The sequence below is a fragment of the Chanodichthys erythropterus genome, chromosome 17 (assembly GCF_024489055.1).
Source record: "Chanodichthys erythropterus isolate Z2021 chromosome 17, ASM2448905v1, whole genome shotgun sequence".
NCBI lineage: Eukaryota > Metazoa > Chordata > Actinopteri > Cypriniformes > Xenocyprididae > Chanodichthys > Chanodichthys erythropterus.
In genome coordinates, this window is record NC_090237.1 from 22,561,907 (window position 1) to 22,633,995 (window position 72,089).

The following is a 72,089-nucleotide window of genomic DNA, read 5'->3' on the forward strand; positions in this document are numbered from 1 at the left end:
ATCAACCAGACAGTAAGTAAGTGTCATGTTATTGACAGCTCATAACTGTCATCGTATCTTATGCAGAAGAGCAAAGGATTTCTAAATGTACAGAATCTGTTGTAAGTATTTGTAATATTACACATTTACCCATAGTATACTTGGTTGAGCTGTAATATTTTTCATATATTTGCCCTTTTCTACTTTGTTTAGGATGATATCATGTCTTCAACTGGCAATGTCTACAATTTGTCATTTGATTTATCTCTTCAGGGCTTCGATCTGTCTCCTGAGAAGGCCATTGTTGCGTTTGTCTTTGCCGCTCTGAATTATATAATTATATTGTTCTGCAACTCCTTCCTCCTGTTCACAATCATAACCAATAAGGGTCTTCATGAACCGATGTACATTCTCCTGTTAAATTTGCCTATTAATGACCTCATAGGCTCCACTTGCTTGTTCCCTCATATCATGCGGGAGCTCCTGTTTGACACCAGGACCATGTCGTTCTCCATTTGTATCACTCAGGCTTTCTTTATACATCTATATGCTGCTACTGTGGTCCTCATCTTGACTGCCATGGCATACGACAGATATGTTGCTATCTGCCAGCCAATGAGATACATTACCATTATGAGCAACATTCACCTCATGAAGATCATCTTGTTGGTTTGGCTCTCTAATTTGACACTGATAGCCGTGCTTTTCATTCTCCTCCTGCGTTTGCCTCGCTGTAGGTCTTACCTTACCAGTCCATTTTGTGACAATCCCTCCCTGCTTCAGTTGGTCTGTGGAGACACGACCATTAATAATATGTATGGACTGTTGTTGACAGCTGTCTGTCAGGTGATAACAGTTGGTCTGATTTTGTACACATACCTACAGATCCTCATAGCTTGCTTTCGCAACAAAAGCTCTGACACGAGAAGTAAAGCTCTGCAGACGTGTGGTACACATCTAGTTGTCTTTATCTTGTTTGAGTGTTTGGGTCTTTTCACGATCATCTCATACAGGATAAAAGATATTTCTCCTCACTTAAGAAAATTCATTACGATTGCTGGTATAATATTGCCACAAACGGTGAATCCTGTTATATATGGAATGAGAACTAAAGAAATCAGAGTCAAAGGGATCCAGTTTTTCAAGAAAAAAGTTTTTGCATTGTGAACAAATAACTTTAGAATCACAGTTTAACAGGTTGTGACATGTCCTGATATATCCTTTTCTGCTGGACTTAATTTGACTGATATTTAAAAAAAAAGGCCTAAATGCAATTCCAGTTTATGACCATAAGAAACCTAAACCACTTTTTGAAATGGTACCAGTGGCACATACATACAGTATATACACATACACACACAATATAAGTATATTTCATACTGTAGTATAAGTTTTAAAATGACATTTATTAAGCTGAGTAATGAGCCAAGATCCTTGGCATCTCAGAACACAAGATTGGTTACAAGTATGCCAAAATAATATGAATAAATACTGTGTTTTTATTTTATAGATAATTACACACTTTTTTCTTAATACCTCTGTAAACTTTACAAGATCTTACAATTTGTTTAGTAATATTGTCTACTAAATTGACGTCTCTGAAATCACATCTTTATGTAAGATACAGATTATTATTGAAACAATTTACCTAACTTCCCAAAACCATTATATTGTTAGACATAGAATTATTTTTGCATCTAACCCATCTTATGCATGTATAGAACTGCAAGAATAATAGCAAAATCTATTTAAAAAGTATTATTTTTTTAAGATTGTAAGATTTTGATATCTTTTTTCATTCCATCCATCCATTCTGTAAACCATTTGTCCTTTATAGACAGGGACATTCATACTGTGATGCAACAGTGCTGCTATTCTGTGGCAGTGCTGTGTCTTTTGTTCCTTCCCTGCTGAAAAATCCAGCTTAAACCAGCATGAATTTGTGTTGGTTCAGGATGGTTTATGTTGGTTTAGAGCCGACATAATTTACAGATCAATATTTCACATGAGTCATGACAAAGAGTGATCTGAATTGCAGTTTGTCCTGAATCACTTTGAGTATATTGCCCTCTGCTGCTTATTGAGAAATAGTTCAGATACTGTATGCTTTGAAATACTGTATTAAAAATTTTCAAATACATCATTTTAAAACAATAAATAACCTTAATAATTAGAAGTATACAATTTTATTTCTTAATTTCTTGATTATGGCTTTGCTAGGTGCATTATTTGCATATATAATTAATTGCACAGTAGTTTATTTGCAATAAATGAGGAAGCAAAGTCCTCAGTGTTTTAAAATGTTTAAATCCGATGTAAATTCATACTCCCATTTTCTGTTAAATAAATAAACAGATAGCACATGTACATCGCAGAGACGTCTATTTGATTTGTGTGTTTTCATCTGGAAGACTAGAGTATTTGCTCATCTGCAACGCGTCTATAAGACTTTTTTCTGTCAGATGTTAAATACGCATTTATAAAATGCCTTTAAGATGTTTATGATTTAGACTTATATGTAAAACTGACTTTTAAAGAGGTTTATCAGAGTTTGTACACAGCAGATGCTTTCAAGATGCTTTTCCAAGTGTTCTTTATACCCAGGTGAAAAAACTGCACTAAAATACACTTTATTTCAGTACACTTAGTAGACTTCTGTAATGTACTTAAAGTGCTCTATTTCCATGCACTAATTTTGTACTTAATATACCAAAAATTCTTCTTTAGTACTTCTTAAGATAATCTTAACATCTAAGTGGACCCATCTCTTGTACACTTTTAAATATACCCATCAGACACAGAAAATACACTTATTAATTATTTATGTAATATATAAAAAAATAAAGAATAATGTATGATGAATATATATAAAATGTATTTATAATGTATTACCCACATATATTTATCCATTAAATAATTAATTTCAAATGTATTGTAACTATGTTAATATTTCCTGTATATGATACTTAACTACATGTTAAAGGTGTCTTTAAATAGTATCACATGAAATAAGGAGGATTCAATAGCGAATGCAGTAAATATAAGTTTATTAAGAAAAAATAGAAGCAGGAGAGATAAAATGGGTTAGATGTCTTGGATGCAGATGCCAAAGTATTTTTATATTTATTCCAAAAAATAACTATAAGAACACTATAACAAATTTCAGATTTCATGAATGTTTTATTTGTGAACTTATGTTCAGCTGTTAATTAATTAATAGTCAACTTATTTTTGACAGGTGTCATCCTGGGAGCCATACTAATAAAATTAATTTTGTTAATTTGTTAATTTCATAAGATGTCATGGTCATGCAACACTGTACATAATATTTATGCAGTAGTCATCACAGGATCCAGTGAAAACATCCTAAATGAGCACATATGTTTGAAGTGAAAAATGTCAGCAGGAAAACGTCTTGGTTATGTGTGTAACCCTCGTTCCCTGAAGGAGAGAATGGAGAGGTACGTCAGTAGTGACTGACAAATTGGGATATCGCCAGAGAGCCCTATCAGCTTCGAGTGAAACTAAACAAGCCAATGGAATTGGCATGCGATATTTGCATAGGGCACACCGCCCCCCAAAAGGCAGATATAAATACGGAAGTGGATGCAGTCGTACTCTGTTTTTTGCTGAGGAGACAACCTTAGTCTGCACTACAGCGAAGGCACAGGAACTGTGGCGACGGGACGTACATCTCCATTCCCTCCTTCAGGGAACGAGGGTTACAATGAGGGTTCCCTTTCAATCGGTCCCCACCAGGTGGCTGAGGCATCTGTGGAGACCACAGGACACCTGGACACTTGTTTGAGGGGAATTCCTGCCCGCAGGAACTAAGGGTCCAATCACTGAGTGAGGGTACGATGGCTGTTCGGTATCACAAAAACACGGAACATACCGCGTTGACACGCCCATCTCGGGACCCGGTTGTGAAGCCAGTGTTGAAGCGGCCTCATATAAAGCAATCTGAGTGACATGACTGGGGCTGCGGATGCCATATGCCCCAGGAGTCTCTGAAAAAGTTTCAGTGGGGCCACTGTCCTTGAGTGAACTCATGCAGTTCAACACCGACTGGATGCACTCCTCTGTGCGGCGTGCTGTCCAGGAGACCGAGTCCAGTTCCATATCGAGATAAGAGATCCTCTCTCCCGAAGGCGAGTTTGTTCTTGTCCCAGTTGACCCGAAGACCCAACCGGCTGAGGTGAGCAAACACCATGTCCCCGTGTTCGCACAACTGCTCCCGCAAGCTGGCCAGTCATCGAGGTAGTTGAGAATGCGAACGCCCTGTTCCTTGAGTGGAACAATGTCTGCCTCTGAGCCAGCAGGACCAAAGGCACCACAGACATACCTGCCGTTGGGCAGCGAGGCAGAGTACTGGGACCTGACTCAGACGGCATAGCAGCCCAAAGTGGCAGTGTGTATGGGAGACGCCGCAAGGGAGGCAGCCTCGACATACACACTGGGACCTGCTGGCGAGGTGAGAGGGGGCTGAGAGTGGCGAGGCAGAGCACTGCACACTGCTAGCCGTGCCCTCTTGGGACCTGGAGGATTGGGAAACAGCTCTTTTTATGAAAAGGTGGGTACCTCTGGACTCCGGAGAGCCAGCGTTGGGACAATATGAGACACAATTTCCCACTGGCCCTCCTCCGGGGGAGGGACAGATGTGGGCATCATCTCCCAAAGAGCTGACATCCTCTCTTCCAGGTTGCCCATCTCAGGACCGTTTCATAGTTATCTTTCCACCTGGCTTGGCTAGGGTCTGAGCAGGCTGGGCGCCACGACTGGCTCGCTGCTGTCTGGCGGGTGGAGGCTGCTGCTTTGCATACTTAGCAGGGACGTAGGATGATGCAGGCGAGCGACAAGCAGACTGAGGTTGCAAAGCCGGCGGTGGGGTGGAGGCAGCAGCGGACCGCCGTGGCAGGATGTGTTTGATGGCCTCAGTCTACTTCTGTGTGGCCAAGAACTGCTGGGCAAAGCTCTTGATTGTGTCGCTGAATAGGCCGACCTGTTACACGGGGGAGTCCAGGAACCGATACTTATCGTTCTCCCTCATGTCCACCAAGGTCAGCCACAGGTGGTCAGCCATCACCTTAGTCACCCAGAGAGCAAGGTCAGTGGTGGCGCACAGCTCCCCCAGCAGGTGTTGGTTAAGACCACCCTGGGGCATGTCCATGAGCACTTTGGCCTGATAGACCTGTAGCAGGGCCATGGCATGCAAGGCAGAGGCGGCCTGTCCACAGGCTCTGTAAGCTTTCTCTGTGAAGCTAGACGTGAATTTACAGGCCCGGTATAGGAGACGCAGTTCACCGCGCCAGCCTGCAGCCGTCGGATGGATCCCAGCGCACCCCTTAGCCTCCCTGCAATCCAGAGTGATGAAGGTGGATGAGGGACCAGGCCTGGCACGAATGCTATACAGCGTTCTCCATGACGTGGTCACCTCCTCATGCACGCCAACATGCCACTCCCCTGACCGGAACCAGAGAAATTCTGAGGCAATACATGTATACATTGTCTCAATCGTGTATTTATTGTCTTCAAAAGTGTTTATTTGCATATTATAGAGATCTCTGGCCTCTGTTAGTTCCTGGAGAGTCACATGATTGTTCTTCTTTTAGGAGGCTTCTTTTTGTGGACTAAATGTTCACAGAGCGCCCTCCGGCTGCAAGTATGAATTAAAAACACAGTATCTAGCATTCATAGTGATGACAATAAATATTGTATAAATATTACTCTGTATAGAAAATTGACATAAACATATGAGAATCCATCAATATTTCTCCAAATGTGCATGTTTTTAAGCTAAAGGGCTATATGAAATGCCATAGAGGTAACATAATTGTTCAGACACTTTGCATCACAGAAATACATTATATTTTAAAGTATATAATAGAATACTATTATTTTAAATTGTAGGCCTAATAATATTTCACAGTATTGCTGTTTTTTTCTGTTTGATATACACCATGATGAGCTTGAGACATGATCACAGAGGGTTTTTTCACAGCCTCCCTGACTGAAAGGCCTACTTAATATGCAGGTCATTACAACTCATTATGCGATTCTTTTGTCTTCCAGGTGTAAATGACCAATAATTCATGATGATTCACGCCTCCACGCATACTGTGTTTCTTGACAAAAAGTGTCTTACAAAAACGAAATCAATATATTGTTATAAATGAACGTGTAGGCAGCATAATTTTACATCATTTTGAAGCAAAAACTCTAGTCTACAATCTCCAATACTCAGAAGTCTCAGATTTAATATATATTTTTTGGCTTTATTTATTAAGTTTTTTGTTTTTTCAATAACCACATATTCCTCACATATTATTGTAGCCTAGTTTGTGCTAAGTACAGTGTAATGACACTTTTTCCATTACTATGTTTATGAACAACTGAAAAAGGCACAAATGTCAGGGCATATCACAACTTCTCCAGGGCCCCAAAAATCCTCAGACCCCAGAGGGTTAACACCAGCACAGTAAAACGAGGCACTACAAAGGCTTGAGAAGTTCACTCTCAGTCAATAGCAGGAACACAACAGGTTGGCTCCAAAGCAAAAGACAGAGTGCAACTGCATCTGCTTCCGTATTTATACCCACCTTGGTATATAGCAGCGCTATGCAAATATCGCACGCAAATATAATAATATTGCCCTTTCCCAAATGATTTTTTTTTTAGATTACCACTAAACTACAGAATGCACCATTAAAAGCAACATTAAATTTCTCCAGTTAGTTGTGCTATCTTAGAAATGGACAAAGTTCTCCAGTTAGCCGTGCTCTTTCATTGATTCATCTGATTTAAAAAAAAAAGGATTTGTTGACAATATCATCGTCATAGCGTCATAGTGGGTTTTTCCCTCATGAGGTTTATAATCCACATAGACGGATAACTTAAAGACAGTATAAAAGACCCAAGATAAAAGCGCACACACTAGTTAAAGGTCCGGTTGCTGCATGACTGCTTGGTCAATCAACCAGACAGTAAGTAAGTGTCATGTTATTGACAGCTCATAACTGTCATCGTATCTTATGCAGAAGAGCAAAGGATTTCTAAATGTACAGAATCTGTTGTAAGTATTTTTAATATTACACATTTACCCATAATATACTTGGTCGAGCTGTAATATTTTTCATATAATTGCCCTTTTCTACTTTGTTTAGGATGATATCATGTCTTCAACTGGCAATGTCTACAATGTGTCATCTGATCTGTCTCTTCAGGGCTTCGATCTGTCTCCGGAGAAGGCCATTGTTGCGTTTATCTTTGCCGCTCTGAATTATATAATTATATTGTTCTGCAACTCCTTCCTCCTGTTCACAATCATAACCAATAAGGGTCTTCATGAACCGATGTACATTCTCCTGTTAAATTTGCCTATTAATGACCTCATAGGCTCCACTTGCTTGTTCCCTCATATCATGCGGGAGCTCCTGTTTGACACCAGGACAATGTCGTTCTCCATTTGTATCACTCAGGCTTTCTTTATACATGTATATGCTGTATCTGTGGTCTTCATCTTGACTGCCATGGCATACGACAGATATGTTGCTATCTGCCAGCCAATGAGATACACTACCATTATGAGCAACGTTCACCTCATGAAGATCATCTCGTTGGTTTGGCTCTCTAATTTGACACTGATAGCCGTGCTTTTCATACTCCTCCTGCGTTTGCCTCGCTGTAGGTCTTACCTTACCCATCCATACTGTGACAATCCCTCCCTGCTTCAGTTGGTCTGTGGAGACACGACCATTAATAACATGTATGGACTGTTGTTGACAGCTGTCTGTCAGGTGATAACAGTTGGTCTGATTTTGTACACATACCTACAGATCCTCATAGCTTGCTTTCACAACAAAAGCTCTGACACGAGAAGTAAAGCTCTGCAGACATGTGGTACACATCTAGTTGTCTTTATCTTGTTTGAGTGTTTGGGCCTTTTCACGATCATCTCGTACAGGATAAAAGATATTTCTCCTCACTTAAGAAAATTCATTGCGGTTGCTGCTATGATATTGCCACCGATGGTGAATCCTGTTATATATGGAATGAAAACTAAAGAAATCAGGTTCAAAGGGATCCAATTTTTCAAGAAAAAAGTTTTTGCATCATGAACAAATAACTTTTATAATCACAGTTTAGCAGGTTGTGACATGTCCTGATATATCATTTTCTGCTGGAGTTCATTTGACTGATATTTTAAAAAAGGCTAAATGCAATTCCAGTTTATGACCAACAAGATAGAAACCTAAAACAATTTTTGAAATGGTACCAGTGGCACATACATACAGTAAATACACATATACACACGATACAAAAATATATTTTATATCAAGATAGGTTACATGTATGCCAAAAAATAAATAAATAAAAAATATTGTGTTTTTCATTTCTAGATTTAAACACTCTTTTTCTTAATACCTCTAATCTTTTTACAAGATTTTACAAGTTGTTTAGTAATATTATCTAACCCTAACCAGCAAGAATTCATTTTGGTTCAGGGTGGTTTATGCTGGTTAGAGCCAACATAATTTACAGATCAATATTTCACATGAGTCATGACAAAGAGTTATCCAAACTGGAGTTTGTCCTGAACCACTTTGAGTATACTGCCCTCTGCTGCTTGTTGAGAAATAGTGCAGATACTGTATGCATATTAAATATTTTCAAATACATCATTCTAAAACATTAAATAACCTTAATAATTAGAAATATGTACTTTTATTTCTTAATATCTTGATTATGGCTTTGCTAGCTGCATTATTTGCATGTATAATGTTTCAGGATGGTTTATGCTGGTAAGAGCCAGTATAGTGCTTATACAGTGCTGGTCCAGCTGGCACTCTCGCTTCCCATGCTGGGGACCAGCAACCATGCTAGGCCCAGCATGCAAAACATACCTTATATATTATGTGGAAAGACTGACTCTCCAAACCATTTTGTGTCCTGTATACATTTTGGCCTTACATCCTAAGTGGAGAAATAGCTCACAGTAAGATGCAGGTGATAAGGGAATAAAGGAAGCTAAGTAGGACTGTGCAGCACAGACCAAAACAAAAAAAAAAAAAAAAAAAAAAAGAGAAAAAAAAAAAGGATTCATCAAGGATTATAGTGGTCCAGTTTGAGGCAATCTGCAAAACTAACTAACTCTAACTTTGTAACATTATAGTCTTCAACTCTTCAATTATACTCTGACCATTTCAGAAGAATTTTTTTGCTCTCTGCTCTCAAGTATGATTAAAAAGCTTTGTGAAAAAAGTAATAGTTCTATACATGAAATCAAGTATGCATCCTTTTTATTTGGGGTTTTTGAATTTGAGTTTTAGTTCATATGTTTTACTATAAGCAGAATTATGGGTCATGGCAAGGCAATAATACTGTAAAATGTAATTAGTTGACTTTACTTTATCTTTATTAACCTGTTGAGTTTACATAAAAATAAAAAAAACAAACAAAAAAAAAGATTGCCTTAAATTTAGCAAATAAGTTAGCTCATCATTTTGAATTGATAAAACTAACTACCACATAGTACAGAGTACTTATAGAAATATTGAGGATTGGTAATTCAGGTATTCAATACAAATTGAGTACTTAGTTCAGTCAACTTAAAGGAACACTCCACTTTTAAAAAAAAAAAAAAAAAATAGGCTCATTTTCCAACTCCCCTAGAGTTAAACAGTTGAGTTTTACCATTTTCAAATCCATTCAGCCGATCTCCGGGTCTGGCAGTACCACTTTTAGTATAGCTTAGCATAGTTCATTTAATCTGATGAGACCAATAGCATCTCACTCAAAAATAACCACAGAGTTTCAATATTTTTCAGATTTAAAACTTGACTCTTCTGTAGTTACATTGTGTACTAAGACTGACGGAAAATGAAAAGTTGTGATTTTCTAGGCCGATATGGTTAGGAACTATACTCTCATTCCGGCGTAATAATCGAGGAACTTTGCTGCCGTACCATGGGTGCAGCAGGTGCAATGATATTACGCAGCGCCTGTGACCCCCTGATGCACAGGGAGCATGCCTTGCAACCATGGAGACATTTGTGAGAGGCGCTGCGTAATATCAATAATAGCTTCCTGAAGAAGTGTTTTGAAATCGGCCATCACTATAAAGTCGTTATTTTGTTTTTTTTGGCACACCAAAAATATTCTTGTCGCTTTATAATATATTGAACCACTGTACTCACATGAACTGATTTAAATATGTTTTTAGTACCTTTATGGATCTTAAGAGAGGAAATGTCATTGCACCCTATGCAGGCCTCACGGATCCATCGGATTTCAACTAAAATATCTTAATTTGTGTTGTTTTTTTTTTTTTTAAATGTGCTTGCTTAAATAGAGTATAGGCTTAAATAATTTGAAGATGGTTCACATTTTATATGCATTAGTCTTCATGTTCAAATTCAGTTTATACAAACAAATTTACATCAATATCCTGTATTAGATGTAAATAAACAACCATCCTTTTAAATTGATGTGATTTTAATGTCTTTATTTTTGTTTTTGTTCATTGCAGGTGATGCTGTTGTGCGACAGTTTGACAGCTTTCATGGCAAAAGTGAGGAGTTACTCTCTTTCAAACCCATGGAACAATGACTTGATATGTTTCTTCATCAAACTCTCAATGTATCTTATCCTGAGCTTTGGAGTTTCCTTCAACGCCTCCTGATGTTATCTTATGGGCAAGCTACAGTAGAGAGAGTCTTCTCAGTGAACAGGGAAGTAGAGACTTGCAACATAAAAGAAGAAACGTTTTTTTGGGGGGTGGGGGGGGATGTTGTAGCCCATCCGCCTCAAGGTTGTGCGTGTTGTGGCTTCACAAATGCTTTGCTGCATACCTCGGTTGTAACGAGTGGTTATTTCAGTCAAAGTTGCTCTTCTATCAGCTTGAATCAGTCATCCCATTCTCCTCTGACCTCTAGCATCAACAAGGCATTTTCGCCCACAGGACTGCCGCATACTGGATGTTTTTCCCTTTTCACACCATTCTTTGTAAACCCTAGAAATGGTTGTGTGTGAAAATCCCAGTATCTGAGCAGATTGTGAAATACTCAGACCGGCCCATCTGACACCAACAACCATGCCACGCTCAAAATTGCTTAAATCACCTTTCTTTCCCATTCTGACATTCAGTTTGGAGTTCAGGAGATTGTCTTGACCAGGACCACACCCCTAAATGCATTGAAGCAACTGCCATGTGATTGATTGATTCGATAATTGCATTAATGAGAAATTGAACAGGTGTTCCTAATAATCCTTTAGGTGAGTATGTATGTATGTATATATATATATATATATATATATATATATATATAATATAATATGTATGTGTGGTTAGTCATGGGTCGTGTATGGCATTAAAAATTTTAATTAATTGTATTAAATAGATTTGAAGATACCTGCAGAAACCCTGATTGAACTGCCCCACTCCTTTTGGAAAATAGCCAATAGCATTTTGTTCATGTCACAGCTCGGCCAGAGCCATTAGACTATGTAAAACCTCAGTTTCCTTCTAATTTCAAACCATTTCTCCTCCTGTTTCCTGGACTGCGAATGATATCTGCCTGCCTCGATCTACTGCCTGTACCGTGACTACGTTTCTGCCTGTCCCTGCTGTTCCTGTCTGCCCCTGTTTGACCATGCCTGTACGACCACGCTCACCTTTCAATAAAGCTTTGCATATGGATCTTACCTTGAGTACCGATTCGTTACACATACATAGCAAGTATTCCACATTGTGTCAACATTTTTAGGCTGATACAAATTTCCTGCAAAATCAGTTTTAAGTATAGTGCCACAGATATTCCGTATCATAAAAACAAAGCGGAAAAAAAAAAAAAACGGAAAAAAAAAACGCTGCACAGCTGAATCACTCTCAAGCGCTCGCAGATAGGCATTTTAAGCATTCGTTTTCTGGCAAAAAATGCTTTGATGGACACACAGCCTTAGGCCTAACCCTAACCCTACCCTAACCTGTTGACTTTCGTTTCGAAACACTTGTGATGTAGCGAAGACTCATTTACTGAAATCACATGACAGTTTGCAGTTTGATACGTGCTTTGAACCGCTAATTCGAAACAAATGATTCGTAAAGCTTTGAAGCTTCATGAAGCAGTGTTTTGAAATTGCCCAACAATAGAAATGAATGTTGAATAAAATCATTATTCTTTTTATTTAAATATTTTTTATTTTATTTTAATACAAAAAGTATTCTAGTCGCCAGAGTTGATGTTGATGTTGTCCTTAATGGCATTTTTTTCCTTACATTACTTTTACTTTTATACTTTAAGTAGTTTTGAAACCAGTACTTTTACACTTTTACTTGAGTTAAAAATGTTGATACTTCAACTTCTACAGAAGTCTTTTTAAACCTTAGTATCTACAGTGGGGTGAAAAAGTGCTTGCCCCCTTCCTGATTTTTTTTATTTTTTTGCATGTTTGTCACACTTTACTTAAGTAGAAATTTTGGGTATCTATTCTTTGCTGGAGTAGCTATTTTTCATCCAACTTTTTACTTTCTACTCCTTACATTTTAAAAATAGCTTTGTTACTCCTAATTAATTTCGGCTTGTTTTCATTCCGGCTTGCCCCTATATAAAAAAACCTATCCAGATATATCACACCATCCGGATAGAGTGAATTGGATTGTGGTTGGATGAGTAGTATAAACATATACCATTTCAACACCCTACTGGTTTGTACGTGATCCATCGCACCTGCACATGACACAAATCACGTCACACTCCAGCAAGGAGGTCATAGCCAGTGTTGGGGTCATTACACAAAAAAGATTATTTCTTAAAAGTTATTAATTCTCCACTACAGGCTCATTTATCAAACGGGGGCTTTCTCTTCATCCCCTGCAAATTAAGCTACAGTAGGTAGTTTGGCAGAGAGACATTTGAATAAATTAGCATTTGCGATTGACAATGTTGTGATAAGTAGGCTATACTAACTTTGTAACTCGTTACCCCCAACACTGGACATAGCAGATATATGTAGCCAAGTACAAAATCGTCTGTGGCGGAGACTCAAGAAGAGAACTTAAGCAAAATGTCCCAACCAAGCACCAGGGAGGAGGTTGGTAGAAACAGGTGTATCCCAAATAGTCATTAGAGATGGGGTAGTGCACAATAGGCCCCTGTGGCATGGCCTAAGCTTTTGTCCTTAATGGCAATTTTTTCCTTACATTACTTTTACTTTTATACTTTAAGTAGTTTTGAAACCAGTACTTTTATACTTTTACTTAAGTAAAAAGCTTGAGTTGACACTACAACTTCTACAGAAGTCTTTTAAAACCCTGGTATCTACAGCAGGGGTGCCCAATCCTGTTCCTGGAGATCTACCTACCTGCAAAGTTTTTAGCTCCAGCCTTGCTCAACACACCTTAAGCGCTCCTGAAGATCTTAATTAACCGATTCAGGTGTTTTTTTATCAGGGTTGGAGCTAAACTTTGCAGGTATAGTTAGCTCTCCAGGAACAGGATTGGGCACCCCTGATCTACAGTATACTTGAACCACTGTAGTCTCATGAACAGTTTTAAATATGTCTTTTGTAGATTTCTGGACATTGAAATAGTAAATTAACTTGCTGTCAATGGAGGCTGCACTGAGCCATCGGATAATATCAAAAATATCGGTAACACTTTAGATTACAGCCCGGAAAGTACTGCGTAATTACAACGAATTCACAGCATAACTTTCAATAATTATAGTGTAACTATACAGTAAGTATGTGTAAGTATAGGGGAACAATATGTGTAGTATTGGGAATAAAGTGGTAACAACCAGGAAAATAACAAATTATTTATACTGTAAATATTTTATATCTAAGGGGTACGTATGACAAATAACTAAGGGGTAAGTATGACATTACGTAAATTAAAGTGGAGCTTGTTACCCTCTTATTTCATGTAGTTACAGGGTAAATATGACATTACGGGCCATAAATTAAAGTGGTGCTTTTTACCCTCTTATTTCATGTAGTTACAGGGTAAGTAATTAATAAAATGCGAACAATCTGATATCACTGACTCCGAAACCTTTATTTGAAAAACAACTTTATTAAAAACAGGTCTACAACACTTATTATTCATTTTTTTTAAATCAACTTTTCATTTCAAACTCTAAAGAGTTAGGCTACTTTCCTGACAGAAAGTAACAAGTTTTGTCCGTTTTTTGGTTGTTGTTGTTTCTCGCTTGGCTTCCTCCTGCTCTTGTTTCTCAGCTGTTGAATCTTAAGAAGGAATCCCGTTGCTATTCTGTATTATATGAAAATACAGTACACCCCGAAATGTTTTCTCATCATGGTTTTAGGCTATTCATCTCTGCTATTCTCATTCTCATTATCTGCTATTCTGTGTATTTTGTTGTGAGCATTAGTTAAAAAAAAAAAAACTGACGGCATCCAACATCTGCATGAGTCTCTCGGCACGCCTACGTCACGCTTCAAGTTACGTCAAGCATGAACTCTCAACCCTCACATGCACGCGCAGGAGACAGCTGGTCGAAAGTTTTAAAAATATTCAAATATTTGGCATTTTTCTTACAAATACGTATCATTTCACTTCAGAAGACATCGATTCATCCATTAGGGTCATATGTATTACTGTAGTTATTGCTGTTTGATGCTTCGACTTTTGGGAACACGTGAGCTTGCATTATAAAACGTTCCCAGATGATTTATTTTTTTCCTAAAATCCTTTTTGTGTTCATCTTAAGAAAGAAAGTCGTATAGCTACATCTCAGATGGCATGAGGGTAAAAGATGAGTAAACGGTGAGCACATTTCCGGGTGTTCTGTAATTTTTAAATACAGAATAGCAAGTGGGATTCCCTCCTAAGTTTCATCAGTGGAAAGAAAGAAAAAGAGGAACAAGAGGAGGAGGAAGCCAAGCAAGAGAAACAAATAAGAAGTGTTGCAACTTTAAATCTGTTTTGAAATAAGTTGTTTTTCAAATAAAGTTTTCCAAGTGATATGACTGTTTGCGTTTTTATTTATTTATTTATTTTTATTAATTACTTACCCTGTAACTACATGAAACAAGAGTGTAACAAGCTCCACTTTAATTTACGGCCCGTAATGTCATACTTACCCTGTAACTACATGAAATAAGAGGGTAACAAGCTCCACTTTAATTTACGGCCCGTAATGTCATATTTACCCCTTAGTTATGTCATACGTACCCCTTAGTTATAAAATATTAAAAGTATGAATAATTAGTTATTTTTCCTGGTTGTTACCCCTTTATTCCCAATACTTCACATATTGTTCCCCTATACTTACACATACTTACTGTATAGTTACACTATAATTATTGAAGGTTAGGCTGTAAATTTGTTGTAATTACGCAGTACTTTCCGGGCTGTAATCTAAAGTGTTACCAAAATATCTTAATTTGTGTTCCAAAGATGAACAAAGGTCTTATGGGTGTGCAACAACATGAATGTGAGTTATTAGAATTTTCATTTTTGGGTGAACTAACTAACCCTTTAAAAATAATATTCTATCTTTAGGTAATAATAAAAAAAAAAAAGTGTTGTGTCACAGCAGACTCTGCTCTTATTGGATTTTAAAATACTGTGTCATCATGAGCTCATCTTATTACCTGGAGACTTGTTAGATGTTAGTCTTGCATGTCAACCTTTTGTATACTGTAGCAACTGTAATTAGTCATTAGTTTAATGAATGTGCTTTCTTTATATTAGTCATGTTTGTTTCTGGAGGCCTCTATAGGGAATCACTGTAGGTTTGTCAAAACAATATAATGAGTTTCTTAGGGACATGCATGATGAATCAAAAGTTTCTTAAAATTACGCTAAGAGGATAGAATACTTTTAAAATACTATTATTATTAGATATTAAATCTGTTATGGCTATGCAAAGGACCTTTTAAACTATTATCTTTTTATAATTTTTCTTATAATTTATAGGCCTGTAGACTTAGTGCTGCAGTTTTGATGCATAAAACTGCTTTTGTTGATGTTTTTCTGGTGTTTATTTGACACAAGGCCTCACAAGCATGACAGTAACTGGGGCATATTTGACATTTTCTTTTGATATTTTTGATTATTTTTGAACATCAAATTATCTGCAATGCTCATGCAGATATATATGCAGAAATGTCCTTTTTACTTACCTTTTATTATTTGAAAGGTAAAAGATAAGTGTCAACAGATTTTTAAAGCATACAGGGCAAAATGGTTGAGAAAAAAAATGAATGAATATATTTATATATCATGCTTTCATAATATGTTTTTATTGTCTTGGATGGTGACGATGTCTCATCCTTTCTTTGTTACTGAGAGCAAAATATATTTTTTTTCAATTTGTTTGCCTCTATGGTTCAAAGTGTAAAGACCAACAAAAGCTATTTGGGCATAGTTACACTAATTAAATACACAAGAGAAACATTTTGTTCAGTAACAAAACTTAAAACAAGGTAATTATATTTTTGTTTGCACAACAGTGGTTAATTATACCCATTAGACCCTGGTCATCAGTTTAGCAGGCCTTTAAAAATCTCTTTTCCTTTGACACAGCCCAATTTGAATCCAAAGCAAGATTTCAAGAGAGATTGCTATAGGTATTTTATTTCTTTTTTCATTTAATTTCCATTTTCCTTTAACACTTCTTATGGTTTTGTGTCTGTTTTCTGTTACAGTAAAATATTGCACTTCTTATGATTGTTTGAATATGTGGAGTAAATATGATTGTTAAATCACTCCCTTAATCCACTCTTTATTTTGTGTAGTGAAAGACAAAAAAATGTAACTGACTTTTCAAAGTGGCTTTTCCTAAAATGTTATATTTGAAACTGAATATTTTATCACTAGAAACATCTTAATAGTTAAGTAATTATATCCCTTTTTTTCAGATTTGCCAGAGTTCAAATGAATTTTTCAGTTGCTTTCAGCAATGGAACTAATTCTTTCAATGAGGGATTTTATCTAACTGCCTTTCGCACTTTAGCAAACAAAAACTATCTCGTTTTGGCCTTGGCGATTATCTACATCATCACCCTGCTGGGTAATCTTGTTCTACTGATTGTTGTCCTAATGAACTCCAGCTTACAGAATCCTAAGTATCTTGCTGTGTGTAATCTAGCTATTGTTGACATTTCAATGAATAGTGTTATAATTCCTCAAATGGTGCCTGTTTTTGTGTTCAATCAGAATCATGTTTCATTTGGAGCATGTTTTTCCCAAATGTTCTTCATGCATTTTTTTGGTGACATGGAATCTTTCTCTCTTGCTCTTTTGGCCTATGACCGGCTGATTGCGATCTGCTGGCCCCTGCGTTACTCTACCATAAACACCAACCTGAGGATGCTGCTTATTATAGCAGGGATTTGGTGTCTAGTTATTCTGCTGGAGATTTTCCCAATCAGCCTCGCTGCCAGGCTCCCTTACTGTGCCTCCAGAGAGGTACAGAGCTGCTGTTGTGAACACAGTCCAGTATACAAGTTGGCTTGTGCAGACACCTCTTACAACCGTCAACTGGGTACAGCTAAGTCACTGACCACTTTGCTAGGCCCCTTGACTTTTATTATTTTCACCTATGTGATTGTAGTGGTTGCTGTGATGCGGATTGCGTCTACAAAACAGCGCTGGAAGGCCTTCCACACCTGTTTCACTCACCTGCTGCTGGTCCTGCTCTATTACATGCCAGTAATGCTGGCATTCATACTGGGGAACCTGCGTTTAATTCAGAATGTGGATCTTTTCACAGCAGTTCTGACTGTTTCTGTTACCCTCCCACCAATGCTGAACCCAATCATCTACAGCTTAAAGACTGATGAAATACGAGACAAGATAGTCAAGCTTCTGGGAAAGTCAAAAGTGGCACAGCAGATCATTAAAGATGAGGTCAATGATTAACTAGAATTTTGTGCTTCTTATAATAGAAAATATACTTTTATCACATTAAATGCCATGTTAAGCAGATCGCTCTTACATAACAAAATTATGTTAATGCTCTGGATTTATATAAGATCTAGTGTTTACATTGTGTATTTCATTGTGTATTGCTTTGTGTTCATGATATGTTACTTATACTTGCAAAAAATACAAGAAAATAAATGTTTAGTTAGCTTTGATTGATTCAGTTTTAATCAGGCCTATGTTACACAGAATGAATGTGATGTCCTTCAAATGAGTATGGCAATGTTTCCCAAGCATAAACAATCTTTTTCATATTCACTTGATTCAAGGCCATTGGCATTTGTAAATATCACATTTCTAGATTTTTGATTCAGTAATTTACAGAAGATTAGAGTGAGTCACTGTAATTTGTGCTTCCAAATGTAATCACACAGGTAAGACCCACTATTTAGAAAACAATTAGCAAGACTGTGACTTTAAAATGAATTCAAAACAGCAGCAAGGACATTAAAAGTACTTGTCATACAGTAATCAAATATGTGTTTAATAATTTGAAAATGGGAAAAAATATATGGTTATTTTTTGCTAATTGTCTAAGCATTAATCATTATTGGAGTGGAACTAAAGAACCCTAATGGGAGAAAGACAAAAAATAACGCCCTTTACTGACTGCTATATTCTCTGTTTAGATATAAAAAAATGCTTACAATTTTTATGAGTATGCTTTTGAGGAGTCCTTTCCTTACTTGTCACAGGACCAAGGAAAAAAATAATTCTGATTGGTTAGTGGTGGCATTCAGCAAGTGGCATTTTTTGTTGGAAACTTTCAAGTGCAAATACATTGCGAACCAAAAACAGGCTGATTCCAGAATCAAATCACTGAGGGAGCTTCTGAAATTAGTGATTCTGGTGCAGACGTAATGTGTAAGCAATGGCTCCACCTAAACAAGAATAACAATATACAGTGAGACATTTAACATTTTTTACTAGCCATTAAAAGGTGCTAAAGAGGATGTTTTGTTTTATACATTTTTGCAATATTACTTGAAACTGTCTTTACTAACTGATAAAAGACTATATATTAGGTGCACTGAAAGGAATAATATTAATATACATCATCTGTGCATGAGGTAGGGCCTTAAAAACATCAGCCAATCGTTTACGTGATAATCGCGTAAACGATTGGTCCTCTGGCTTGTCAATCACTGCCGTGATGTTCCTTGTGAGAGACGTGTGCGGCTGCGCACACCAGTAACTTTCCACACTCTACAGGCGCCGCATGCAATGTTTTTGTCCAGAGACAGGAGTAACAACTGCAGATTATGAGTTACCTGTGGTGAGTCAGACATAATGAATCCATTAACACGACACAGCGAATGCCGGTGTTAAACACTCGTGTTCCAATACTCGTGCACAAGTTTTGGGAGGCGTTCCCTTGAAATAAGCTGTGAAGGAGGGGGGTTGTTCTTACGCATGCGCTCATTTCAAAAACTCACTAACAGTCTTTGGTATCTCAGTCGACGAAAAGATCCTCTTTAGCACCTTTAATTTTTTAATAAGTAATTGTGACTTTATGTTATCCTGAAAAAATAATAATAATAAAATAAAAAAAAAATCATTAAAAAAATCCTTAAAAATGACCATTCCTGAAAATTATTTGCAGTGTAGCATGGTGCATCATTCTGCTGAAAGAGGCCACTCCCATGAGGGAACACCAGTGCCATGAAGGGTGTGTGTGGTCTCCTAATCTTTGGGTGGTGGTATGTGTCAAAGTAACATACACATGAATGCCAGGACACAAGTGTTCCCTTGCAGAAGAACACTGCCCCAGAGCATAACAATGCATCTGCCTGCCTTTTCCCATTGTGCATCCTGCTGCCATCTCTTCCCCAGTTAAACAACACACAACCACTGGTCATCCACCTGATCTAAAAGAAAACCTGATTCATCAGACCTTCTTCTATTACTCCATGTTCCAGTTCTGATGCTCACATGCCCATTGTAGGTGCCTTCAGTAGTGGCCAGGGGTTATCATTGGCTCTTTGACCGGTCTTTGGCTATATGCAGCCCCATATGCAGAAAACTGTGATGAAGTGTGTGTCAATGCAATATAATGATAATTGAGAGCTGTACAAATAAATGTTCCTCAAATAAACCTAAGTTGCTTCAGAAATCCATGCATGAAATATGATACAGCAGGCTTTATAGCGTTAAGACAGTATAATCCACTGAATGGATTGTGTATCTATTCCTCACATACCTGTGGAAATTTCTGTTAAACAATATTGCAGATTTATGGGTTTGTGATTTCAAAGTATGAATAAATGGTGCAGTTAATGTTATTGGTTTACTGTTTTGCTGTTTGCTAACATTATTAGTGGAGACAAAAAAGTAACCCTGTGTAGTATAATCCAAGATTCAAAGATGTGTGACACAGAATGAACGATACAAGGATACTTTAATAAACACAGAGAAATACATAGCACACTACACTTTCAAAATTAAATAAAGTGTTCTTTCAAACCATGGACCATGGCAACAAACAAGAACTCAGGCAACAGTTACAGCGAACACAGGAAAACGAACATGACAGTTACAGCACACCGCCCTCCTGGAGGGCACATGCTTGTGCTGCAACCAATCCAACAGAGGAGGGAGGGAGGGGGTTCTGGAGGTGGACGTGAAGGAGGGAGAACACCACTGAGGAGACGATGAAGGAAGGAGCCTGAGGAAGACCCAGAGTGGAACCATCAAGATAATGGCCAATGGCAGAATCCATGGAGGGAGGAGGCAGGATGGAGCCTGGAACCTGACAGACAGAGGTGGAGACGTGAAAGGTGGAGCCGAGGAGATGAAGACCCAGGGTGACACAGAAGGCATGGAGGGCAAAGGCAGAGCTGCAGGCTAGTGGGACTGATTTGGGACCTGGGCGGTCGTCACACCAGGGTGAGGCTGGAGACCTGGAAGTCCAAGGTGGATCCGAGCAGTTGGGCAGAGCCACTGAAGGAATATCCGACAGAGGCAGAGTTCCAAAGATCTGGATAGCGTTGACGGAAGAGGAGGGAGAGGGAGGCTGGGAGGCAGCAGCAGTGACAAATGCGACTTGGGGCTGGGCAGAAAAAGCGGGGATGAAAGAGACTTGGGTCTTAACGGGACCAGTGGCGAAAAAGCAGACTTGGGGTTGGAGAGACCAGCAGAGACTGAAAGCACAAGGAACAGTTATAATCCAGATTGCCAAACAATTCCTTAGGGACCAAGCTCAAACACAACTCAGCTGTGGAAGTATGGGCGGGGCTCCATTTCATGCTCTCAAACTCCACTAACATGCCCTAAGGGACAGATGTTGGTGCCGGCTCTCACACACAGACTCTGGGATGGGCTCGGGCTCCCAGTGGTGCGTGTGGTTGAAGCCTAGCTAGGCTTTGGGTCCAATGTAGGGCTGGTGTTGTCCTTCTTTACTGTGCAAACAGTGAATAGGGATCCACATTATGCCAGCACCCACTCCATGTACTCTGCAAAGCTCCTTCAAGGACCTTCCATGGGCAGGTGTTCCTTAAAGGGTCAGTTCAAAATGAAAATTCTGTCATTAATTACTCACCCTCATGTCGTTCCAAACCCATAAGACCTTTGTGCATCCTAAGAACACAATTTAAGATATTTTTGATGAAATCAGAGATCTCTGACTCCTCAATAGACAACAATTTAATTACGGTCATTAATTAATTAAATTAATTGTCAAGGCCCAGAAAGGTACTAAAGACATTGTTAAAACAGTCCACATGACTAAAGTGGTTCAACCTTAATTTTATGAAGTGACGAGAATACTTTTTGTGCACAAAAACAAAACAAAAATAACAACTTTATTCAACAATCTCTTCTCTTCTATGTCAGTCTCTTACGCAGTTGACGTAGTGAACACAGTCAAAGTCCCTTTGAGACTAGTCATTTCACTCGGCGGCCATCTTTGAAACGCCTCTCAGGTATCCTGGGCATCATACAATCTCTTTGAATGGGGAAACATCAAATTCTCCAAAACTGTTCGCCAACCTTACGATTAAATTTCATATTTGAAATCACCAATGAAATCTAACAACAACCGGCTCATAAATTTAGTTTCTAAACGCTCGAATCATGACAAAAAAAAAACTGTATTTTTCAGGCTGGATCAAGCTAATGCGCATGCGCAGACCTAAATGCGCGTCTATTCGGAGGCGCTCGTCTGACTGTTTCTATAGAAACTGGTGATTCTGACGGCCGCTGAAGTGACGCGATGACTTTACCAGTCGGCGATTGGCTCTTATTTAGAAGGCGGGACTTATTCCGCCATATTGCGCGTTACACTTTCTCCCATTCAAAACAATCCGAGTGACACGTCTTGTGTTATTCTATAGTCTTTGACACAGTGCAGTGCTTCCGTGTTTACATTCGAACACCGGCTCAGTATTTGCTGACGCTGTATACGTGATTAGCACGTCAAAAGCGTGTGATGCTGACGAAGGAGCCAGCTAATAATGAGTCGCAATTCTGACGTAGAACACGGAAGCGCTGCACTGTGCCTACTACGTAAACTGTGTAGGAGACTGACATGGAATTTGTGTTCCAAAGATGAACGAAGGTCTTACAAACAAATGGAACAATATGAGGGTGAGTAATTAATGACAGAATTTTCATTTTTTGGTGAGCTAACTCTTTAAGGCTGGTGTGGTAAATGACGCAGAGCTAGCAGTCCAGGTACTGAATGAGGCACACCAGATAATCCTTTCTTTGGTTTTGGTGTTCTGTTATGGAACGCTGTGTAGTATAATCCAAGATTTAAAGATGATGACACAGAATGAATGATACAAGGAGACTTTAATAAACACAAGGAAATACACAACACACTAGACATTCAACACTGACATTGATGACACCGAACCATGAATAGAAAGAACAGAGGGCTTACAGGAATGATAATCAAAAGAACGTGAAACCGGTATTTAATTTAGGCAACAGTGCCAGGGAACACAGAAAAACAATACAGAAAATAACACCATTACATATGTGTTTCTTTTATGTCATATTGTTGATTAAAACTTGCATATTTCAACAAATTTATATATATAAAAAAATAATGTTACACTTTTTATGCATAACTTTAGAATTTAGTTTGACTTTACATCATACTCTGCTCATTCATGATTCCTTCAATGAACTGTAGCTCCCCAGTGCCGGCAGCACTCATGCAGCCCCAGACCATGACACTCCACACCACCATGCTTGACTGTAGGCAAGACACACTTGTCTTTGTACTCCTCACCTAGTTGCCACCACACAAACTGTTTGCGGGCTTTCTTGTGCATCATCTTTAGAAGAGGCTTCCTTCTGGGACGATAGCCATGTAGACCAATTTGATGCAGTGTGCAGCGTATGGTCTGAGCACTGACAGGCTGACCCCCCCCTCCTTCAACCTCTACAGCAATGGTGGCAGCACTCATACGTCCATTTCCCAAACACAACCTCTGGATATGATGCTGAGCATGTGCACTCAACTTCTTTGGTCGACCATGGCGAGGCCTGTTCTGAGTGGAACTTGTCCTGTTAAACCGCTGTATGGTCTTGGCCACCGTGCTGAAGCTCAGTTTCAGGGTCTTGGCAATCTTCTTATAGCCTATGCCATCTTTATGTAGAGCAACAATTCTTTTTTTTTCAGCTCCTCAGAGAGTTCTTTGCCATGAAGTGCCATGTTGAAATTCCAGTGACCAGTATGGGAGAGTGAGAGTGATAACACCAAATTTAACACACCTGCTCCCCATTCACACCTGAGACCATGTAACACTAATGAGTCACCGGGGAGAGAAAGTGGCTAATTGGGCCCAATTTGGGCATTTTCACTTTTTGTGGCCAGCGGTTTAGACATTAATGGCTTTGTGTTGAGTTATTTTGAAGGGACAGCAAATTTACACTGTTATACAAGCTGTACACTCACTTCTTTACATTGTAGCAAAGTGTCATTTCTTCAGTGCTGTCACATGAAAAGATATAATAAAATATTTACAAAAATGTGAGGTGTGTACTCACTTCTGTGAGATACTGTATATAGATTTTATTGTTTTACATTTTTCCTAAACCAGACCAAAGTTTTTAATCTTAAAAACGTAAATCCATCATAAAATATGAATTATTATTTAACTATGATAATCTGTATGTAAATGCTGGATTTCAGATAAATGAGACTTTCATTTTCATTGGACATTATTTAATTATTTCATTGGAAAATATTTGTTTAAACCTTGTTTGCCTCTGTGGGCCAAAAGAGTAAAAACTCTTTCATAACACACCAGCAGCTTTATGGACATAATTACAACAGTAATTAAGTCCTCAGTCAAGGTAATTATTTCTTTGTTTGTACACAGTGGATAATTATACCCATTAGACCATGTCCATTAGTTCAACAGCCCTTTATAAATCCCTTTTCCTCTAACACTACATAATTTCAAACCAAAGCAAGATTTACACAGCAGTTGGTGGGTATTGTTTGTTTAATTTCCAGTTGTAAATTAACACTTTTTTGTCACTGTTTTTCTGTTAAGTGCTTGTATTTGGTTTTTATAAAATATATGATGTCAATATGAGATTGATTTTACAAAACTGAAAGGGATAGTTCATTTACTCACCCTCAAGTTGTTCCAAACCTGTAAGTTGTTGCACCCTCTAGTTCAGTGGTTCCCAACAATGTTCCTGGAGGCCCCCCAGCACTGCACATTTGGCATGTTTCCTTAATTAAACACATATGATTCAGGTCATCAGCTCATTATAGCGACTCCAAGACCTGAAATAGGTGTGTATCAGACAAAGGAAACATGCAAAATGTGCACTGTTGGGGGGCCTCCAGGAACGTGGTTGGGAACCACTGCTCTAGTTGTTCCAAATAGTAAGTAAATAGTAATGGGGCCCATCAACTGTTTGGTCACCAACATTATTCAAAATATTGTCTTATGTGTTCAGCAGAAGAAAGAAATTCATGGGTGAGTAAATGTCAATTTTTATGAAAAAGAATTTTCATTTTTGGATGAACTATCCCTTGAATGAAAAAATATAATTTGCTGCTGCAGTTCCTCTCTTCACCTCTCCTCTCCTTTTTTAAAAAATCTTAATAATAATAAAAAAAAGCCTTTATTGCTTTTTCTATCATTTCCTTTCTTTAACTCAATTTTTTAAAGCTGAAAGTTTGTATTGTGTATTTCTTTCAGATTTGCCAGAGTTCAGATGAATTTTTCAGTTGCTTTCAGCAATGGAACTAATTCTTTCAATGAAGGATTTTATCTAACTGCCTTTCGCACTTTAGCAAACAAAAACTATCTCGTTTTGGCCTTGGCGATTATCTACATCATCACCCTGCTGGGTAATCTTGTTCTACTGATTGTTGTCCTAATGAACTCCAGCTTACAGAATCCCAAGTATCTTGCTGTGTGTAATCTAGCTATTGTTGACATTTCAATGAATAGTGTTATAATTCCTCAAATGGTGCCTGTTTTTGTGTTCAATCAGAATCATGTTTCATTTGGAGCATGTTTTTCCCAAATGTTCTTCATGCATTTTTTTGGTGACATGGAATCTTTCTCTCTTGCTCTTTTGGCCTATGACCGGCTGATTGCGATCTGCTGGCCCCTGCGTTACTCTACCATAAACACCAACCTGAGGATGCTGCTTATTATAGCAGGGATTTGGTGTCTAGTTATTCTGCTGGAGATTTTCCCAGTCAGCTTTGCTGCCAGGCTCCCTTACTGTGCCTCCAGAGAGGTAAAGAGCTGCTGTTGTGAACACGGTCCAGTATACAAGTTGGCTTGTGCAGACACCTCTTACAACCGACAACTGAGTACAGCTAAGACATTGACCGTTTTGCTAGGCCCCTTGACTTTTATTATTTTCACCTATGTGATTGTGGTGGTTGCTGTGATGCGGATTGCGTCTACAACACAGCGCTGGAAGGCCTTCCACACCTGTTTCACTCACCTGCTGCTGGTCCTGCTCTATTACATGCCAGTCATAATGGCATACGTACTAGGGAACCTGCGTTTAATTCAGAATGTGGATCTTTTCACAGCAGTTCTGACTGTTTCTGTTACCCTCCCACCAATGCTGAACCCAATCATCTACAGCTTAAAGACTGATGAAATACGAGACAAGATAGTCAAGTTTCTGGGAAAGTCAAAAGTAGCACAGCAGATCATTAAAAATGAGGCCATTATACAACAATAACAATTTTATTCCTTCCAGAGAAGAATATGCTTAACCTGTAAATTGTTTCAAATATTCTGAATTTGTTTTAAAAAAAACAATGTTTTCACCCAGTGAATTACGTATTATTATTATTGCATTGTATTCAGGGTGAGTTACTCATCTCTCAGTGCAAAAAGAAAATAAATGATTGAACCACTATTTGGTTGATTCAGTTTTATTTACCACTATGTATAACACAGAATAAACATGCTGCCTTTTCTATCTAGTTTTGTGTTCTAGTCATTCAAAAACAATTAAATGGATTCAAAATAATTAGTGTTTTATTATATACCACTATAAAGTCCATTAGTGAGCCTGAATGACTTAAATTCATAAAACATAGTCTTACTGGAACAATTAATGCATTAAAATGACTTCTCATACAATAATAAAATATTCTCTATATAAATAGGAACAGGCTATATGGTGTTTCTTTGCCAGTTGCTAATGCAGGGGAATCAAGAGTATCTTTGGAGTGGCTCTACACTTGTGGTCAAATTAATTAATGTGAACATAAGTGAATGTAAAACGCAGACATATAAAATACAAGTCATTGTATATTTCAGTGTGAAATTATGAAGACACATTCTCTTGTTTTCCCACAAGATGGCAGAAAAACACAAGAAACACTACACTGTATGGAAGTTGAATATTAGCAGATTAGGAATTTATGCACTTTGAATAAAACATTTCTCTGTATAAAATAATCACACTCCTTAGTAATCATCTGATGAGTAAATGTTTTCTAATTCCAGCAAATATTTAAATTAAAATGCTATATTATTTGTTTAGTTATAAAAGAAGCTCCTGGAAATTTGAGGTGGTTCCTCCAATCAACAGACATATCACTTACAAAATATATGCACTACATAATAATAAAACATATAAAAAGCAATTTGGGGCTGTATTAGAGAAACATTCTTACTCATAGTCATATTTTATTTTATTTTATTTTATTTATACTCAACCAAAGCAAGCACACATAGCCACGAATGTCAGATTTTCGTGGTTTATTACACGTTAAACGTAGCATTTATTACGTTCAAAAATGCCAGCCTTGGCATATATTCACATTGATTATGTGAATGTGAACAGCTTGTGTAAATATTGTCTTACTGACAGCAGCCTTTAAAACATGCTTCGGTCTACTATTGGCTGTATTATAAATGATAATCAAACAACAAAAGAAAAGCTTTAATAAGGATTTATCTTTTTTTTTATTTATACAGTTATGACTATGCAGAGTTATTTTATATTTGATTATTCAATTTCTGTGGTGTTTTTACTTACTACTATTAGACCTACCTGGGAAAAAAAAAATATATAGCATTGTTTTATTTGTATTTTCATTTACTGTGGTATTGAATATTGTGCACTTTTGGTGGCATTGGTACCGACTACTAGATTTTTGGTATAGTGACATCCTTATTTGTTACTAAAAAAAAAAAATTATATATATATATATATATATATATATATATATATATATTATAAAGTATTATAAAATAAATAAAAGTATTATAGTATATGTTTTAATAAAGTTAAAATGTTTTAAAAAGCTATAAATGTTACAACAGAGACACGGAGGCAGAGATAATAACAATCCAGGTAAGTTTTATTCACATTAAGCAGAGCACTGGGTGATGGTAAGTAGATAATGGGAAGATGAGAGATGAAGAGAATATAATACTTTCCTGATTTTGTCTTGCAGATGCAGATGATGGAAGGGACTGGCAGAAACACTCACACACACAAGCAGGTAAGTACACACGAGGAGCAGGAGACAAGGGAGCTGGAGGAGACGTCTGGAGCAGGTAGATATGGCGTTGGGAGTCCTTAAGGTAAGCATACATTTGAGGTAGTGCAAACGAGACCGGACAGTGAGTGTGTGTGAGTGTGGTGGTTTTATGCTGGTGGTGATTGCGGTGCAGATGAGCTTCAGGTGGCGGTGATCAGTAAGCTGGTGATTGAGTGCGTGGGTAAGGGAGTGAGGTGGAACCTGACATGTCTGTGACAGTACCCCCCCTCCCACGGCCCGCTCCTGAGGGCCGCGGACCCCGACGTCGTGGTGGTCTTCCTCTAGGGCGTGGGTCAGGTCTGTCTGGGTGATTGGCGTGGAAGGTCTGTAACAGTATAGGATCAAGGATATCATTCTTGGGAACCCATGAGCGTTCTTCGGGGCCATAGCCTTCCCAGTCGACGAGGTATTCAGCTTCTTGCAGGGCAGACGCATCCTGATGTTCCTGGTGGACAGCCAGACCTTCTGTCCCGGTTGGTATACTGGAGCTTCGGAGCGCCGAAGGTCGGCTGTCGTCTTGCGTCTGCGCAGGGCTCTCTGCAGTTGGTGATGAGCTGAGTCCCAAACCCTCTCGCTCTCCCGGAACCAGTAGTCGACTGCGGGGACGTTGGAAGGTTCCCCGTCCCAGGGGAACAGTGGGGGTTGGTAGCAGAGTACGCACTGGAAGGGTGTCAGTCCAGTTGTGGCTTGGCGGAGGGAGTTCTGTGAGTACTCGGCCCAACCCAGGTACTGGTTCCAGGAGTTCTGGTGGCCGTGACAGAAGGTACGCAGGAAGCGGCCTATCTCCTGGATCTTACGTTCCGTCTGCCCGTTCAACTGAGGATGGTATCCCGATGACAGGCTGACGGTCACACCCAGGAGCGAGAAGAAGGCTTTCCAGACGTGGGAGACGAATTGGGGTCCTCTGTCGGAGACTATATCTTCAGGTATTCCATAATGACGAAAGACATGATTAAACATTAACTCAGCAGTTGCCATAGCGGTAGGTAGACCCTCCAGGGGTATCAGACGGCAGGACTTTGAGAAGCGGTCTACCACCACCAGGATGCATGTGTTACCGTCAGACTCAGGGAGATCTGTGACAAAGTCCACTCCCAGGTGTGACCAGGGTCTCTCAGGAACGGGCAGAGGTAGGAGCTTGCCGGTGGGAAGATGGCGTGGGCTCTTGGAGATGACGCACTCCCTGCAGCCCTGCACGTACCTTCTGACATCGTTGGCCATGTTGGGCCACCAGAAGCATTGTTTGAGCAACGAGAGGGTCTCATTGACCCCCGGGTGACGTATTGCAAGCCTTGGCGGCAACCCGGCGGAGTGCGTGTGGAGGCATTGGTGGAGGGAATGGTTTCTTCGGACCACTGGATGGTGTTCACGAAGATGGACTCCGGTAGGATTGTTTCAGGCTTTTCATCAGGGGAATGGAGGCGAGACAGGGCGTCGGCTTTGGTATTTTTTGAACCAGGGCGGTAGGAGATAGAGAAATTGAACCTTGAGAAAAACATGGCCCAGCGAGCTTGGCGCGGGTTGAGTCTTTTGGCAGCCTTCAGATATTCACGGTTTTTATGATCAGTGAGAACTTGGAATGGATGAGTAACCCCCTCCAACCAATGCCTCCACTCCTCGAGGGCAAGCTTGATGGCCAGGAGTTCGCGGTCACCGATGTCGTAATTGACCTCCGCCGGGTTGAGCTTGCGGGAGAAGAAGGCGCATGGATGGAGTCTACTGGGTGTCCCCTGCTGCTGTGATAGGACCGCTCCCACTCCTGTTGTGGAGGCGTCCACTTCCACGACAAATGGGAGCTCTGGATTGGGGTGGACGAGGAGGGGAGCGGTGGTGAAGGCTCTTTTAAGGGTCTCGAAGGCGTTGGTGGCTTGTTGGGACCAGGACAGAGACTTGGGCTGATTACGGAGTAGGTTGGTTAATGGACTGACGATGGTGCTGTAGTTCTTGATAAACCGGCGGTAGAAGTTGGAGAAACCTAGGAAGCTTTGAAGTTCTTTGATTGAAGATGGAGTGGGCCAGGACTGAATGGCGGAGACCTTCCCCTCGTCCATCCGGATGCCACTGTGATCAATTACGTACCCCAGGAATTGGACAGAGGGCTGGTGAAAGGAGCACTTTTCAGCTTTGAGGAAGAGGTGGAATTGTCGTAAGCGTTGGAGGACCTCCGCAACGTGGTGGCGATGTTCGGCCAAGCTCCGGGAGTAGATGAGGATGTCATCAATATACACCAGAACGAACTTGTGGAGAAACTCCCGGAGCACCTCGTGTATGAAGTCCTGGAATACGGAGGGGGCGTTGACCAGGCCATACGGCATGACGAGATACTCGTAGTGTCCGGTGGGCGTGACAAAGGCGGTCTTCCACTCGTCCCCCTCGCATATCCGGATGAGGTTGTACGCGCTGCGGAGGTCCAGCTTAGTGAACACAGTGGCACCACGGAGATGTACCAGGGCCGCTGGGACGAGGGAAAGCGGGTAGCGGAATTTGACTGTGATTTAGTTGAGGGCACGGTAATCAATGCAGGGCCTCAAGCCTCCGTCCTTCTTCGCCACAAAAAAGAAGCTTGAAGCAGCAGGGGAAGTAGACGGGCGGATGTAACCTTGATTGAAGGCCTCTTTGATGTATTCCTCCATGGCCTTCTCCTCCGGTATTGACAGGGGGTAGATGCGTCCCCTGGGCACTGGTTCACCCGGTAACAGATCGATGGCACAGTCCCATGGCCGGTGTGGAGGAAGCTTGGAGGCGCGTTGCGGGCAGAAGACGTCACTGAAGGGGGCGTAGTCCGGGGGAACATCCACGGAGCGTTTCTCGACGGGGCTTTCAATAGAGGTTGCGTTCATGGAGAGAGATTCGGAGAGTGGAGACTTTGGAACAGGAAGCGCTGGGAAGCAGTCTGGAAAGCAGTGGTCGCCCCACTTCAGGACTTCGTGCACCAAGAGATGGTGGGATTGTGTTGTTCGAGCCACGGGCGCCCTAGAACCACGTCAGTGGTGGATTCCTCCAGAACCAGCAGATGTATCTTTTCAGAATGCAGAATACCCACGCAGAGTTGAAGTGGTCCCACACAATGACGGATGTTCTTACGGCTCAGGGGTTTGCCCGTGATGGAGTGGATTTGATAGTTAACCGGAGACTGGGAGATCTTGAGCTTGAGTTGTCGACAGAGGGCGCCTGAGATGAAATTTCCTGCTGACCCTGAGTCGAGGAGCGCCACCACTGGAACAGAGGTATTTGCAGCAGTAAGGATTACAATAGTTGTGAGTGGTTTCATTTTCTGAATGGAGGGGAAAATAGCACTCACTACGGGCCAAGGAGGACGGGTTGGGCATGTGGAGAGAACATGCCCCGGAGATCCACAATATAAACATAAGTTCAAAGTTAGTCTTCTTTGTCTTTCATTGGAAGTTAGACGTGAATGGTCAATTTGCATTGGCTCGGTGGCTGGTTCTGGGGAGCTGACGGGTTCTGACCGGCGGAGGGGGTTGGTGGCAGACGACTGGCCCTGGTGCTCGAGGAGACACGACTGCATACGAGAACCCACGCGGATGGCGAGTTGGATGAAGCGTTCAAGTCCCATTGAGTCCTCGTATGCAGCGAGATGCAGCCGCACATTAGGTTCCAATCCTTGACGGAAAGAGGTGATGAGGGCTTGTTCATTCCATCCGCTGGTGGCGGCTAGCGTTCGGAACTGCAAGGCATAATCATTTACAGAGAGATTCCTTTGCTTTAGATTATAGAGTTTTTCACCAGTAGAAGAATCCTTCAGAGGTTTCCCGAAGACCTTGCGGAAGTGAGAGACGAACGCCGAATATGATTGGACGACAGGGCCTTTCTGAGTCCACAGGGAGTCTTCCCATTGTAGGGCTTTACCTTGCAGTTGCGAAATGATGAACGCTATTTTTGCTGTGTCGGTAGTGTAGAGGTGCGGCTGCATCTCCAGGACCAGTTCGCATTGTAGAAGGAATCCGCTGCATTCCTCCGCCGATCCTGAGTAGGGCGCCGGTTTGGCCATGGGACTGGCGGTGAATGCTGGAGAAGGAGCGGTGACTGAGGGTGCGGAAGCTGCAGCGGTGGATGGTGATGGTGAGGATGGCTGTGGTGTGAGTGCTCGGCGAAGTGCGTCCACGAGCTTTCGAAACGGATCGTTGGTGCTCATGCTGTGAAGTTGGTAAGGTCCGGTCTTCTGTTACAACAGAGACACGGAGGCAGAGATAATAACAATCCAGGTAAGTTTTATTCACATTAAGCAGAGCACTGGGTGATGGTAAGCAGATAATGGGAAGATGAGAGATGAAGAGAATATAATACTGTCCTGATTTTGTCTTGCAGATGCAGATGATGGAAGGGACTGGCGGAGACACTCACACACACAAGCAGGTAAGTACACACAAGGAGCAGGAGACAAGGGAACTGGAGGAGACGTCTGGAGCAGGTAGATATGGCGTTGGGAGTCCTTAAGGTAAGCATACATACATGTGAGGTAGTGCAAACGATACCGGACAGTGAGTGTGTGTGAGTGTGGTGGTTTTATGCTGGTGGTGATTGCGGTGCAGATGAGCTTCAGGTGGCGGTGATCAGTAAGCTGGTGATTGAGTGCGTGGGTAAGGGAGTGAGGTGGAACCTGACGTGTCTGTGACAATAAAAGGCTAAACTATTCCGTGTTTGACTAAATTATTAAAAGAGTTTCCTCTCTATTGTCTATCCAGTCAAGGTTTATAAGGATTTTAAGAAGTAATTAGTAAGTTACTTATTGAGTAATTAAATTACTTTTCAGACAGAGTAATTAGAAAGTATTTTAAATACAACATTGATCATGTAATTAGTAACTAATTACTTTTTTGAAGTAACTTACCCAACACTGACTACGGTAAACCTCAGGAAAGACTAATATTAGCATAGATACCATTCTTCTTCTGATGTAACGAGTATGGTGTAATAGGAAGTGTTCCCGGTTCTGGCTGACCTAATTTATGCAGCCTAATAATCCTATAAAGGATTTGAAAACATCAATTGATAATGTGTTATGTGTATGCCAGGTTAAAGAGATGCATTTTTAGTCTAGATTTAAACTGACAGAGTGTGTCTGCATCCCGAACAATGCTAGGAAGTTTGTTCCAGAGTTAGGTGCCAAATAGGAGAAGGATCTACCGCCTGCGGTTGATTTTGATATTCTAGCTATTATCAACTGGCCTGAAATCTGAGATCGCAATAGACGTGAACAACTATAATGCTAACGCTCAGGTACTGGGGAGCTAAACCTTTTAGTGCTTTGTAAGTAATTAGCAAGATTTTAAAATCTATACAATGTTTAACAGGAAGCCAATGCAGTGTTGACAGAACCAGGCTAATATGGTCATACTTCCTAGTTCTAGTAAGGACTCTAGCTGCTGCATTTTGTACAAGCTGTAGTTGGTTTATCAAGTGAGCAGGGCAACCACCCAGTAGAGCGTTTCAGTGATCTAGCCTTGAGGTCATGAACGCATGAACTAACTGTTCTGCATTTGTCATTAAGAGCATATGTCATAATTTAGATATACTGTATTTTTAAGATGGAAGAATGTGGTTTTACAGATGCTATAAACATGGCCTTCAAATGAAAGATTGGTATCAAAGAGCACACCCAGGTTCATAGCTGACGACGAAGACTTAACAGAGCAGCCATCAAGTGTTAGACAGTAGATTATTACCTGAAGAAGTTTTTGGTCCAAAAATTAAAATCTCTGTTTTTTTTCTGAATTTAGTAGGAAATTACTGGTCATCTAATTTATTTATATCAGCTATGGTTTAGTAACCATGGTTCCACACAGAATGTTTACAAATCTTATATTAAGAATGGATGTTTCTTATAAAGACTAACTAGTTCTGACACTACGTCAGACTGAATTACATTTAATGAGAGTTTACTGCCACTTATTTTGTGTTGTGAAAAGGATACTTTGTGATTTTGTGTGTTGTAATTGAAAACATGCTGAAATGTTTTAAAAAAGTGCACTTTTTGTGATATTAGTACTAAGAGTTTTGAAATTTAACAATTGCTTGTCAAAATCGCACCAAAGCAATTAATAAAACTGTAATACCAGTAAATTCTGACCTTTGACATTTTTTTTTTTTTTTGTCCCCATGAGAAAACAAGCTTATAAATCATACAGAATGATCTTTTTTGAAAATCTAAAATATCAGAAAGTTTTCTGTGATAGGTGATAGATTTCTGTGTGGTAGGGTTAGGGGAGAGAATATACAGTTTGTACAGTATAAAAACCATTACATACATGGAATGTCGCCATAAAACAAAGAAACCTAACGTGTGTGTGTGTGTGTGTGTGTGTGTGTGTGTGTGTGTGTGTGTGTTTGTGTGACAGAGATTTGTAATTTGTCAACTTAGAGCAGGATAGAGTACAAGGGAAAACGGGTATACAGGTGACTGTATAACATCAGATTGATCAGTGATACATCAGAAGAAGAGAGAAAGATAGCATCAAATAACATTAGTAAAATGCTGTATTTATGCATGTATGCCATGGTAGAGACTGCCACATTACTGTAAGTCCCCCTTATAAAGGGCAACTTCAGTATAGATTCAGTCACATGGCAGTGAGATAATTTACTGTATTGCCAGCAAACTCTGTTCTAGCACAGAACATCATGGCTGTGTCATACTTCATCACACCTTTTGATTGTGATTTGAAACATGTATCTTGCATTGTTTGCTGTTGAATAAACTGATTGTTAAAAGTACTAAATTTAATTAAATGAAAACACAAGATCAGGTTTTGAAAGAATGACTAGCTGTGTTACAAGTGTGCTCCATCTGGATTTTTGTACTAAGAGTTTTTAAAATGTACACCTTACTTGTGAAAATAGTACCAAAGCAAATAAAAAACAGTAACTTGATCAATAACATTACAAAAGATTTTTATTTCAAATAAATGCTATCCATTCATCGAAGAATCCTGAAAAAAAAAAAAAAAAGTATAATGGTTTCCACAAAAATATTAAACGTTATTAGAATGATTTCTGAAGGATCATGTGACACTGAAGACTGGAGTAATGATGCTGAAAATTCAGCTTTACCATCAAAGTAATGAATTGCATTTTAATTTAAAAATATATATATATTAAATTGTAATAACATTTCACAATATTTCTGTTTTTACTGTATTTGTTTATCAAATAGCTTTCTTTTAAACACATTAAAAGTTCTTACTGACCCCAACATTTTAAATGGTACAATAAACTGCTTACATATCAAATCACAGTAAGAAACATCTAGGAACAAATCATCCACTGATCACAAACTGTCTGTGCTTCAAGTCTTTATTCAGGTGCAACTTTTGACACAATTCTAAAAATTTTGTTTCTGATTTCTTTGGTTCTGAAACAGTATATGAAAGGATTTACTAGAGAAGGGCAGATGATGGACATTAGCAGTAGTCCATTACGTTCCCCTATTGTTAAAACCACACCAATCCGGGTCAAGACTATTCGTACGAACATCGGAGCATAAAAACAAACTATCACTATCAAGTGAGTAAAGCATATATGAAACATTTTCTTCTTGTCGGCCTTTGAAGTCATTCTCATAACAGTGATCACTATCCTTAAATAGGACAGGCAGATGAATGCGAATGTCCCAAACAACAGTACAAAAGTCACAGTGGATATCATATTAAAATAAGGATTTGGATTCACACAGGTGGCCCTCACAAGAGAAGCATACTTACAAAAAATATACTGGATAGTGGAAGAGCAGAAGGGCAGAGGAAGAACAGTAGCCGGGATGACGGTCAAAATAGCAATAGCTGTTAAGTTTAAGACATCAAAAAATATGTTCATACACATTTATACCTCAGTGCTGGATATTGTTTAAGATTACACATGAATGTTTACCGGAAAATAAGGGACTCTTATTATGAAGTATTCAGGAAGTTCAGGTGTAGTTGTTGTTTGAGCGCTAGGCGGGAGAAAAGCTATGTTTATGTTGTACACGAATAAACGGGTGATCGATTGACTTCTGAAGTGTGTCTATGAGCGTAACATTGGTAGCAGAGGATGGTTAGCAACTACAGAGTACCGCCGACCTTTGATGAAGGAAAACCATATGAAAGTTGGAAGAATGAAGTCGCAATTTGGACCAGGGTTACGGAACTCGAAAAAAAGAAACAGGCGCTTGCTGTTGCTTTGGCGCTGTCGGGAAGAGCGAGAGAAACAGCGATGGAAATACCGGTAGATGATTTGAATAAGGACACTGGCATGAACACTTTACTTCTAAAACTCGATGATTTGTTTCTCAAAGAAGAAAAGGACCAAACATATGAGGCTTACACGAGCTTTGATCGGATTATGAAAGATAGCGGTGTTTCCATGACAGACTATATAATCGATTTTGAACAGCGGTATTCACGGATGCGTAAATATAAGATGGAGCTTCCCGATGCAGTATTAGCATTCAAACTGCTGGACACTGCGTGCTTAGAAGTGAAAGACAGACAGTTAGCTCCGACAGCATGTACAGATTTGACTTTTGCGTCAATGAAATCAGCACTGAAGAGGATTTTCGGAGGAAAGTCTGCTTCTACAGTGGGGATTAACCAGGAAACCGCATATGTAACGGAACAAAGGCGACAGAGGAGCAAGCCATGGATGCAAAATATTCAGCAAAAGACACCACTGCCTGGCACTAACCCTCTGGACAGGTATGGACGCAGATCAAATTGCGCTGTTTGTCAAAGCACGTTCCACTGGGCCAAGGATTGTCCACACAGAGGTGAGCAAGTCAAACTTACAGAAGATTGTAAAACGGATGATGTAGAGGAGTGCAACATTACTCTGTATACAAAAGAGTCACCCACTGAAGCAGAAATATTTATGACAGAGTGTTTTGGCTCAGCAATAATAGACACTGCATGTACACGGACTGTATGTGGACAGGAATGGCTAAATAGCTACATTGATGAACTAAGCCAAGACAAAAAAAAGAACCTGAGGAAGACAGCAACACACAGTCATAGACCCTTTAAGTTTGGTGATGGAAAAGTGGTCTATTCCAGCAGAAAGTTGAGAATTCCTGCAAAGATTGGACAAACTAAGTGTCATATTGAAACTGAAGTAGTCCCAGCAAAGATTCCACTACTTTTGAGCAAGGCATCCATGAAAAGAGCAGGGACAGTGCTGGATATGGAGAATGACAGCGCTGTAATGTTCAGTCAACCTGTAAAACTTGACTTTACAAGCTCTGGTCATTACTGTGTAAACATAATGAACAATGAAAAAAAAAACATTCAAAGTGATGACTGTGTCTTGGTAGCTGCTGAAGATGTCCCTCTAATGGAACCAAAGATGTAACCAAAGAATGTACAAAGTCAGTGTGACGAGGAAATACTGACAATCTCAGAAAAACTTAGCTCTGCAGAAAAAAACAAAATCCTGATGAAGCTTCACAGACAATTTGGTCATGCGTCTGCTGACAGACTGCAGAAACTTCTTGCTAGCTCAGGCAATAAAGATGCAGAATGTAGTGTCATTCTAAAAAAAATTGTGAGTGAATGTGAAACATGTCAAAGATACAGTAAGACCACACCAAAGCCTGCTGTCGGCCTACCACTGGCATCTCAGTACAATGAAACTGTTGCAGTAGATCTGCATGAACTTGAACCAGGTGTGTGGTATCTCCACATTATTGACCAGTTCACAAGGTTTAGTGCAGGCAGCATACTGACCACAAAGAAATCTTCTGAAATAGTGAAACACTTTGTTCATGTATGGATAAGTGTACATGGTCCACCTCAGAAACTGTTCAGTGACAATGGGGGAGAATTTAATAATGATGAGGTTAGAGACATGGCAGAAAATTTTAACATAGAAATAAAGACAACAGCAGCATACAGCCCGTGGAGCAATGGACTTACAGAGCGACACAACCAAACACTTACAGAGATCATCATGAAGGTGAAGACAAGTAACGGCTGTGACTGGGATACTGCACTGGACTGGGCTCTTATGTCAAAGAACACCATGCAAAATGTCCATGGCTACAGTCCTCATCAGTTGGTGTTTGGACAGAATCCCAACCTGCCCTCAGTATTAACCGACAAGCCCCCAGCTTTAGAGGGCACCACAAAAAGTGAATGGGTGGCAAAACACATCTCTGCTTTACATGCGTCAAGAAAGGCTTTCACAGAAGCAGAATGCTCAGAAAGAATACGGAGAGCACTGCGTAAACAACTACGTCACACAGATGAGAAATATAAAATAGGTGATAAAGTGTACTATAAGAGAGTTGATTGTCCAGAGTGGAAAGGACCAGGAGTTGTTATTGGCCAGGATGGTGCGGTGGTGTTTGTCAGACATGGAGGAACCTGCATTAGAGTACACTACCTCAGACTAAGAAAAGAAAAAACAGACAGCGGAGATCAACATGTCAATAAGGATGATGCTGAAATCAACACAAACAGTGTGCAAAGACAAGAGATGACAGGAGCTGCTGTCAACAACACGGAGGGAATAGAAACTGTAACCGAGATGCAGAAGAGTTCAATGCAAATTGAGAACACAGGGGCATCCACTATGGGGCAGAATGTAGCTGCACAAACCACATGTGACGACATAAGGACACAAAGTGATACAGAGCAGGGAACTGATGTCCGCCTTAAAACAGGGCAAGTTCTAAAATACAGAGACCGAGACAGTGGGGCTTTGCATACATCAAAAGTACTAGGGCGTGCAGGCAAAGCTACTGGTAAATACAAAAACTGGTATAATCTTCTGCTCACTGGGCCCACTAATGTTGCAGGCAGTAAAGATTCAGTCGACGTATCAAGTTTAGAGAGTCTTCAAATAGAACCCGCTGTTACTGATGTTAATACCACAAACGTCAGTGAGGATGTATTGGTAACAAAAGATCTATCCTTTGACCTAGCCAAACAAGAAGAGATTAAGAGTTGGAAAGATAACCGTGTGTTTGAGGAAGTTCAAGATGAGGGACAAAAGTGCATCTCCACCAGATGGGTGTGCACTTTTAAGGAAACACTAACTGGACTAGTACCGAAAGCACGATTAGTGGCCAGAGGTTTTGAGGAGTTTGATGTGTCGGAGCTACAAAAGGATTCACCCACATGTGCTTCAGAGTCTCTTCGACTGCTTGTGGCAGTTATTTGTCAAAGACAGTGGACACTTCATTCCATGGATATAAAATCTGCATTTCTGCAGGGAATAGGTTTGTCACGCAACATCTACATCAGGCCTCCCCCTGAGGCAGTCTGTGAAGGAAAATTATGGAAGCTCAAAAAGTGTGTGTATGGTCTAGCAGATGCTTCACTTTACTGGTATAACAGAGTGAAAGAAATAGTGCTGAAAGCAGGAGGAAAAATGTCCAAGGTTGATCCAGCTGTTTTTTATTGGCTAGATCAGGACTTCACTGTAACTGGGGTGCTTGCCTGTCATGTGGACGACTTCATATGGGGGGGCACGCAAAGTTTCTCCACAACTGTAATACCACATCTCAGATCTGTTTTCCAAGTTGGACGTGAGGAACATGATCACTTCTGTTATGTGGGAATGGATTTTGTAACTGTTGACAGAAAAGTACAAATACACCAGGAAAACTACATTCAACACATGCAGCCCATACATATGGATCCTTCACGAGCTGTGGAACAAGACTCATCTCTCTGCGAGGAGGAAAAGGATCAGCTCAGGTCCAAAATAGGCCAGATTCTCTGGGTAGCAAGGCAGAGCAGGCCAGATGTCATATTTGATGCTAGCAATTTGGCTTCAAACATAAAAAATGCAACTGTGCAGACAATCCACGAAGCAAACAGGATAGTGTGCAAACTTAAGTCCAAGAAGGTAATTCTAAGCTTCCATCACTTGGGCAGAGACAGTGCTCTTAAGATGATTGTGTTCAGCGATGCCTCATTTGCAAATCTTTCAGATGGAGGCACCCAAGGAGGGCATCTGATTCTTCTAATGGGAGAAAATGGAAAATTCTCTCCCCTTTCTTGGCAGTCAAAGAGAGTCAAGAGAATTGTGCGGAGCACACTTGCTGGTGAAACATTGGCAATGTCTGATGGAATTGACAATAGTATTTTCCTGTCCACACTCTTCTCAGAATTAACTACTGGTGATGTTGAACATGCGCCACCAATAATCTGTGTCATAGACAATCATTCACTTGCTGATGCAATTAAGTCCACAAAGTCAGTCTCTGAGAAAAGACTCCGGCTGGAGATAAGTAGTATTAAAGAACTTGTCCAGACACAGAGAGTTGAACGAGTACTGTGGTACAACACAAGAGAACAACTTGCGGACTGCCTTACAAAAAAGGGGGCATCAACTTATCAGTTACTTAAGGCAATGAGTGAAGGACAGTGGAAACTGAATTAAAACAAAGTCTGTCTTTGAGTTGCACACGAGAGCTTGTTGAAATGTACTAGATCATATTTTTGTTCAAGGATGTTGTTGTTCAATATGTTCTGTTGGCATGTTCAATTGAAAGAGATTTTATTTATTTTTTATTTTTTAAAGAGAGTGAGTTTGTTAAGTTTAAGACATCAAAAAATATGTTCATACACATTTATACCTCAGTGCTGTATATTGTTTAAGATTACACATGAATGTTTACCGGAAAATAAGGGACTCTTATTATGAAGTATTCAGGAAGTTCAGGTGTAGTTGTTGTTTGAGCGCTAGGCGGGAGAAAAGCTATGTTTATGTTGTACACGAATAAACGGGTGATCGATTGACTTCTGAAGTGTGTCTATGAGCGTAACATAGCCACCATCCACAGCAAAACAGAAATTACAACAGTACGGGTGGTGTTTAAAATGGAGTGGTAACGTAAAGGATTGGTTATGGCAATCAAACGATCCAGTGCCATTACAGCGATAGCAAACATCTCCATTACTACACCTAAATGAAAACCACACATCTGAAGAACACAAGGGATATAAGATATGGCTTTATAACCAACAAGAAGGTTGCTGATCATACTTGGATAGGTACTGCTGCTATACAACATGTCCACTAAAGACAAATTGCATAGGAAAATGTACATGGCCTGGTGTAAACGCTTGTCTAAGGCAACAAAACATATGTTTGCAGTGTTAGCAAGCATTGCAAGCACATAGACCACCAGTAAAACAACTCCAATTGGCAGTTTGTGCTCTACAGTGTCAAATCCTGAAATTACAAACTCAGAAATGTTTTTTATTGAAACATTTTGAGAGGACATGGTCTTTTGCAAATCTTTACAATAATAATGACTATGATGATAATAATAATAATAAAACAATGTTAGTAGTCAACCAAATCTTCAAAAAAAAAAAAAAAAAAAAAAAAATTCATTCTCTGACATATTCTCTTGAACTAATTACTTGGCATCTAATAAATAGGCTAATATTCACCATAATTTCTTTTCTTTACTCTTCAATCACACAAAGGAGTATGGCTTCTCTTCAGATTTGCTTTTTTTTTCAGTCTGTCACTTGCTTAAAAACACATATTCTGTCATTCTTTCAGCATGCAAATGTCAGATCTGGGTGGCATAAATGCCTCTCTTATACTGTATATGTGCATATAGTTTGCTGTGGTCCCATAGCAACAGGATTCATGTTTGTTTGGCAATTTTACCTCAAATAGAAACTCAATTGATTGGATTGTGTGTGTGTTTGTGGGAGAACACTTCCAAAAAGTTCAAAGTTCAATGCTGTGATGATGTGCCCTATGCTTAGAGAATACTGAAAGGTTGTGTTTCTTTATGCCTTCAACCACAAAAAGCTCATAAGTTAAGAAACAATACTCATCTGTGTGTTATTGTGCCACAGTACCTTCTTTAGTGGCAGCTTATGCCATTCACTCATTCCCCTGCTTTTTACAGCAAAAACATTCAGTTGTTCACAATAAATAATAAACAAAGAGGAAGCAAGAAATTAAGTATTTTTATATATACTCAAGATTTTTTTTTAACGTTTACATTATTGAACCACCATAAAAACACATTAGAGTTTCAGCAAATTACCCTCTATAGTTAATATTTTCATTAATATTGTTAAAAATGCACTATAAAAACAAGCATGGGGAATGTAATTGTATTAAATCATTAGCAGAATGATGCTTAGGGATTTGATCTGGAGAACTCTAAATAATCTCTATGGAGAATTTATTAAGAGAGTCTCCAGACCTCAGGTCCACTTTCATTTTACTTTTGTTCCAATGGGAGTTTTTCCATCATGGAATAGATACACACCTTTGTGTTTTTTTTTTTTTTTTTTTTTCAAAAAAAAATTGAGACATGGCTTTTACACTACATTATCAGGTAAAATTTTGGACACACATTTCTGTTTATTATTTACCTGTTATCTTAAAACTTTTTAAATTTAAAACTTTATGCTTAAATGCTGGAAATTATTGTAGCATTATATATTTTTTATTTTAAATTACATTTTTTTTTAAACCTTGACTGTATTCATGTTTATTCATTACATTTTATCAAAAGCTATTTATAAATTAGAAACAGGCGTGTTTAATCTTAGGGAGAAAACAAAAAGTAGTGATCAAATCCAGCATATTAGAATGATTTCTGAAGGATCATGTGACACTGAAAACTGGAGTACTGATGCTGAAAATTCAACTTTACCATAAAAGGAATGGATTACATTTTAAAATATATTAAAATAGAAAACACTTATTTTAAATTGTACTTATGTACTTTTTTTTATTTATTTCAAATTACTTTTTTTTCTTTCTTTTTTTTTTTCACTTTTACTGCATTCATATTTATTCATTACATTTTATTAAAAGCTATTTAGGCTATTTATAATTTAGAAGCAGGCATGTTTAATCCAAGGGAGAAAACAAAAAGTAGTCATCTACTGAAATAAAGATCTGAAAACACTTCATAGATTGCTTAATGATGCCAGGTTTAGGCTATAATTTATGACAAAAAAATGGTGTTACATTTAATGTTGAACTGCAAAGAAGTCAAAAGATGCTAGCATAGATGCTTATTAGTACAACAAAAACGTCTTTAAAACATATTAAATTTCCAGTACTTTGCAGAAAAATGGATGATTGACAATAACTTTTAAAACAAGAAACTTGATTATTCCATATGAAAAACTAAGTGTAGAAGCTTTATGCAGTAATAGGTTGTTCATTTGTTTTAGTGTGACAGAAAAATACAGCATGGACAGTAATAGCACACATACATGTGAAAGCAAAAGTAATGATAATCATACTTGGCAAATCAGCATGATAAAAACAAGACATGGCCTCCTTGCAGATATAATTTTTTCCTCTTTAATTTAATCAAGTTTTGCTGTATCTAGCTTCAGGATGAATACATATGAATACATGAAATAAAAAACACAATGAAAAACTTCTTTGAGAAGATGCACAAACATTTTGCAATCAATCTGAAACGCTGTGGGCAATGGATGCAGACTTCTTTTTAATTACTGTCTGGATAAAGTTCTTAACTTCAGCTGTGTTTAAAACATAAATGATGGGATTTAGCATTGGTGGAACAGCATATGCCAGAGACGTGCTTATGATTCTCACATTGGGAGACAAAGAAAGCATGACTGCAGCAATGTATGTGCAGATTATGGGAATGAAACACACTCCAACTAACAACAGGTGAGAAACACATGTCTTTAGGGCCTTAATACGCCCCTCCCACGTTGTAATTTTACTTAAGGCAAAACAAATGCAAAGGTAAGACAGGAATATTGTCAGCGGAGCAGCAAAGTAGACAGCTGTGTTGAGATTTGCCAAAAATGAACTTATGCTATTGTCATTACATGCCATCCTATGCAAGGGACCATGGTCACAAAAATAACTCTGTATCTTATTGGACTTGCAGAATGAAAGTCGGGTGATCATAGACACCGTGATGGCCACCAGAAAAGCGCTAAGAATCCAGCATACTGAGAAAACTGAACACATGACAGCATTATTTACAATGGCGTGATATCTTAGTGGCAAGCAAATAGCAATAAAGCGATCAAATGCCAAGACAACAAGAGTGACACACTGTATTGTATTAAAGAGGTAAACAAAAAACATGTTTGCCAAACAAGCATTGTAAGAGATGTACTGAGAGTCAAACAGAAAAGTCTTCATCATGTTAGGAATCAGTGCATTAGTTTCACCAATATCAGCCAAGGCCAAATTAAACACACCAATGTACTTTGGACTGTGCAGGCTCCGGTCAAGAGCTATAATGAGAAGGACTATAGAGTTCCCAATTACAGCATTAATATAAATGAAAAACAGGAATATATAGTAATAGTTGCTGAATGGTATACCTGATAGTCCACTGATTAAGAAGTACTCAGGATGCACAACAGAGATATTTTGGGGGAAACTGACATTTAAGATAACCATGGCAGCCTTTTCTTTGATATTTTGTCCTGCTGAAATAATATAAATATATATATTTATAAAAACTGAAATAATTAGAGTGTGAAATACATTTAATTTATCACAGTATTTTAAATACCTAATTATCCAAACTATTTCAGTCTTATATAGTGTTCACAATTCAAAGGACATAATGAAAGGTTCCTATACAAATTCTGCTAAACCACTTTACTTAGTTGTAGCTTGGACATTAAGTTAAATATGTAGGCTAGATTTGAAAAATTAATGTAGCATATTTTAAAATAGTAGACTTTACGTGACGCATTAGCAGCCGGTGCACTTTTCACTTTCTACACATACAAATATAAATTAAAATAAATAAATGACAAAATGAACCTTCTTACCAATGTGTTAAATTACTATTTATTCGTTGTTCCTAATTATTTTCATTTAAGTCTACCCATCATATCTGAATGGAACTCAAATCAGTTACGGTTGCAATAAGTTTCGTGAAAAGAAAATGTAAGTTAAAACTGAAATGCGTGCTTTTAAAATGCGAATCTATATTCGATTTACAGGTAAAGGCTGTTGCGACCCTGTACTTTATGCCGAGCTTTAAATATAGGACTTTCATGCAAACAAAGTCAGCACGTAAAGTCACTGTCCTCAATCAATGAAAATAAATCGGAAGATCCTGTTCATTATCCGTACGCATGAAATGTATCTGCTCCAGCTATGTTTGGTTGTAGAGCCCGCATCGCCGTACAGAAGTAGGCTATGTATTTTTTTACGTTTATCATGCACCCTGTCAACATAACGTCTGAGAAATTACACATAAATACAATACTCTGTGCGCAAATTAGGCCTACAAGTGCGCAGCGAAATAATATCTGCGGTTATTAGATGCATCTGGCGCATTTCCTCCGTACTCTCGGACTTATTGAATGAACAGTGTGGGGCGTGATTGGCACATTGGGCGTGATTTCTGATTGTGACGCAGATAAAGGGGCGTGGCTTTTACAATGAGCATCACAACGGGGTCTTTATGGGGAAAATAAAAAGGGAATTTAATTTAAATTATACCATGTCTCTTTCCTTTTTGCAATATACTTTATTTTTTCATTCTTTTTATTATGTATTAGTCAATTTGTTTGTATGTTTGTTTGTTTTTTGTGAAATCATAGAAATGCACACATACACTTGAAGCAAAATAAATAAATAAATAAATAAATAAAGTTAGGTGAGACAATCTTGCTTGTCCTTACTGAAATTTTCTGTTCGATTGCTACCAAGACACTGACTCAGTATGACACAGTATTCCAATTTATATCTGATGACACATCTCAGGAGGACATTTAAACTATAAAGTGATGCAATTTAGTTTAGTCCTCCTTTATGGTACAGTAAGACAAAAAAGATGATGAAATCGTGAAAATCTCTTTGAAAACAAACAAACAAACAAGCAAATTCATTATTCATTTAAGCTATTTTTGCTTCTTCATAAGTATTAATATTTGTTTCTGAAAATTATGTTTAAAAAAGCTTGTTTTATTCTAAAACCTCAAAATGGAGTATGTGTCATGTTAGTGCTATTATCACTATTGGTCCCAGATGCACATTATAATAATCTCTCTGGAGTGCAAAATATCCTGAGATATTATATGAGATAATGAAAAATTAATTTCACACTGACCATTATCATCTGAGAAGTCTAAATTGATATAGATATATTCTTTATATTATACTGATTTATTTACTTTTTAATGATTATTTTTTTTATTTAAATAATAACACATTACACTTTAATACACATAGGTTTTCATTTTGTATTTTTTTTTTAGCTTTTACAATGGTTTACTATATTTTGTTTATTAGACAAATAAAAGATAAATTATCATGATAATTCACAATAAACATTCTTAAATTGCCTTTTTTGTATTACAATATTAAAGTCACATTTCACAAGACTTTTTAATTCTAAAATTAATTATTTTAATTCTAACGCAAAGAAAATGGAATTGCAGTTTGTATGCAAGTGTAGGATAACAATTTTTAGTAAGAACAGAAGTTTTTGCTGTTTTGTGTAACATCATTTCTGTATATTGACATTGTCACATAGTATACTTGACTGTCACCAGAGGCTTTGTTAATGATGACCTATGGCACCTTAGAGACTTTTGAAGCTGTATGTTTGCTAACGACGGCACATTCTTTCGTTGGGAATTGAGAAAAACAAGTCACAAATGAAGACTATGGGGAAATGGCACACATCATCAAGTTTATAATACAGTGTCTGTTTGTATTTCTTAAGATAAACAGCATATCATGTAAAAGAGAGAGGATGATAGAGGAAGAAATATAGACAAAGCAACAAAGAGTGTACTATGTAACAAGTTAAAAGCATAACTTATTCAAATATTTTAACAGTACATGTATATTCATATACCAATTTATCTATTTTTCCAAATAATCCCACTACACTTTGCTGTGAGGCAAAAATGTTGTCAATTATTGGTAGAACCCTTTTGAATCTGTGGCAATACAATCTGAAATCATTCTCATGCTCTCATATCATGTGGAAGACGCGTCGAGAGGTCAAAGTTCAGCAAGTGTGTTCTGTTGTGCCTTGCAGCAAACTATGACCCATTAAGCATGGGAGCTTGTTGGTTTTATTTCTTCTGCATTATTTTCTTTCTTTCTTTCTTTCTTTCTTTCTTTCTTTCTTTCTTTCTTTCTTTCTTTCTTTCTTTCTTTCTTTCTTTTTTTTTCTTTCTTTCTTTGATAAAACTGCCAAACGTTAAAATATTTTATAAAAAAATGTTTGTAACGTCACAATAAACACGAACTAGCAATCAAATATAAAGCACGTTTTAACCCAGGTTAATGTTAATTTCAACATTTATGAATATCAAAAGTATAAAAGTATCTGTTAATAATATTTAATGGACCTGAGCTAACATGAAATAATAAACAGTTGATTTTTTATCAACTAACATTAATGTAAAGATCAAAAAATGCTGTAACAAACTCATTGTTAGTAAATAATGCATTAACTAAAGTAAACTAATGGAAACTTAACAGGATAGTTCACCCAAAAATGAAAATTATCCCATGATTTACTTGCCCTCAAACCATAGGTGTATATGACAATCTTCTTTCAGACAAACACAATCGAAATTAAAATATCCTTCCAAGCTTTATAATGGTAGTGAATGGGGCTCAAGATTTTGAATTGTGAAGTGCATCCATCCATTATTAAAGTAATCCATACGACTCCAGGGGGTTAATAAAGGCCTTCTGAAGCGATGGGATTTTGTAAGAAAAATATCTATATTTAAAACTTAACAATCTATAATCTTCTGGTAACCGCCATATGCAAGTCTAGTCCCAGCGGAAGAGTGAATTCTGACCCAATGTATGACGTAGGATGTAGGAGTAGAGTAATCTTAGGTGAGAGTATAGACGCCTCTCGCAGTTCAAACAAATAGGGCTGGACAACAAACTCAAGATCCTGCGAAAAATTCCTGTTTTAACTTCTAATTCATGACTGGTGTTACGTTTTGCTCTATCCTCTGCACTACTGCATTCGTCAATTTGTCATATGTCAGGTCAGAGGTCACTTTAACACCTGAACTGGACTTGTGTACGGCCGTTGCCGGAAGCCAGTTCTTATAGTTTATAAAGTTTTAAATATGGATATTTTTCTTACAAAAACCCATCTCTTCACTTCAGAAGGTCTTTATTAACCCCCTGGAGCCGTATGGATTACTTTTATGATAGATGGATGCACTTTTTTGGGCTTCAAAATCTTGAGTCGCATTCACTACCATTATAAAGTTCGGAAGAGCCAGGAATTTTTTTAATATAACTGACTGTTCATCTGAAAGAAAAAAATCATATACTCCCAGGATGGCTTGTGTGTGAGTAAATAATGGGATAATTTTTATTTTTGGGTGAACTATTCCTTTAAGTGTTACCAAAATTTCATACAAAACACTATATATTCACATTCACATTCACATTACGTAACATCAAGTGCTAAATTAACAGCAATTTTAAAATGATCATCACAGCTCAACAAATTATCGATAATAATAATAATAATAATAATAATGAATGTTTAATTTATTTTGTCACTGGTAAGGTAACCTTTCAAAAGGTACAAATATGTACCATTTAGGTAGTAATGTACACTTTAGGTCAGGGCATGGCAACTTTGGCCCTCATCATCTGATTAAAAAAATAAAAATAAAAAAATGACAAAGAAATTATATACTTGGATCGTTCACACTTTCCTTACTGTTCTTATTAATGTGCCTTACTAATGTGTTCTGCATCCCCGATGTTATAAAGAAAACTGCCGTTTGCAAAGAAACGCAAAGTATCTGCTCGGACGTAATAGCACGGCCACGATGGCTGATGTTTCTGATGTAAGGATGGATGAGTTTATGAATATATCTAATTGACTGTATAGAAAAATGGTACCGCTCAAATAAAAATGCATGGGGATATGACAAAAAAATCCACTCAGGGTCTCAAAATCCTCTCCTGATGCAAATGTAACTCTCTGCGATTTAATGCAGCCTCCTCATCAACAGGATCCTCCATAAAAGGACATGCCATTTTCACTTTGACTGTCTCTGTGTGTAGGTCTCTGTATGTGCAATGAATTAATGTATCCAAAGAATGAATGAGGTATTTAAATGCCACTTCCACTTTAAAAAATGGGAGGAGACTGAAAGAAACTCTGGGTTTACCGAAGAAAACCTGCTCCCGACCAGGTTAGGTTCACAGAGTAAGTTACCAGGGTAACTGAGTCTTTCTCGGGTTTGACATACCTCCCATTCTGAAATGGAAAACCCAGAGTTTCCCTCATTTTAGGGTTAACATACTCAGAGTTCTCACTTAACCTCCTTTCTGAAATGGGCCCCATTAAAGTTAAATGATGTAGTTGTACACTGTAAAAAAAATCCCAGTAAAATTGACAGTAAAAAATCGGCAGCTGTGGTTGCCAGAACTTTACCGTAAAAAATACAGTATCAACGTAAAACAAAAATCTGTTAAATTTACGGTAAAATAACGTATTTCATTAACCGTTATAATGTTAATTTACCAACCTAATGAAGTACTAATATCTGTTTTGAACCTTTATAATACACTGACAGTCACCAAACACAGTGGTGATAAGAGTCACATGATGAATCAAAGTTCATCACAAGCAGATTTTCCACAAGCTGAGAAGCACAACACTAACATATAGAAGGTGCACACAGTGTCATTCACACACACACTAAACACCATCATGGTAACATGCATGAAATTTTAAAAATTCAATAAACATTAATTCAACAACATTAGATGTAACATAAAACCCTAATGTACATAACTGATTAGAAAAAAATGAGAAAAACTAAGAAGAAACAGAGTTATTTCAACGAAAATATATCAAATGTGAAGTGTCACGCAGGGAATGGTGGGAATGTCAATTTACGTTTTTTCACTGTAAATTTTTACAATGAATTGTTATTTTTCACTTCCAAAAATTTTCCAAAAAATTACATTAAATGTACCGTTAGATCTATTACAGTTATTCACCGTATATAGTACGGAAACTTTCTGTAAACCAACTGACAGTTTTTCACTGCAGCATTTTTACAGTCTTTTACTGTTAAAATCACAGTAATTTTTTACAGTGTACATGACTTGTACATAATTAAACTCTGTTTACTGAACATCACTGAACTGTACATAATTACTGATGTTTACTGAACATCACTGAACTGTGTTCATCTGTGCAGCAGAATTTGATGGACCCTCCTCCTGCTGTTCTTTCACACTCTAGGGGGAAAGAAGAATGTCGGTTTATACACATATAACATACATAAACTTTTCTATAGGCTACTCCACACAAAAATTGGAAGAATGTGTAGATTGTCTGATGTGTAGACACTTTATTAATATTACCTCTGTAGGCCTCTCTGTGGCAGGGGTGGTTTCAACATCCTCATCATCCTGTGAAGATGAGAATTTGGCTGAGTACACCTTATTATGATTATGATTTGTCATAATTTCTGGTTTATTTAGTAGGCTACTTACAACTGCCTGGGGTTCTGTTGGGACAGGAGGCTCCAAAAGACAGATATTACCATCAGAATCTGTTGGGACCAACAAAAAACCCAACCCAAAGTAAAATAAATGGAAATATCAGAATTTTATATATATATATATATATATATATATATATATATATATATATTGCTAAGCCTCTTGCATTTTATGAAGGCACTTGTATTCTGGGGAGTGACTGGCTTTGATGAGCTCCCTCCAGGAATTCCCTCAGCCACACTGGCCTGCCGGTGTTCAGGCTCGGGGCCAACTCCTCTGCATTCGTGAGTGGTGGTGGTGCACATCCTCCCCCTGTTTTACGGGCCTCTGCCTTCTTTCTGTTGGCTGAGTAGAAGTCAAATGAGAATGAACATTTCATTGTTTGAAAACAACATTAGATCTATGTCAAAAATGCTTCTGCACTGCTAGACACTGGATGGTATTTAGTTATGTAATATGTCATATGTTTGTTAAGTCAGGTAGCCTACACCTATGATATGCTCAAGTCTTACCTGATTGAATTATGTTTTTATATTTCATTTTTAGCCACTGCCACGTCCTTTTTATGCCTGCAGGAATGCACCTACATGAAAATGAAAATTAGGTTCAATATTGTACTGTTCTTCCACTTTCACTTCTGATATTATAACAGCAATGTTGGATAAGTTACTCTAAAAAAGTTATATGATTAATATAATAATTACTCTGCCTACAAAGTATTTCATTATTTACTACCAGTTCAACCACAATACAAGGATAGACACTAAACCGCACTTTTAATTCTTAAAATAAATAAATAAATAAATCAGTATTTAATGCAATTGCATCGGAAGTCACTTTAATTAAATTACAGAAAAATTAAGAGTAGTTAATCCCTTATTTGTTCAAGTAAAAAAGTAAATTACAGTACTTAATAATTACACCCATCCCTGTATAACAGCAATTAAAATTTAAACTCGAGCAGCTATTTTTTCCCATGCCAACTCTCTCTCTCTTTTGCGGCTGCAGCCGTGTTGTTGTTTTTTTTTTCGGAAAATGTGCTCATGCTCACTGTAAGCTTGCATGAGCACATCAAGTTCAGCCGGAGAAAAATATGCAGAGCATTTTTTTTTTTTTCGGGTGCTGTTGCCATGGTGAATCATAATATCTGCGCTCCGTTGATAATGGCTTTTATAGTCGTGGTGCATGCACTTAACTCAGAGTAAGTCAACTCAGAGTCGACTGAACTAACTCATTTTAGCTGTTCTGTAACCGAAAACTCAGAGTTTCCCATTTCAGAGTAAGTCAACTCAGAGTTCAAGTTTTAACTCAGAGTTGGTTGAACCTCCTAATTGAAATGGGCCCCTGAACAAGCTAATTAAGGTCTTGAGGATTACTAGAGTGCATCTCAATCAGCTAACCTTGCTCCCTAGGTCGTGAATCAGTATATTGTGTACATGAATTTGTAAGGTGCTTTGAGTACCCAGAAAAGCACTATAGAAATGTAAGGAATTATTATTATTATTATTATTATTATGAATTTGGGCACTGGTAAGTACAGTAAGGACCCTGGCTCACTACACATTGGGACACTGATGATGACAAGACAACATCCTTGTTGTACAACATCACTACTGGTATTTATGAACTTATTATTATTATTTTTTTAAATGTTATTTAAAGTACATTATGATAAATACTTTGATTGTTACATATACCTGCAACATTTCAGACATAAATTAATTATAAATGTTAGCTACATTATGTTCCGTACCTTTCTAACGATGAATATTTATGCTGAAATATAATTAAATAACATATTTTTTTAAACATCTATGATCTGATTCTTCTCCAAAATCAAACAATTGCCTCAAAATCAAACAATGCTTTCAGATCATACACACAGCCAGTCAATATACAATATATACATTACAGAGCATTCATTAGACACTACATTAAAAAAAAATGTACACAGCATCCAGAGCATGTAGTTACAGAAAAAAAGTATACTGGATACAGTAAACAAATTTTACAATTACATAAAAAGTAGCCTTGACAATCTCTCCACACTGTAAGATTCTAAGAATATCATGTGCCTGTTTTTTGTGTCTCTTGTAGGGAAAACACCCTAGGAAGTAAAATTAGCTCAAATGAAATATTTATAGGGAATTATAAAGAGTTGTTTAGATTACGACCGAGCAACTGATTCGTCCAGCGTTCATTTGCTCGAGCCGTAATTAAGCTCTGGTAACGGATATAAATATCCAACAATCGTGAAAACCCTGATTAAAGCAGGTAGCTTGATCACAGTTTAAGACATTAAATCATAAAGTACATAATACAAGACACTTTCCTTTTAAAATCTACAAGAGATTTTATTTATTCTAACACAAACTAATCTAACACAAAGGCACGCACATACACACACACACATTCATACGCGTTGCAGTAAGAAGGAAATGAGAGAGAAAGAGTTTTGAAAGAGAGAGAGAGCGAGAGAGAGATCTGATTGACCGAATTCCTATCAATGCATTTCAAAGACCAGAAGGAACCATGAATCATTCATTTAAATACACCAGTTCAGTTTTCATCTGGAGGTACTTGCTTGCGTTGACTAAGGTGACTTTCCCTCGTCGTGCAGAGAGGGGTTTCCCAAGTCGATGATTGGTCCAGATCAGGTCCGTGTGGAACAATGAAGGAAGTCTCTTTGTCGCTGGAGTTGAAGCGGCAAAAGTCGTTGGTTGAACTTTGCTGCGAAACTTAGGACACAAGACTTTCAGCGGTAAAGGAAAATTAAGTAAAGAAAAGAAAAGTGAGTGAAGGTTGGATGGCTTGAATGAGCGGCTGGTCTGTTCTTCTTGTCACTCCATTGTTCTTGGTACTTGTCTTGGCTTCTTTTCCCAGAACAAAACCAACTCCTTTCTCGTTTACTAACCAACTTCTCTCTTTTCACTATCTTGCAATATGATCATTTAAACTTAGTTGTTTGTCACACCTCTGAGGAGTCTTGGCCAATCAGACATTGTCCTGTTTCAAGAGGGCCTTCCTCTGCCCCCAATAAAACATAAGTGTCACATCCCGGTCTGTCTCTGCTTTAGCAGAGTGCCATTTTAACATAATTGCTGTTAAATGGGATACAATACATTTTAAACAGATTTCATTCAAGTCAGGATATAGGAAAGGGGGAAAGAATCAAATTAAGTCCAAATAAGGCATACTTTCAGTCATTCAGTCAAGAGTTAACACATTTACATGAATTGTGAGTGTTTCTAAAGCCTAACTGTTTACAGGTAGTACTTGTGGACACATAATGCAAAATGTATGTAGTTAAAAGATGTTTGATAAGTCCGTTAAAATTGTTGGAACAATTTTGAAGCAGATTTATTTGTTCAACAGTGTAAGGTACCTTTAGCCTTACGTCATTTATTAGCTCAATTTAATTGTTACAGGGAATAAGAATCGAATCAACTGTAAATGATTCACTGTAAATGATTCAGAATTAATATTTAACACTTCATCAATTATTCGTCCAGCGAAAATTGAGGTTAGAGTATTTTACCAATTCTGGATAAAATATTATTCTGTGGCCAACAGTAACAATATTTTATTATGATTATTATTATAATTATTATATTATTGTAAGCAAGAGGTAACTTGATCTTTAAAGTTTAAGGCAGTAATTTGACACACAGCACAACAAAAACTCGTATATGTGAAAATCAAAACAAGATTTATTGACTACTTCTAATGATTACAGGACACTAAGGCTAAACACACACACACATACACACATACATACATGCACACACGTTCGCGGAGTTGATGAGTTATGAAAAGTCCCAAGTTCAGTGCTAACTCATAACCTGAGGAAAATCACAAAAGCAGAGCTTTGGCTTGATTCTTTAGGTTTAAAGGAGTTTCACCAGTTTCCAGCAAGAGAGAGAGAAGTTTGCTTGTACCTGCGTTTGCTCTGACAGCTGAGGTAATCGGGTTGTTCCGTGACTCGTGTACAGCGGAGTCCCGCGTTCTGGATTGGCTGTCTTTCAGGTGACGTCTTCTCGGGAAAGCCCTTTGGGTTGCGCGGAAGCTTTGAAGGATGCTGCTGGCTGGTGAAGCTGTTCTGATCTGAGCGTCTGGCTTGAGCGGCTCTCTTGGGAGACTTTGGTCAGATATTTCACCGAGGGTTGTGGAGTCTGAATGTGACGGCTGTTGATCAGCGGCGTGGCTCGTAGTTGAAATCGGCGGCTGTTAGATGGAAAATCAGCCCCGATAAAGGATCTTCTCAACTTCTTCTGTTCAGCATGACCCAAGCAACTTTTCAGCCGTGGTCAAAGTATTTCTGACCGACTTCTGACTTCCAGCTTCTGACTCTGACTTTACTTCATATTTCTCAACTGACTGACTAGCTTGTTCGGACAGCATCGTTTTAAAGGAGCAATTCTGGCTCCATCCTTCAGATGCGATCCTCCAATGAGACGTTGCTACGGAGATTAGACACGCCTCGTCTATTGTCTATTGATCACATCGCGTGATATCTGCAGGACATTCTCTTGTTTTATTAACAACTTTATAAAGTTTCTTAATATTTTCCTGATACTGAATTTCAATGTTTCATTCACACAGAATTACAGAGAATTATAAATTCTGCATTTAGAGCTCAAACACGACACACTTCTTCCACACATATTACTAGACTGACCTAATTAAAACAATGATTATAAGAGAAAGATGCATACAGGACTACAAACATATAAATCATTGACTCCAACATATTAGTAATCACATCATAGCAAATGTTATTCTGGATATAGTTAATACTTTAAGTAATCGACAATTGTCCCTTTTGAGATTCAAGATTGAGTCCTAAGCATAGTTTAACTTTGACCGGAGTCATGGGTGACCGGGTCACGATGGACGGCCACACAAGGGAGGTATTGATAGGACAGATTTGTCTTTAAATCCGTTGATGGGTGTTTTCCTGTTCCGTCCGATAATACAAGAGGGTTTTGTGAGAGAATCAATAGATTTAATGTGATCAGACCCACGTGATGGGTTCTGATTAGTTTATTGCTGTTGAGCAAAGAAGTCCTTTAGACAGAGTCCTTTGTTAAAAGAAGTCACGTCATCACTTCTGTAAAAGCTAGGTTTTTCCTGTCAGGAAATGGATCTTTTGGACCAAATGAAGCTTTGTTCAATCATGCCTCTGGCTGATAAAGCCATTTGGTAACGTCTGTCGAACGGGTCCCTACAACAGTCTCCTTGGCTTTCCTGTGAAGTAAGGAAACTAAAGGGTCTGGATTGTCTCTATGTCTTCTTGGGTGACCCTTTGGTATGTCGCTTCTGCTATCAGCAAGCATGTGTCGTAAAAGTAATCAGCCTGGCTTTATCTGCAGACGGACCGGAGCCGGAACCTCAATTCTGAATTAGAATTATGTTTTGAAAGAATCATCTGAATGATTCATTTGTCTGGTTCGTCCACAGTTCCTACACTCTGTATCTCTGTCTAGTCATTCAACATGCTCAGAGAACATGCTGCTTTTCTTAGAGTAGTGTACAAATACCTATTCATTGTATTAATGCTGAGTTGTCATTTTCACTTCCTGTATTTTCAATATATATCGACCCTCTGGCCGAATAAACTTTGTATCTTGGTTGAACTGCACTCTCTGTGTCTGAGTCAGAGATGTTCACGAGTCTTTTATCTGGAGTCTGAGTCAAGTCTGAAGTCTTTATCACTGGAGTCTGAGTCAAGTCTGGAGTCTTTTGTCACGAGTCTGAGTCGAGTCTCGAGTCATTTGAAAAAAAGAAAAAAAAAAATCTCATAATAAATAAATCCTATATTTTATCCTAGTTGTATTATATAGACAAAATTATATGATCTTTCTATAATCAGTTTTATTTGAAATGAAGGTCCTATGATGTAAGGGATAATGTACATCCAGTTTGTTGCTTTATAATCCATTACAATGTACAAAACAGTCGTCCTGGCAACACGAGTAGTCATTTTCAATACAGTCGCTAAACGGACAAAAGATGGCGCCATCGAGTCAAGGTTTGTTAAGCCAAGTTCAGACTGCACGATTTTAGCCCCGATTTTGGCTCGCCGACAGGTTGAGAAATCGCCGACAAATGCCCGAAATCACAGGCAAATCAGTGCTCGTTCACGCGAGTGACAATCACGCAGTGTGAATGAGCAAAGACGCGATCTGAGAGAATCGCTGACGAGTCGCCGACACCCGTGAGATATTTGGCATGCTAAATATCTGGACCTGTCGGCGATTCAAAATCCTGCAGTGTGAAAAGTGTTCTGACTGAAAACTACATCGGCGATGACTGACAGCCAATGAGAGAGCAAGATACAGAGCAGCGGGGAGTTTGGGGAGGAGTTATAGACCACAACATCAGCAAGCATGGCTTCGTTTCAGATAAACATTACAATTCTATCAAACAGAAACAAAGCACAAACATTTGCTTGACCATCTGCAACAGCAGCACATTGAAAAGTTATTTATTTACCTCCAACTCTCGTTGCAGAACACACAATCCACAGTCTCCCCAAACATTTCCTCCTCCATATTCTTCTTTTCTTTTTCTTGTTTTCGCTGCAAATCAGCGCACAGGCAATTCGTATTGCAAGCTTCTTGCGGGCTACCGTTTTTAATAATAATAAAAATAACTCCGGTCTTGCATGCGTGATATCGCGTTGTTTCCTTGTCACATCTCGCATGTTTGGTTGTGAAACATAGTTTGCGTGCCAGACAGAGTTGTCGTCAATTCTTCCTATTGTAAAGTCATGCAGTGTGAAACCTTCTGTCGCCAATCCATCGTGCAGTTTGAACACAGCAGTGACTGAATGCTGGCCAAAATAGTCATGCAGTGTGAAAAGAACAATGACCCGACTACTTTGAAAATCGTGCAGTCTGAACTCTGCTTTATACAGCTTCGTTGTTAGTGACGACAGTCATTATCAGAAAATATCAAACTTCGGAATGTTTAAGAATGTCAGTTGAAAACTGTACACATGCTGATTGTGATACGTTAAAATATGAGCTTTAAGTAATAAATGGATTAACATTTCTTTCTATCTCTCTCTCTCTTATGGACACACATTAAGAAATAGAAAAGCTGCAAATAATACGAAGATTGATAAAACGTAGTGATAGGTATAAAGTCTAGATTTTTTTGGTTCATATTTTAACAGGCTGGCAATTCAAATGAGCCATGCAGCTACACACCAGTATAATAGCTAGCTGTGTGAATTAATGTGGCTAACCTTTGTGGATGCGATGTCTCAAAATTGTTTTATATAATTGTGAAAAACTTTAATATACCTTTAAGGTTATATGCACCCTTTAGAAGTAAAGTCAGGTGCACAGTTGTACCGCCCTAGTGTAGAAAGATCTGATTATCCCTGGAGCCGTGTGTCAGCTGTTTTACGCCATTCCCATCTATATATTCATAAAAAATAGTCTTTTGACTGCCATATATCTGTGTTTGAAGCAGAATGCACTTCATCTCTGTGTGCCTTTTCTCAAAATTTTTTAAACCAGCTGATGACAGGCTGATTCTGGAATTCTCTAACAAAACTCCTTTGGTTGATTGCATTATCAAAATTGTCTGCTGTTTTCTTTTGGAAAATGTTCATTTCCATTTAAACTGTGAATTATGTATTGTGTATATACAAAACTCTAAAACTTTCCCAAGCACTTTAACTCATCATGCCAGTGGGAAACTTTAGCTTTGTAAAGGAATTCATCATAGTTGGCTTTCCTGGACTTCAGCCTCATTACTATGGCCTTGTATCAGCACTTCTGTTTTTTGTTTATGTGTTTACAATGGTTGGGAATGCTGTATTTTTTACTTTGTTTGTAATGACTAAGAGCTTTCAGAAACCTGTTTATTATTGCATTATAAATCTTGTTGTGTGTGATGTACTATTCAGCACCACAACATTACCAAAGATAATTAGCAGGTATTGGTTCCAATATGGAACTATTTCATTCTTGGGCTGTTTTCTTCAGATGTTTTTTGTGCACTATTTTGGCTCGGTCACTGCATGTTTGTTGGCAGTAATGGCTATAGATCGCTATGCAGCAATCTGTTTTCCACTTAGATATCATAGTATCATGACAAACAGAAATGTATTCATTTTGATCCTGGGCTCTTGGATGTTGGGTTTGATAGGCCCTTTGATGATGGTCATTCGAGCTTACCCTCTCCCTTATTGTGCGAGTAACGCCATTGTGCACTGTTACTGTGATCATATTGCCATCACAACACTGGCATGCACAGATAGAGAAGAATATAGTTATCCAGCATTCATTCATGCTATGATAGTACTACTGGGTTCTCTTGCTGTTATTGTTTTCTCTTACTGCACCATCATTGTGGCAGTTTTGCGTATATCGAGTGCTCAAGGAAAGATGAAGACTTTCTCCACCTGCAGTCCTCAGCTCATCATAATTGCCCTTTTTTTCCTACCCAGGTGTTTTAATTATTTATCAAGCAATATTAATATAAAGTTCAGTACTGATTTGCGATTAGTCATTATTATGATGTATAGTCTTCTACCACCCATGATCAACCCCCTTATTTATTGTTTGAGAACAGAAGAGGTAAAGAAGGTTTTAATCAGACAAATTCAAAGGAAAAAAGTAGACCTCAAATCAGTACAGATCTGATTGTACCTATTTTTTTCTGTAGCTTTGTAGATGTTTATTTTATTTTCAGCTCATCAGCACCAACACACATATTAAATTTTTTAGTCCCATCTGCCCTCTTTACAGTGTAGCAGAATTTAACTGCTGCTTGTTAACTTTTTGGTGATGTTTATTATAAGTAAATAGTTATAAAAACAGTCTTGCCACAGCAATACTGTATATATCTTCAGAATTTCAAATGCATAAGATTTAAACATGTAAATGTATATGTACAGTCTACACTGTTATTTGACTGTAAATTTACAATAAATTGCAGGTTAATAATTGCATGACTTTCACAGTAAGTTACTGTAACATTTTTACAGTAAATTATTGTGAAATGACAGCTGTATACTGTGACTTCACAGTAATTATGACATCGCATTACTGTGATTTAGCGGTAAGCTGCTGTAGAATTAATGTATTTAACTGTGAAATTACAGTTGGTGTCTATGTATTACTGTAATTTAACAGTAAGCAGCTGTAGAATTCATGTATTTAACTGTGAAATTAGTCTATCTATTACTGTAATTTAGCAGTAAGCAGCTGTAGAATTATTGTACATAACTGTGAATGTCTATCTATTACTGTGATTTAGCATAAATGAAGGACCAAACAAAACTGATAAAAACAGTGACATAACTTTTATTTTTTAGAAGTAAAATACAATTTAATTACATGAATAAAACACTGGGCAACAGGGATTGACACTGGGTAACAGGAACGTGTGTGTCAAAAGAGAAAGGAGGAGACAGAGAAGAGAGAGTGAGGGAGAGAGATGTAAGAAAAGACAAAAAGGTGGGAATAGAGAGGGTCGCAGGTGTCTCGCTCCTTCCATCGCAGCTGGCACCTGCATAGTGTGGGTTCTATCCACTATATACAAAAGATAAGAAAGACAAAAAGTTTAAGTTACTCTGTGGTGGACTGACTCCCTGTAAGTATGGTGCTCGCATTGTAACACTAATCCTAAAATGTCTACAATTTAAGTAATTTCAACTATTTAAAAAAAATTATGTGAATAGTACTTAATTAATATTAAATCAACAAACCAGGACTCTTATCACTCCTGTTACTTTTACCCAGTCCTATTATTTTTCACGTGAGTAACAGGACTGAAAGTAACATGATTGAGGTTAAAAGGTTAGTTCACCCAAAAATGAAAATTCTGTCAGTAATTACAGAGCACAAATTAAGATATTTTTGATGAAATCTGAGAGCTGGATCACTCCTCCATCGGCTTCTAAGGGTTTGAAACTTGCTGGCCCAGAAAAATGTATTAAAGATATCTTTAATATAGTCCAAGTGACTCCAGTAGCTCAATCTTAAGTTTATAAAGCGACGAGAATACTTTGTGCGGAAAAAAACAGTATAAAACTAGTATAACAGCGTAGCGCTTCTGTGTTATACGTCACACGTATGCTCACTATTGGCCGACGCTGGTCATGTGTGTGATGCATGTGACATATTACACAGAAGCGCTACGCTGTTATACTACATGAATTCACCCGAGGCCCAGAGAGAAGGAAAAAAAATAGTGGAATAAAGTCATTATTTTTGGGGGGTTTTGCGCACAAAAAGTATTCTTGTTGCTTGGTAAACGTAAGATTGAGCCACTGTAGTCACTTGGACTATATTAATGATGTCTTTAATACATTTTCTGGGCCAGCAAGTTTCAATCCCTTAGAAGCCTATGGAGGAGTGAGACAGCTCTCAGATTTAATCAAAAATATTTTAATTTGTGTTCCGAAGATGAACGAAGGTCTTACGGGGTTGGAACAACATGAGGGTGAGTAATTACTGACAGAATTTTCATTTTTGGGTGAACTAACCCTTTAAGTAAAAATTGCATGCTAAATTGCATAGTAATTCAACACAGTAGCAAGTAATGTAAATTTACACTTAAAAATATTGTAAAGTACTGTAAATTTGACGTTTTTTAGACGTCAAGGCATGTTAAATTCAAATAAACGTAAAAACAATTAATTTTACACATTTATTTTGCAGTCTATCTAAACTCTACATTGAATCAGGAGACACTATAGAACACATTAAAGAGATAGTTCACCCCAAAAATCTTTGGAACACAAATTAAGATATTTTAAGAAATCCGAGAGCTTTCTGTATCCTCCATGGACAGCAATTATTTTACTTTCAAGGCCAGGAAAGATTGTTAAAATAGTCCATATGTATACAGTGGTTAAACCTTAATGTTATGAAGTGACGAGAATACTTTTACTGCGCAGAAACAAAACAACACAAAATAGAATACCGACTTGATTCAACAATTTTTTTCCTTTCTGTGCCAGTATCCGATGCGTTTCACGTGATGTGTTCTCGATCATGCATGTGATTGCATTGCGCACAAAAAGTATTCTCGTCGCATCATAACATTGAGGTTGAACCACTGTAGTCATTATTATTTTAACGATGGTTTTACTACCTTTCTCGGACTTGAAAATGGTTATAACATAGTAGTCTATAGGTGGGATCAGAAAGCTCTCAGATTGCTTAAAATTTTCTTAATTTGTGTAGAACAAAATTCTTGTGTTTGGAACATCATGAGGGGATGTAATTAATGACAGATTTTTCAATTTTGGGTGAACTAACCCTTTAATAGCTTCAGTAAACTTCTTACTGCATAACTACATCTAGCTTAAAGGAACACGCCGACTTTTTGGGACTTTAGCTTATTCACCGTATCCCCCAGAGTTAGATAAGTCCATACATACCCTTCTCATCTCCTTGAGTGCCTCTGTTTGACGCACCCACCGCTAGCCTAGCTTAGCACAAAGACTGGAGGTAAACAGCTCCAGCTAGCATACTGCTCTCAATAAGTGACAAAATAACGCCAACATTTTCCTATTTACATGTTGTGATTTGTATAGTCACAGTGTGTACAAATAACAAGGTCATATGAGACACAGACATCTTCTAAACGTATACATACTGGGAACTATATTCTCAGAAGGCGAAGCACTGCTACTTCCCCAAGTATATTCTGAGAATATAGTTCCCAGTATGTATACGGTTAGAAGATGGTTAGAGTCACTGTAACTATACAAATCACAACATGTAAATAGGAAAATGTTGGCGTTATTTTGTCACTTATTGGGAGCAGTATGCTAGCTGGAGCCGTTTACCTCCAGTCTTTGTGCTAAGCTAGGCTAGCGGTGGGTGCCTCAGACAGATTTACGGCAAGCACGGAGATGAGAAGGGTATGTATAGACTTATCGAACTGTGGGGGATACGGGGAATAAGATAAAGTCACAAAAAGTCAGCGTGTTCCTTTAACACAGATACTGTGTTTCATTAGTCCGTTCTTAAATTGGAACACAGCTTACATTAGATTGACATCCATTCGAAGTCAATGAGCTTCCTGATAAGAGTGCAGACTTGCTGGTTCATGTGACCTCTCTGCCTCTTAGATTTTGTGCCTGTCTCTGGGTTGATGCCCAAGAAGCACCTACAAACAAAAAGACAGAAGAAACCTGTTAGTTTAATTCAAGTGTGATGAAAAAGGTGTCAGTTCCCAGTCATCACCTTAATGTCATCACATTTTACAATGCTATAACTGAACCACATAAAAAGTAATGAACAATATATACACATTAGTTAAAGATAAAAGTGAAAATATAGAATCTATTAAGGACTACTCGGGTTTTTAACTTTAAAATGAACAGTGTGTAGTGTAGCTAGAAAGCTACATCACCACCCTGTAGGCTACTGGAAACTAAACTATACGGTTTGTATTTAAGTTGAATATACAAACACCATTACCAGATGACGATTAAAAGACAATAATTACAAACGTATATCCTACAGATACAAATCACTGCAATTACTTTGGACTGTCTAGTTATAACCAACATTAATGTACTGGCAAAACACAGATAAGTGCACATTGGTCTAACAGCGGGAAAACTGCCGCGCAAAACATTTATTTTGGCAGTGGAAAATTCCAGAGACAAGATAAAAAAAAAAAAAAAAAAAAAATACATGGACATGCGCACTTCATTTTTCTGTTGACCAGAAAGACAACGGTTGCTCCGTTTCACACACACAGCAGGGAAGAAAATTATAAAGTTACTAATTTTAGATGAATTTAATCCACCTTTGCCCAAATCCACAAACACCATAATTTATCTAGTTGATAATAACTGTCATAATACCCACATTAAGGCCACATCTTACCTTATAACTTTATGTATCGTCGGTCAATGTAGAAGCTGTGGTAAAAGAGAGAACGCTGTTAGAGTAACTAATATAAGCTTTAAGTAAAGCTAAAGTTAAATGTTCGACGGTGTATCTAATCAGACATCTCACAGTTAACTTAATACGGTATAATTAACACTACAACCAACGTCTTTTCATTCAAATTTGCGCGCTTAAACGTCGACGCGAGTCTGCTCCAGCTAAGTTACAAAAACATGACAACAGAACCTACAACTAACGCTAATTTGGTTCATACTTTTAAATTACATGCACTATCATATAAAAAACATCAAATTGATAAAGTTTGACATTTAAACACTTACCGCTGTCTGAATCCACCGAATGGGACCACGTAGATCAGAGAGCTCTGATGACGCTCTGATGGCGCTGCCGCAGTTGCCACTCAAAAAAGTCAAAAAAGATGGCATTCACAGTAGTTTCTTGTAAAAGCCCCGCGCCTGCATTATTTTCACAGTAAAAGTCTGAATACGGTATTATATTGTGAATTATCACAGTTAAAGCCTGTGAAGTGGTAATAATGTAATTAACTGTGAAATATTACAGTTATATTTTGTGAAATCCTGGAAAAATTTTACAGTGTAATTTATATAATCACAGATAAAATGTGATTGATAACTACATGATAAAAAAAATAGTGATAAGAAAACTGAAATTTGTTTTACAATTTTGATCCGTTTGTGTCTTTTGCTGCATATAAATAGATGTAATATTCAGTCATGAATCATAAAACGTCACTGCTTTTGTCTGCATTTTTACTTTTACTTTCATTTAATGTAGTTTAAGAAAACAACATATATTTTGCTTTAGTAAATGTATTTAGCACTCTATTTCATGCATTCTGCCTTATTTACACTGTTAACGAGTTGGATTCTCTTGCTAAACAGAGTTGGAAAGAGTTAGACGTATGACGGAGTATTTCTGTGCCAAATACACTCCTTCAGAGTTCGTAAATGATTCGGAAATTTATTTTTATTTTTTTTGAGCATGGCCCATGGAATTCCTTGTATGGGCTCTTCTCCCGGAAGAGCGCGCACATCAACCAGAGCGAAAGCAAGAGCACGCCCATCAACGCGCTTCGTGGTCACAGAAGTCATCGGCATCGCTGCACAGGTCAAATTTATTACTTTGTTTTTGGTTGTGAGTGAAAGATAACCTTGCTTCCCAAAGAACCTAGTGTTAAGTGGAGCTGAGAGATTTGTGCTCACGCATTACATTGAAGGGCTCTCGCTATTTGTCATTACAATAGCCAAAGAAACCGACTTACATTAACTATCAAAATAAGGATAAAGTCGTGTCTGAAAGTTGCAATAAATTTTTACTGGTTAAAATGAATGGAGAATATCTTGTGTTTTCCTTGGCTGCTCGAGTCCTCAGGATCGCTCCTTATGGTTTTATAAACAAGGCCCAGTTCAATGCTGGATTTACAGATTGTTTGAAACTGAAAGACTGAGCGTCACAGCGTCAAAAGATCCCGGTCATGAGTTGGAACCACAGGTGGTGAGTAAAACTGCTTCAAATGTCTGTTTTGTTGGCAGTTGGAGCAAGTGCATATAATGTAAACAACACTAAGGCATAATGAATCAAAAGTTATGCAGGGATAATGCGATGGTGTATTGTGTGTGTTTAAATACATTAGTTTAGCTGATCATTGATAGCTTCGCTACGCAAAAGCTGTGCACACCAGGGGCGCAGGAGACATTTTCAAAGTGGGGGGGACCAAACTGCGGTCCGGGGGGTGGGGGGTTTGGGGGTTAGATTGTTATTGTTATGACCACGGACGGTGGTCATGGGCAAAGGAGTTTCTTTGAAAGGCTCACGCGTGAGACTGAGCGGAACGTTCACATCGAGAGAAATGGGAAAGCGGGGGCACCGCGATGCGACCGCAAAGGGCACTTTCACTTTCGCGATCAAAGTGAATGCCACTGATAAGCTTTGTAAATGCAGTATTACAGTATACACATACCAATTAAACGCACAGGTCTCCTCTCGTGCGTCCTCCCCACTGTGTTGCCGGTCGAGGCAATAACTTTCGTTTCGCTTTTAGATATCTCTTTTATAGATGCCATCAATGCTTTCAACTTTCTAGATGTAATTACAGAAATCAAAACAGTCCACAAACTACAAATCCTCACGAAAACTTCAGTCAAGCCAGCTCACGCGTCAACCTGAGAGATCAGCCTCCTTACCTTAAAGTGTTAAAGTTCTCGGTTTCTAAATGGACGGTTTGGCTTGATTGACAAACGCTAACGTTCGGCCACAATTTATATACCATCAACCTGTCCTAAAATGTTAGCACGCTGTGATCAATTGCTTGGAGATCGCGTGTTTCTCCATTCAAGAGCGCATTTCCTCTTCTTCACATCTGCGACAAAACAGTTGATTATTTACGAACGAAAGCTCACAGAAACGTGAAAATGGTCTCATTCGAAAGAAAATATCCTAAGCTAAAAGATGATATATTGTGACTGATTGAAGCAGCCCTTATCAAAAGTGCGGGGGTTGATTTTTGTCTTTTCAAAACTGCGGGGGTCCTGACCCCCCTGTCCCCCGTGCCAACGGCGCGCCAGCTCGTCACACTTTAGCATCGCCCATGGCACGCCTCCAGGAGCTCGGCTGTTTTCGGAAAGACTCAGTACAGCACATCTTTCTTTTATGAATCTGATAAAACTAAAGGCTTTTTGGAGAAATGAAGGATGCTATATTACTCTTATAGGTACTCAAGATTAACATGAGATTGGCCGAAACTGTGTGTGTTATGTACCCTTTAAATTTAGAAAAAATTAGGTAAAATTAAGTTCTAGAATCATTAACAAATATTAGGACATCCTTGTCAATAATTATATTAATCATAAGCCAAAAGAATAAATATGAAATGAGCAGTAACACAAACATGCTTGTGTAAGAATGGACATTTGGGTTCAAAACTTAAAGAGGAAAACATTTCAATTATTTGAATTACATTGTCAAGCCTTTGTTCTCTGGTATAGGTGTGACACAGAATCACACACATACCATTTTGAATTTACCATTAGATGACAGTAAAAGAACATTTATGCAGCTGAGATTTTACAGAAATGTTTGACATTGATTCTCTCATGAAATGTCACTTGAAAGACTTTGGAATCTGTTTTAACTGTATCATTATGTTACTATGAAGAAACTGCTCCGAGACATGAAGGTTGAGGATCCAAACGCAGTATTTATTGAAAGGGCAATCCACAATCAAAGTCCAAAACAGGCAAAAGGTCAAAACAGGATAAACAGTCCAAACAGTCACAAGACACAGGAAAAACCAAGAAACCAAGTAGAAAGTCAAAACCATGAACATGAGAAGTAAAAGACAGCACACTCATAAATGCAGTGTAGACACATACAGAGTTTGTATAGGGGGGGCTAAACAAGATAATGAGAAACCGCTGTAGACAAGGATGATGAGACTGTATAATGAGTTATGGGTAATGTAGTTCTTGAATGATGGTAGTCTGGGGTGGAGTGCCCTCTGATGGCTATCAATGGCACTCCAGCTGGCGATCGTGACAGTTACACTTTCATTGTCATTTTTGAATCAAAGCTATAGGCCTAATTTAATTTTGATCACCTTTTCAAAAGGGTAACACGATAATCTGTAACATGCACATGTGTATTTGTGTCTGGGTTCATGTCCATTTTTTATTACTGTACAGAAAAAAAAAACAACATCAGAAAAACACCAAATGCAGAGAAAATCTAAAAGAGCCTCATCGGCAGATCTCAGACCAACATGCTCATGTCAAAATGGACCCCTGTATTACAAATTCAAACAGGAATACATTGAAAATATTATTTTATTTATGTCACGATTTTGCAGAAAATCTATCAAAATACATTTATAAATGACAGAGAATTATGTGTTTAACATGAATATGTCAATATAGTAACGATTGCTCACAAAAAGGCAAATAGCTTTTTTTTCTGTCAGTTTTGTCTTGCGATCATTAAAGGCTTACACTTGAAATCAGCTGGATTAATAAATAATTTGATTAACAAGTATAGATAGCATTAGCATATTTTTATGCATATATACAAATATTTCTTTCAGAATTTTAAAGAACTTTAGATTTTAAGGGAATTCAAAGAAAATATTACTTAACTGGGTTACTCATTCAAAAGTTAATTTTTCAAATTATACATTTCAGAAAAGATATTGTTCACTGACATTGTTCACCTCTGTGCGGCCTGAGCGTGCAGTCTTTATATGGGTAATTTAATTATTTTTTAAAGAATTTGTTAATTTTTAAAAATAAACAAACAAACAAACAAACATACATTTTAAATAAATAAACAGATATTTTAGTCATTTTGAAATGTTCTCTCTAATGGGTGCAGCTCTGTTTTTGACCACTTTCCGGATTATGTCTTTGATTTCAGCTGTGTTTAATACATAAATGATGGGATTTAACATCGGTGGAACAGCATATGCCAGAGACGTACTGATGACCCTTGCATTGGGTGAGAGAGAAACCAACAATGCAGCAATGTATGAGCAGCAAATGGGGAGGAAATAAATCCCTACTAACAACAGATGTGAAACACAGGTCTTTAGTGCTTTTAAACGTCCTTGCCAAGTTGTAATTTTGATTAAAGCAAGAAAAATGCCCAAATATGACAGGACTATAATGATCAATGGTACTACAATGTATAAAGCTGAGATGAGAAATGCCATAATCTTATTAATGCTATTGTCATTACATGCCAACCTAAACATAGGTCCATGATCACAAAAATAACTTTGTATCACATTAGATTCACAGAATGAAAGTCTGGAGATCGAAGCCACCAAAAAGGCCACTACAGAAGAATTAAATGCCCAAATTGCTGAGAAAACTAAAACCATACTGGTATTGTTCACAATTGCATGATATCTTAATGGTAGGCAAATTGCAATGAAGCGATCATATGCCAGAACAACAAGAGTAACACTTTGCAAACTACTGAAGAGGAACACAAAAAACATGTTTGCTAAACAAGCATTGAAGGAGATGTACTGTGAGTCAAACAGAAAATTCTTCATCATGTTAGGAATCAGTGCATTAGTTTCACCAATATCAGCCAAGGCCAAGTTAAACACACCAATGTACTTTGGACTGTGCAGGCTCCGGTGAAGAGCTATAATGAGAAGGACTATAGAGTTGCCAACTACAGTTATAAAATAAATGATAAATAAGAATATATAGTAATAGTTGCTGTACGATATACCTGTGAGTCCAATGATGAAAAAGTATTGAGGATGAACAATGGAGATATTCTGTGAAAAACTTGCATTTACAGAATTCATGGCAGCTTTGAGTTTGGTGTTTTGCACAAGCTGAAAATAGAAATTATCACAAAGACATAAGCAAAATCTAGGGAAATGTATAAAATTGTCATTTAAAACCTGTAACAGGATATTTTAAATACAACTATAATTTTTAATTCCAAAAATATACCTTCATCACAGACATATATACATAAAGTTTTAGAGCCAGAGCAAACAATGACAATGACTGTCTGAACGCTTGTGAGCTGCTTTGAATGAAATGACTCCGCTGTAAATTCTTGTCCTTATTCATCACCTTATTCTGCCTCATGCTGCAGAGATCACTTGCTATCTCTATCCAAATATATCTTCTGATTCATCTCTTGAGAGCTTTCAGACAAAACAATGATGCAATATTCAAATGTTGCAAATGTGTTGGACACTATAGTTTGGATCTATGTTTTATTGATTGGTCTGTATTCACCCTTATGAGTAATTTTAACATACCATATAGTAATTCAAGGATGAAATTTTGGAATTTTGGTCTATTATGTGCCAATAACAACTATATAGTGCAATTTATTATTACTAAATAGTTATAAAAACGATATTGCAACTGCAATACTAATATAATATATATATATATATATATATATATATATATATATATATATAGAGAGAGAGAGAGAGAGAGAGAGAGAGAGAACTTTACATGCATCATAAGATTTGAACATAAGAGAATACATGTAAATGTAAATGTGTGTTACATACAGAGGAGGTCGGAGACACAGGTAAGGTTTACGATGTTTATTGAAACAACCAGAGCAGTGAGCAGGTGAGTGAAGCCAGATAAAATTAGTGATAATCGATGACAGAGATACTGATACTTGATTCCTCTAGGAATTGTGGATGGCGGATGGTCCTTGGAACTGAAGACACACAGAGACACTAACAGAAGACAGGAGAACACGGAGGATCTAGGAAATACACTGGAGACAGGCAAGTAGTCCGTAAGGTAGGCATTCGGGTAAGTATATGTTAACGAGACCGGACAATGACTGTGTGGCTGTGAGTGTCTCTTATAGTGCTGCTGATTGGGATGGTGATGAGTGTCAGGTGTGCGTGATCAGAACTCTGGTGAGGGAGTGCGTTGTGATTGGGTGAGTGAAGAGCCGGGCAGGGTCTCCTCTGACCAGGTTATGGGACTGACAATGAGATTCTCTGGAAGAATGGATTCTGGATCTTCAGAACTTTCCTCGGGACTGTAGATACGTGATAGGGTTTCAGCTTTGACATTCTTGGAACCAGGATGATAGGAAATGGTGAAGTTAAATCGAGTAAGGAACAACGCCCATCTTGCTTGACGTGGGTTTAATCTCTTTGCATCACGTAGGTACTCCAAATTCTTATGGTCTGTTAATACCAGAAAGGGATGACGGGCTCCTTCGAGCCAATGCCTCCACTCCTCCAAGGCGAGCTTGATGGCAAGGAGCTCTCGGTTGCCGATGTCATAGTTTACCTCCGCCGGGTTGAGTTTGCGGGAGAAGAAGGCATATGGATGGAGTCTACTTGGTTTCCCCTGCTGCTGAGATAAGACTGCTCCCACTCCTGTGGTGGATGCATCGACCTCGACCACAAAGGGAAGCTCTGGATCTGGATGAACAAGGAGGGGAGCATCGTGAAGGCGGTCTTGAAGTCCTCGAAAGCTTGCTTTGCTGCCGGATCCCAGGACAGAGACTTGGGCTTGCCACGGAGTAGGTTGGTAAGTGGAGAAGTGATGGTACTTTAACCCTTGATGAACATTCGGTAGAAATTGGCAAATCCTAGGAATCTTTGCAGTTCTTTCACAGTTGCAGGAAAGGGGTCAATCCTTTATTGCAGTGAACTTCCTCTCGTCCGTGCAGACACCACTGTGATCAATGTAATATCCCAAGAACTGCACTGAGGGCTGGTGGAACGTACACTTCTCTGCTTTCAGGAACAGGTTGTAGTCCCTCGGTGTTGGAGGACCTCCGCAACATGCTGGCGATGTTTGGCCAGGCTCCGGGAGTAGATGAGTATATATCAATGTAGACGATCACGAACTTGTGCAGGAACTCCCAGAGCACCTCGTGCATGAAATCCTGAAATATGGAGGGGGCGTTGACGAGTCCATACGGCATGACGCAGTACTCATAGTGTCCAGTAGGGGTCACAAAAGCTGTCTTCCATTCATCCCCCTCACGTATTCGGATGAGGTTGTATGTGCTGCGGAGGTCCAACTTGGTGAACACAGTGGCGCCGCGGAGATGTTCCAGCGCAGATGGAACAAGAGGAAGTGGGTATCTGAACTTGACTGTTATTTTATTAAGGGCTCTGAAATCAATGCAAGGCCGCAAGCCTCCCTCCTTCTTGACAACAAAGAAGAAGCTGGATGCAGCAGGGGAAGTAGACGGGCGAATATAACCTTGTGATAGAGATGTGATGTATTCTTTCATGGACTTCTCCTCCAGGATGGACAAGGAATAGATCTTTCCTCTGGGCACTGGCTCACCAGGGATGAGATCAATGGCACAGTCCCATGGCCGATGGGGAGGCAGCTTGGAGGCCTTCTTCGGACAGAAGACATCACTGAAGTGGGAGTAACAGTCAGGAATATCTGTGGAGCGTTTTTCCAAAGGACTCTTAATAGACGTGACACAGACTTGGATCTTCTTAGAGCTAGGATAACTTGGAGCAGAACTTGAATCAAGACTTGGAGCTGGACTTGGAGCTGGAACTTCAGGAAAACATCCAGGAAAACATTGGTTACCCCACTTCAGGACATCTCCTGTCCGCCAGGAGATGATCGGATCATGCTGCTCTAACCATGGGTGCCCAAGAATCACGTCAGATGTTGAATCCTCCAGAACCAGCAGATGGACCTCTTCCTGATGCAGAACACTGAACACTAGTTACAGAGGTCCCACCATGTAACACACTTGACGGAGAGAACGACCCGCTACTGAGTGGATCTGGTAGACTTTCGGTGAACTGATGGTCTTGAGGTTGAGTTGGCGACAGAGGGCTCTGGAGATGAAATTTCCAGCTGACCCAGAGTCGATGAAGGCGTTAGCTGGAATACAAACATCAGCAGCAGTAAGGTTGACAACAATAGTGAGTGGATTTTGATGATTCAACAAAGGCAGAATGACACTCACCATAGCTTGCACTGGACGAGTGGGGCATTCAGCTCTGAAATGCCCAGGATGGCCACAATATAAGCATAGACCTGGGTCAGCCTCCTCTGTCACTCAGCTGGTGAAAGACGTGATCTGTTGATCTGCATTTCATTGCTGGCTGGTTCTGGGGAGCTGACAGATTCGGGCTGGCAGCGGGAGGATGGAAAGAGTTGCTGGTTTTGGTGCTCTTCAATGCACAGCTGCATACGAGTGTCGAATCTTATAGACAGTTGGATGAACTTCTCGAGCCCGATGGTATCCTCGTATGCAGCCAGATGCAACCGCACACATTGGATCCAAACCTTGACGA

At 38.4% G+C, this 72,089-nt stretch overlaps 7 protein-coding genes, 1 long non-coding RNA gene and 1 pseudogene across 8 annotated transcripts; 5 read left to right on the forward strand and 4 right to left on the reverse strand.

Annotated features, from left to right (window-relative positions):
- Positions 1–201: 201 nt before the first annotated feature.
- Positions 202–1,146, forward strand: LOC137004177 (olfactory receptor 52B4-like). Its single transcript, XM_067364376.1, has one exon. The coding sequence runs from the start codon at positions 202–204 to the stop codon at positions 1,144–1,146; it is 945 nt and encodes a 314-aa protein (XP_067220477.1).
- Positions 1,147–7,151: 6,005 nt separating this feature from the next.
- On the forward strand, positions 7,152–8,096 carry LOC137005337 (olfactory receptor 52B4-like). The gene has a single exon (XM_067366183.1). It carries the CDS (start codon positions 7,152–7,154, stop codon positions 8,094–8,096), a length of 945 nt encoding a protein of 314 aa, XP_067222284.1.
- Positions 8,097–17,224: 9,128 nt separating this feature from the next.
- On the forward strand, positions 17,225–17,869 carry LOC137004178 (olfactory receptor 1f45-like; annotated as a pseudogene).
- A 7,248-nt stretch (positions 17,870–25,117) lies between these two features.
- On the forward strand, positions 25,118–26,110 carry or40a1 (odorant receptor, family 40, subfamily A, member 1). The gene has a single exon (XM_067365446.1). The coding sequence runs from the start codon at positions 25,118–25,120 to the stop codon at positions 26,108–26,110; it is 993 nt and encodes a 330-aa protein (XP_067221547.1).
- A 9,133-nt stretch (positions 26,111–35,243) lies between these two features.
- Positions 35,244–41,157, reverse strand: LOC137005399 (olfactory receptor-like protein OLF3). The gene is made up of 2 exons (XM_067366262.1): positions 40,708–41,157; positions 35,244–35,735 (listed from the first exon to the last, which is right to left on the reverse strand). The coding sequence occupies exons 1-2, from the start codon at positions 41,155–41,157 to the stop codon at positions 35,244–35,246; spliced, it is 942 nt and encodes a 313-aa protein (XP_067222363.1).
- Positions 41,158–43,334: 2,177 nt separating this feature from the next.
- On the reverse strand, positions 43,335–44,312 carry LOC137004179 (olfactory receptor 52E8-like). Its single transcript, XM_067364378.1, has one exon. The coding sequence runs from the start codon at positions 44,310–44,312 to the stop codon at positions 43,335–43,337; it is 978 nt and encodes a 325-aa protein (XP_067220479.1).
- Positions 44,313–58,069: 13,757 nt separating this feature from the next.
- On the forward strand, positions 58,070–59,053 carry LOC137004180 (olfactory receptor 6N1-like). The gene has a single exon (XM_067364379.1). It carries the CDS (start codon positions 58,091–58,093, stop codon positions 59,051–59,053), a length of 963 nt encoding a protein of 320 aa, XP_067220480.1. The 5' UTR covers positions 58,070–58,090.
- A 719-nt stretch (positions 59,054–59,772) lies between these two features.
- LOC137004531 (uncharacterized) lies at positions 59,773–63,664 on the reverse strand. Its single transcript, XR_010892140.1, has 4 exons — positions 63,607–63,664; positions 63,263–63,297; positions 62,413–62,534; positions 59,773–59,944 (listed from the first exon to the last, which is right to left on the reverse strand). It is a non-coding gene; the product is annotated as an uncharacterized lncRNA (long non-coding RNA).
- A 3,973-nt stretch (positions 63,665–67,637) lies between these two features.
- LOC137004530 (olfactory receptor 1M1-like) lies at positions 67,638–68,645 on the reverse strand. Its single transcript, XM_067364941.1, has one exon. It carries the CDS (start codon positions 68,616–68,618, stop codon positions 67,638–67,640), a length of 981 nt encoding a protein of 326 aa, XP_067221042.1. The 5' UTR covers positions 68,619–68,645.
- Positions 68,646–72,089: the final 3,444 nt, after the last annotated feature.

Coding starts and splice junctions, on each gene's coding strand:
- LOC137004180 (XM_067364379.1), top strand. CDS start 58,091: ATGCCAGTGGGAAACTTTAGCTTTGTAAAGGAATTCATCATAGTTGGC.
- LOC137004177 (XM_067364376.1), top strand. CDS start 202: ATGTCTTCAACTGGCAATGTCTACAATTTGTCATTTGATTTATCTCTT.
- LOC137005337 (XM_067366183.1), top strand. CDS start 7,152: ATGTCTTCAACTGGCAATGTCTACAATGTGTCATCTGATCTGTCTCTT.
- or40a1 (XM_067365446.1), top strand. CDS start 25,118: ATGAATTTTTCAGTTGCTTTCAGCAATGGAACTAATTCTTTCAATGAA.
- LOC137004179 (XM_067364378.1), bottom strand. CDS start 44,312: ATGGTTATCTTAAATGTCAGTTTCCCCCAAAATATCTCTGTTGTGCAT.
- LOC137005399 (XM_067366262.1), bottom strand. CDS start 41,157: ATGTCCTCTCAAAATGTTTCAATAAAAAACATTTCTGAGTTTGTAATT. Junction 35,736..40,707: donor TAATTTCTGTTTTGCTGTGG/ATGGTGGCTATG, acceptor GATGTCTTAAAC/TTAACAGCTATTGCTATTTT.
- LOC137004530 (XM_067364941.1), bottom strand. CDS start 68,618: ATGAATTCTGTAAATGCAAGTTTTTCACAGAATATCTCCATTGTTCAT.